The 72,089-nt window shown below is 40.0% G+C and overlaps 1 protein-coding gene across 1 annotated transcript; it reads left to right on the plus strand.

Annotated features, from left to right (window-relative positions):
• The first annotated feature begins 26,494 nt into the window (after positions 1-26,494).
• On the plus strand, positions 26,495-42,128 carry LOC311056949 (A disintegrin and metalloproteinase with thrombospondin motifs 15-like). Its single transcript, XM_084073808.1, has 8 exons — positions 26,495-27,682; positions 32,002-32,134; positions 32,827-32,994; positions 35,411-35,697; positions 36,023-36,200; positions 36,305-36,480; positions 38,314-38,489; positions 38,942-42,128. Exons 1-8 carry the CDS (start codon positions 26,747-26,749, stop codon positions 39,735-39,737), a joined length of 2,850 nt encoding a protein of 949 aa, XP_083929934.1. The 5' UTR covers positions 26,495-26,746; the 3' UTR covers positions 39,738-42,128.
• Positions 42,129-72,089: the final 29,961 nt, after the last annotated feature.

Consider the following 72,089-nt stretch of genomic DNA (forward strand, 5'->3'; position numbering starts at 1 on the left):
CATGCTTTGTAAAACATTCCTAAAATATCTAAGACTATGCATTATTATACTCTACCAGGAAGGCTGTACTTGTCAGCCATCTGTTAGCTCAATGGGTTGAGACGCAGTATTCATGATCCAGAGGCCATGAGTTCAAATCCCATTGATGTCATTCCTATGATTCTTTCCTTTGCAAACTGGCTTCCAGAAGATCAACTGAAAGCTACCAGGAAGGCTATATTTGTCATCCAACTGTTAGCTCAATGGGTTGAGACGCAGTATACATGATCCAGATGCCATGAGTTCAAATCCCATTGATGTCTTTCCTATGATTCTTTCCTTTGCAGACTGGCTTCCAGAAGATCAACTGAAAACTACCAGGAAGGCTGTACTTGTCAGCCATCTGTTAGCTCAATGGGTTGAGACGCAGTATTCATGATCCAGAGGCCATGAGTTCAAATCCCATTGATGTCTTTCCTTTGCAGACTGGCTTCCAGAAGATGAACTGAAAACTACCAGGAAGGCTATATTTGTCATCCAACTGTTAGCTCAATGGGTTGAGACGCAGTATACATGATCCAGAGGCCATGAGTTCAAATCCCATTGATGTCTTTCCTATGATTCTTTCCTTTGCAGACTGGCTTCTAGAAGATCAACTGAAAACTACCAGGAAGGCTGTACTTGTCAGCCATCTGTTAGCTCAATGGGTTGAGACGCAGTATTCATGATCCAGAGGCCATGAGTTCAAATCCCATTGATGTCTTTCCTATGATTCTTTCCTTGAGTGGGTTCGATTACCACTCCGAGTCATGTGTCCCCGGTAACTTGGGGCAACGGATGAATTGACTGATATTCTTCGTGATGCTTCCCTTTGCAGAATAACTTCTAGAAAAACAAGTTAAAACCACCAGGAAACCTGTAACTCTCAGCCAACAGCATAGCTCAACTGGTAGAGCGTCTGTCCAATAACATGACTTGACTTGACTTGAGTGGGTTCGATTCCCACTCGAGGCAAGTGTCCCCGGTAACTTGGGGCAACGGATAAATTGACTGATATCCGTAGAATAACTTGTAGGAGTGTGCTGGTTCAAATCCAGTTCAACCCAGGACCGAGCGGTCCTGGGTTCGATTCCCACTAACGTCAAGTCCCCGGTAAATTGGACGTTAGTGGGAATCGAACCCACTCAAGTCAAGTCATGTTATTGGACAGACGCTCTACCAGTCGAGCTATGCTGTTGGCTGAGAGTTACAGGTTTCCTGGTGGTTTTAACTTGTTTTCTAGAAGTTAGTCTGCAAAGGGAAGCATCACTAAGGATATCAGTCAATTTATCCGGGAATCTAACCCACTCAAGTCAGGTCAAGTCATGTTATTGGACAGACGCTCTACCAGTTGAGCTAAGCTGTTGGCTGAGAGTTACAGGTTTCCTGGTGGTTTTAACTTGTTTTTCTAGAAGTTAGTCTGCAAAGGGAAGCATCACTTAGGATATCATTCAATTTATCCGTTGCCTCAAGTTAGGGGGACACTTGACTCGAGTGGGAATCGAACCCACTCAAGTCAAGTCAAGTCATGTTATTGGACAGACGCTCTACCAGTTGAGCTAAGCTGTTGGCTGAGAGTTACAGGTTTCCTGGTGGTTTTAACTTGTTTTTCTAGAAGTTAGTCTGCAAAGGGAAGCATCACTTAGGATATCATTCAATTTATCCGTTGCCTCAAGTTAGGGGGACACTTGACTCGAGTGGGAATCGAACCCACTCAAGTCAAGTCAAGTCATGTTATTGGACAGACGCTCTACCAGTTGAGCTAAGCTGTTGGCTGAGAGTTACAGGTTTCCTGGTGGTTTTAACTTGTTTTTCTAGAAGTTAGTCTGCAAAGGAAAGCATCACAGTAAAGACACCAGTGGGATTTGAACTCATGGCCTCTGGATCATGTATACTGCGTCTCAACCCATTGAGCTAACAGATGGCTGACAAGTACAGCCTTCCTGGTAGTTTTCAGTTGATCTTCTGGAAGCCAGTCTGCAATTGAAAGAATCATAGGAAAGACATCAATGGGATTTGAACTCATGGCCTCTGGATCATGAATACTGCGTCTCAACCCATTGAGCTAACAGATGGCTGACAAGTACAGCCTTCCTGGTAGTTTTCAGTTGATCTTCTGGAAGCCAGTCTGCAAAGGAAAGAATCATGGGAAAGACATCAATGGGATTTGAACTCATGGCCTCTGGATCATGTATACTGCGTCTCAACCCATTGAGCTAACAGTTGGATGACAAATATAGCCTTCCTGGTAGTTTTCAGTTCATCTTCTGGAAGCCAGTCTGCAAAGGAAAGACATCAATGGGATTTGAACTCATGGCCTCTGGATCATGAATACTGCGTCTCAACCCATTGAGCTAACAGATGGCTGACAAGTACAGCCTTCCTGGTAGTTTTCAGTTGATCTTCTGGAAGCCAGTCTGCAAAGGAAAGAATCATAGGAAAGACATCAATGGGATTTGAACTCATGGCCTCTGGATCATGTATACTGCGTCTCAACCCATTGAGCTAACAGTTGGATGACAAATATAGCCTTCCTGGTAGCTTTCAGTTGATCTTCTGGAAGCCAGTTTGCAAAGGAAAGAATCATAGGAATGACATCAATGGGATTTTAACTCATGGCCTCTGGATCATGAATACTGCGTCTCAACCCATTGAGCTAACAGATGGCTGACAAGTACAGCCTTCCTGGTAGAGTATAATAATGCATAGTCTTAGATATTTTAGGAATGTTTTACAAAGCATGTTAAACATGAACAAACACATTAACAGACAGTTGTAAATGATGAACTGTCTTCACTTTACTATAGGGCACATAATAACATGTATTAAGGATTTATAGATACTTTAGGAATGTTTAACAAAGCATATGTTAAACATGAACAAGCTACCAATAGCTTGTATATATTATGTAACATCAGTTACAAATGATTTAATAATCATTTACAGATGTATTATACATGTCTTATTCATGAATAGTCATAAAATACCTTTATAGATGATTTGTAACCGTAGTTATAAAGGTTTTAGTAATCATTTACGAATGTCAATAAACAGGTTGTTAATGATTTGTTAATAGTCTACAAACTGCTTATAAACGTTTATAGATGCTTTAGAATGGGTCGTTAGAAATGATTTAATAATCTTTTACAGATGTATATGAATGGCTTATTCATGAATAGTTCACTACTTACTAATACTTTATAAATGATTTGTAACTGTAGTTATAAAGGCTTTAGTAATCATTTACGAATGTCAACAAACAGGTTGTTAATGATTTGTTAATGTCTACAAACTACTTATAAACGTTTATAAATGCTTTATAACGGGTCATTATTGTAAAGTGCTACCCATACATTTACTAAGTCCAGAGCTCGATGAATGTTAGGGACCAAAAAAAATCACTACAAAGTACTACCAATCAACTCTAAATTGCCTGAAACGTACTCCTAACAGGTTTTGGGGGGGACGATTTTGGCCTCCACACTTAGTGATTTTTTCGGATTTAACTTTCGTTTCGGTAGCGACAAACTTTCGTTTCGGTAGTGACACAATGGTGAAAAAATAAATGTACTAAGTCCAGAGCTCGATCAATGTTAGGGACCAAAAAAAGTCACTACAAAGTACTGCAGACCACGGGTTTCTGTTGTGGCTGTTCTTCATAATTTACTACAGACTAATATTACAATTACTTCAACAACAATAATAAACCAGAAACAACAAATGAAGATATACAAGCTTCTAGCCTTGTAGATCTGCTATTTTTGACGAATGTTTCCACCCAGAATAAAAAGTTAAGTATAAAGTTATTTTCAACTTGTGTTTTTCAGTAACAGGAGTCTCCCAGTCTCTCCAGTCATATCCCGGCGGACACAGTAGTCTTCAAGGCAAGAGTCAATGTCAGAATGCAACATATACCTTATAGACGCCGGTAGGGAAGGGGCAACTATTATTAACTTATAGATTCCAAGGACTTGGAATCAATACTCGATTAATGTTAGAACATAAGTCTAACAACACACTTCCCTAAAGGCAAGGCTCCTTTCGGTCATCTCTGTGCTTTCAGAGCTCGCTCTATCGGGATGGACATGGGTCCTTCAAGACATAGGAGCTCTGACTGGAAGGCTCTGTCTTCTGAAATGACATTCTATAAAAAGTACACATGTGACATCATTATATGGGAGCGCCAATGGAGGGGGAAGGCTGCTTCCGTACACACTCCTCAGCGTGGCAGCGTTTTTCCTTTTTAGTATTTTTAAGCCTTTTCTTTTTTTCCTACACCGTCGGGTGTCTAAGGAGTTATGACAGACAAGCACTTCTGGACATCAGCACAGCGATGGTACACAGAATTCCGGACTTTTTCGCAGAAAACCCTCCACCCAGCTGGGTGGTGGGAGATCTTCCCTTTGTCTCGGCAGGGATCATAGCGTGGAAACGGCGAAAGAGGCGAGCGCGTCCTGGCCGTCTGGGGACAAGAGCGGACCTTCGAAAATGTTCAAAAAATAGCAGATGTCCAAGCTCACAGCGCGGCACGATAAACATATAAATGGATAAAGTGGTTAAAATGTTTATGATGCTACCTTAACTACTTTAGCTGGGAACCCCCTGAAATCCCCCCAAGGACCTCTGGGGGTCCCCGGACCCCACTTTCAGACAGGCTAAGAGCTTGTAGCTGCGTTTGGAACCGTATCCATCACACTGTCAGAGCTGGTGTGTGGACTTCACGTCTGATAAACCATTACAATACCAGTGGTCCTCAAACTTTTACATTTCAAGGATCACCATAACGGGTCCATTTGGTTCCATTTGTACACTAAAGAGTTAGACCTGTAATGGTCCATTTGGTCATCAACAATTATAATGATAATGAAGGATCCCAACCCTACACAATGAACATAAAGAATAAAACAAACCATGTAAGGGTAAATACAACATTATGAACATAAAGATAAAATAAACCACATAAGGGGAAATACAACACTATGAACAAAGAATTAAACAAACCATGTAAGGGTAAATACAACACAATGAACATAAAGAATAAAACATAAAACCATAAAGGGTAAATACAACACTATGAACATAAATAAAACAGACCATATAAAATGGTAAATACGATATGAGTAGGGCACTGCAGGGAATTGAACCCCGTCCCTGTAAACCAGGAGAACCACACCAGAGCCTTTGTTTTTATGTTGTTATTTACAAATCACATGGTAACATTCACTCATTTACATTTCAACAGTAAAGTCACTTCACAATTTTCAATGTAGATATTCATCTATACTCTTTGTCCAGAGTGACTCACAATAAACAAGGTAAACACATACATAGAAAACAGAGACAGTGTAGTGTCTCAGTAAACTAGGATCACAGGTAAACCAAGAACCTAGCATCAGTCTAAACGGTATAATGAATTAATAATCTGTACATAGAAACTATAGGATGCCAGGTCAACAAATGAACCCAGCATTTGAGTTATTTTTTACTTTACTGGAGTATTTTCAATGTTCAGTACTTCTACTTATACTCCACCACACCTCAGAGGCAAATATTGTACTTTTACTCCACTACAATTTTTTGAAACCTTTAGTTACTTTGTAGATTTTGATTATTACTACAAAACATACAAACATTAACCCTATATCTGCCTCAATACTCAATACTAAATGTGTTTAACAAAAGCAATCATGGCACACCAACGGTAAATAAATGGCATATCAATAAAAAAATAATACATTAATGAATAATAGAATCTGTAGCCTATCAAATCTGTAGCCTACTGCACTAACAATAACAACCACAGTTGCATTTACCTATCCATCAACATTTTATTATTACACTGTTGTGTGTTGTGTGTTGCCTAAACCTTCCAGTCACTGGGTTGGTGAAAACACCCCGCAAAACGGTGACCAGAGCCGAGAGCAAATGACTGTTCACTTAAAGTCTCTGCTAAAGGTGGAGGGTAAAGCATGAATGCAGTCTGACATGAGTGATATTCAGTCACATCCTGCATATTGGTTTAACGCTGAAATTACACAGTGAAAACTGTCCAAATTTATATCTGACAATTGGTCAAAAAAAAAGTCCGAATTACTTTTTTTTTAATCTGTAGTATCTATATTTGACAATTGGCAAAAACCCTGTATGTATAGTATGGAGCAGTGGAGAGCATGAGAGGAGGGGGAAGTTGTTTGTTTTTGACGGACAGTTTGAGGATCCAATGGAGTTGGGAGTTTTCGTCAGAGGCGCTTTTTAATACTTTTCATAGGTTATTATAAAAAAAAACTTTACACAGATGTAAAGGGGGTTCAATAGCATTGATTTATGAAAAACAAAAAAAAAACTGAAAATGGAGTTAGCTGGTCCCGGCTGGACACCGACGTTATACTAGTTCTGCAAATGTTTGTAGGCGTGGCCTATATATAGCATGGTATGCTGGCAGGGTAAAAGGCATAGATGGTAGTAATGATGCCATCTAGTGGTTATTATAAATCATATCAACACGGACATGGGTCCTTCAAGACATAGGAGCTCTGACTGGAAGGCTCTGTCTTCTGATATGACATTCTATAAAAAGTACACATGTGACATCATTATATGGGAGCGCCAATGGAGGGGGAAGGCTGCTTCCGTACACACTCCTCAGCGTGGCAGCGTTTTTCCTTTTTAGTATTTTTAAGCCTTTTCTTTTTTTCCTACACCGTCGGGTGTCTAAGGAGTTATGACAGACAAGCACTTCTGGACATCAGCACAAGATCGTACACAGAATTCCGGACTTTTTTGCAGAAAACCCTCCACCCAGCTGGGTGGTGGGAGATCTTCCCTTTGTCTCGGCAGGGATCATAGCGTGGAAACGGCGAAAGAGGCGAGCGCGTCCTGGCCGTCTGGGGACAAGAGCGGATGTCCAAGCTCACAGCGCGGCACGTTAAACATATAAATGGATAAAGTGGTTAAAATGTTTATGATGCTACCTTAACTACTTTAGCTGGGAACCCCCTGAAATCCCCCCAAGGACCCCTGGGGGTCCCCGGACCCCACTTTGAGACAGGCTAAGAGCTTGTAGCTGCGTTTGGAACCGTATCCATCACACTGTCAGAGCTGGTGTGTGGACTTCACGTCTGATAAACCATTACAATACCAGTGGTCCTCAAACTTTTACATTTCAAGGACCACCATAACGGGTCCATTTGGTTCCATTTGTACACTAAAGAGTTAGACCTGTAATGGTCCATTTGGTCATTAACAATTATAATGATAATGAAGGATCCCAACCCTACACAATGAACATAAAGAATAAAACAAACCATGTAAAGGGTAAATACAACATTATGAACATAAAGATAAAATAAACCACATAAGGGGAAATACAACACTATGAACAAAGAATTAAACAAACCATGTAAGGGTAAATACAACACAATGAACATAAAGAATAAAACATAAAACCATAAAGGGTAAATACAACACTATGAACATAAATAAAACAGACCATATAAAATGGTAAATACAACCTATGAGTAGGGCACTGCAGGGAATTGAACCCCGTCCCGGTAAACCAGGAGAACCACACCAGAGCCTTTGTTTTTATGTTGTTATTTACAAATCACATGGTAACATTCACTCATTTACATTTCAACAGTAAAGTCACTTCACAATTTTCAATGTAGATATTCATCTATAGTCTTTGTCCAGAGTGACTCACAATAAACAAGGTAAACACATACATAGAAAACAGAGACAGTGTAGTGTCTCAGTAAACTAGGATCACAGGTAAACCAAGAACCTAGCATCAGTCTACAAGGTATAATAAATTAATCTGTACATAGAAACTATAGGATGCCGGGTCAACAAATGAACCCAGCATCTGAGGTATTTTTTACTTTACTGGAGTATTTCCAATGTTCAGTACTTTTACTTATACTCCACCACACCTCAGAGGCAAATATTGTACTTTTACTCCACTACAATTATTTGAAACCTTTAGTTACTTTGTAGATTTTGATTATTACTACAAAACATACAAACATTAACCCTATTTAAACTTTGGCCATTTGAAAATAGCAGATCCACAAGCTCAAAATGCATCTAAGTGCTACAGGATGAGGTGGAGTCTGAAGATGAGTCTCTTCACATTACAACAATGATGAGCTACGCTGTTGGTCACAGAATTCCTGAAGCAGCACAGCTGTACAGTTACAGATAATGAGCCTATTGAGATCAGATACGGTAATGTTTAGTGATATAGCGCCATTATAAAAAAAGAAGAAAGCAATAAATAAAGAAATAAATACAATAAAAAAAAAATATCACATTCAAATACAGTAAATGGAAGTTAAAACAAAACATACATTACAACTGAAATATTTTTTGTGCAAATATTACATAATTTCCAATGATATTATCCATCAAAGACTAATGCTATTATGTAATTTTGACAAGCCTATTAAGTCATGACGACCAAGAAGAAAACAGGAAAACAATAACCCAAAATACATGTCAATAATTAACATTACAACAATAAAAAAGGAGAAAAACTATAACAAAATACAGATAAGATACAATAAACTAACAGATATTCAAATTAATATTTGCACAAAAAAACCTCTTTCTGACCTCCCTCATCTATCCCGTCACAGTTCATCCATTTACCAATTTAGTTTATCCACTTAACAAGGCTGCCATGTTAAAGGACAAGTCCGGACTAGAATAACAGCCTTTTTTCCTACTTTTATTGATCCCAAATGACTGGCCATGGAAAATTCATTAACAGGCCATAAATAGGTAGCCATGTTTTCACTCCACACAAACTTTAAGGAAAACTCCTTAGACAGAGACTAAGAAAATATATTTGCATTTTATTTGTTCATGCTCATAAAGTGCTCCAAGAGCTAAGTGAAAAGTGCAGCAGCAAACTTTTGGGTCAAAGGACCATCGTCAGTGCCTCGCCTACTGACCGCCGTGAATAATGAAGCTTTACCCGCAAATGACAACACATAACTCCACATCACATACAGCGCCTATGGTCATATGTGATGTGGACTGACGTGATGAAGACTTACCTGCACATGACTGAAGTGACGTGAAATGATAGGACGAGACGCAAATCAAATTACGCAAAATGAAACTAGACAAATCCACATCACATACTACACTACACTACACTACACCAGACATACACTATGGTCATATGTGATGTGGACTGACGTAATGAAGCTTTAACCGCAAATGATTAGATCTGATGATATAGCACTGACGATGGTCCTATGACCTAAATGTTTGCTGCTGCACTTTTCACTTTGATCCCTTGGAGCACTTTATGATCATGAAACGAATAAAATAAAAATAGCTTTTCTTTGTCTCCGTCTAAGGAGTTTGTGGAGGGAGTCTTTTTCTGCCAGTTTTGCTTTGTTTTTGAGACCAGCTACAGTCAGTAAATATTCCTCTTTTTCCTTTTAGTTTCCTACAATAACAAAAAAGAAATAAATGTACAGAAATAAAACGTTATTTTTCAAAGGAACCTCATATATTTAAGGAAACACATGGAACCAAATGGACCCTTGTCCACTGTTTCCCAAGTTATGGGTCGGGACTCAATGGGTCGTGGACACATTTTCTTGGGTCATGAGTAAATAACCCCCCCCCCCCCCCAACCTGTTAATTAAGTATTCAATCAAAGCTTCCACCAGGTGATTGGCCTGTGGATTACGGTTCATTGAACATTGTAATGTATTAAATACATTTGAAAATGACATTGGTTTGTTCTGAATGGAGCAGATATGACATATTGGAATATTGTTGATGTCCAAAAAACATTATAAAAAGTGAGAATAGCCGATCTACAAGATCAATGTCACAAATTAAAGAAAAACATTCAAAATAATGTAATTTAATAAAATGCTACATAAGAAATTCCATAAAGAAAAGAAAATAATGAAAATCTACAAGAGTGAAGATCTACAAGCTCAAACTAATTTCATAAAGTAAATTAAAAAAAGAAAAGCAATTCCATAAAGTAGGGGAATAATTTGTTTAACATACAACTTACATTTAGTTGAAATTTAAACCAGTGGTTCTCCTCCTAAATATTTGGCAAAAACATTAAGATTAAATATAAAAAAGTTATACTAAATAAATAATTTATACTAAGTTAGTACCAATGGATTGATTGGTCTTTAAAGCATGCTCTGAAAAGGCCCACCCATCTGTCCACTTAACACGGCTGCCATGTTAAGTGGTCAGATCCAGAATAAGGTTGAGAACCACTGATTTACACATTTCAAAGATCTACAACTACAGCAGAAATGAACTTTTAATTAAAGATCTACAACTACGGCAGATGAAAACCTAACGCTATGGATTAAGTACATGAGCAACATGTAATTAAGTTTCACAATTAAGATTGACATTTTTAGAGGAACTTTATTTTATTTAACACTTTTTTAAAGCTCTGTGGACATTGTTTTAATAAAAACCTGATAATGCTTTTAATCGGGTAAACGACATATAGATCATATTTGTTATCAAAAAACAAAAATGTCCACAAAACTTACAAGTGTGAAATAAAATCTTGACTCCTCCAACCAATTTTATATTTTTGAAAATTGTAATAATGTAATCATTTACAGACCATAAATGGGTAGCCATGTTAACATCTTTATAAAAAATAAAAACCGGTAGAAGAAAAGACTCACTCCACAAAAACCTTATGGAAAACTCCTTAGACAAAGACTAAGTAAATATATTAGTGTTTTAATTTTTCATGCTCATAAAGAGCTCCAAGTGCTAAAAGTGAAAAGTGCAGCAGCAAACGTTTGGGTCAAAGGACCATCGTCAGTGCCTCGCCTACTGACCGCCGTGAATAATGAAGCTTTACCCGCAAATGACAACACATAAATCCACATCACATACAGCGCCTATGGTCATATGTGATGTGGACTGACGTGATGAAGACTTACCTGCAAATGAATTATAAGAGAAGTGAAATGATAAGACGAGACGCAAATCAAATTACGCAAAATTATACAAGACATAAATCCACATCACATACTACACTACACCAGACATACACTATGGTCATATGTGATGTGGACTGACGTAATGAAGCTTTAACCGCAAATGATTAGATCTGATGATATAGCACTGACGATGGTCCTATGACCTAAATGTGTGTTGCTGCACTTTTCACTTTGAGCACTTGGATCACTTTATGATCATGAAAAAATAAAACAAAAATTGATTTTCTTAATCTCTGTCTATAAATCTTCCTCTTTTTCCTTTTAGTTTCCTACAAATTTTAAAATAAAACATTTACAGAAATAAAAAGTTCTCATATTTCAAAAGAACCTCATAGATTTAAGGCAACAAATGGACCCTGGTCCGCTGTTTCCCAAGTTATGGGTCGGGACTCAATTGTGGACACATTTTCTTGGGTCATGAGATATCCGTTGGTTCTGCACGGAGCAGATACGACATATTGGAATATTGTTGCTGTCCCAAAAACATGAAAAGTGAAAATAGCCGATCTACAAGATCAATGTCACGAAAATAATCAAAAACATTCAAAATAATGTATTTTAAGAAAATGCTAAATAGGAAATTCCATAAAGAAAAGAAAATAGAGTGAAAATCTCCAAGAGTGAAGATCTACAAGCTCACAAGCGCAAACAAATTTCATAAAGTAAATAATAAAAAAAAGCAATTCCATAAAGTAGGGGGAAAATATTAGCAAACATTTATTTATTTTCTTCATTAAATATTCCTCTTTCAACTAAAACTTACATTTAGTTGAAATTTAAACCAGTGATTCTCCACCCAAGTCATTGTCAAAAACAAAGATCTAATATAAAAAAGTGATACCAATTAAATAAGTTGGTTCCAATGGATTGATTGGTCATTAAAGCATGCTCTGAAAAGGCCCACCCATCTGTCCACTTCCAGAATAAGGTTGAGAAGCACTGATTTACACATTTCAAAGATCTACAACATCAAAACATAACCCTATTGATTAACACTCTGTACATGAGCTAAATGTAGTTAAGTTTCACAATTAAGATTGTTTTTAAAGGGTTTAAAGGGTTATTTTATTCAACACTTTTTAAAGCTCTGTGGATTTTTTGTTTTACTTTTTTTTTTTAAATGACAACCTGATAATGCATTTAATCATCGGGTAAACAATACATCATATTTTTATCAAAAAAACAAAGCAAAAATATCCACAGAACTTACAAGTGTGAAATACAATCTTGACTCTTCCAAACAAAAACATTTAGAAATTTGTAATAATTTAATCATTTACAGACCATAAATGTGAAGCCATGTTAACATCTTTATACAAAAGGAAAACCGGTTGAAGAAAAGACTCACTCCACAAAAACCTTAAGAAAAACACCTTAGACAGAGACTAAAAAAATATATTAGTGTTTTATTTGTTCATGCTCATAAAGAGCTCCAAGTGCTAAAAGTGAAAAGTGCAGCAGTAAACGTTTGGGTCAAAGGACCATCGTCAGTCCCTCGCCTATTGACCGGCATGAATAATGAAGCTTTACCCACAAATGACAACACATAAATCCACATCACATACTAAACTACACTACACTGCACTACGATCATTATGTGATGTGGACTGACGTGATGAAGCTTTAACCGCAAATGATTACATCTGATGATATAGCCTGACGATGGTCCTACGACCTAAATGTGTGTTGCTGCACTTTTCACTTTGAGCACTTGGAGCACTTGATGAACATAGAAAAAATAAAATAAAAATATATGTTCTTAGTCTCTGTCTAAGGAGTTTTCCTTAAGGTTTTTATGGAGTGAGTCTTTATTTCTGCCAGTTTTCATTTGTTTTTGAGATCAGTCAGTAAATATTCCTCTTTCCTTTTAGTATCCTACATTTGTTTTACATGAATAAAATAAAATATTTAGAGTAGTAAAACATTCTTATGTTTCAAAAGAACCCGATACATTTAAAAACAAAAATCAAAGAAATTCCATTTAAAATATTAAAATAAGAGTAATGAAAATAGCAGATCTACAAGCTCGGCTTGTAGATCTGCTATTCTCACTAGGTCCCAGGGAGACATCACATTTCTCTTTTGGGTCTCGAGCTAAAACGTTATGAAAATCTTTACGCTGAAATGTTTACATTCCAGTGTGTTTTTGCCATGGCTTGTTTATTGATAATTTCAGATCCAGATTCAAACAGTGACTATTTTTCCTGGGGTCAAATAGTAAAATTAAAATGAATTAAAAGCACATATAAGAAGCAAGCAAAATAGAACATGTGCTATTTCGTGAAAACAACAAATCTAAGCAATAAATTATTAACAAAAAAAAAGAGGTTGTGAAAATAGATTTACATGCTCGTTGTGAGCTTGCAAATCTATTATCTTCACTAGTTTGGGTCCTGAGCTAAAAGGTTTGGGAACCTCTGCAGTGGCACAATGCCTGGTAGCTGTTAAATATAGAGCTTACACAATTTGAATGACATCAGTTATGACTGTAATGTTTAGAATGCAATCACACAGTTATGACTAATGTTTATTTTATTTTCCGGGAGTAATACAGTCTACAGTGACTTAACTGCCTCTTACACAGTGTCACAGTGGCTGCTAGCTGATGCCTATGAGTTCAATTCAAAGTTTACAATTTTAAATGGTGCATTTATCTATAGTACCTTTAACCAAAGCACTTTGTAATGTGCATTACATTCACCAACATACTTACCAGGGGGAGAGATAGAGATGAGAGGGATAGAGAGACAGAGAGAGAGATAGAGAGACTCGTATAATTTACATCATTTGTGTACGATTGACATAAATTATACGAGGCGCATATGACGCAATGGCAGCAGCATTCTTTGCTTCATGTTCTCTGCATCAGTCTCAGTCCAGTATCAGTCCATTTTCTTCATTATTCTCCTGCCAAATGACGAGCATTGTACGCAACCAACGTGAAATGAAGTCCACATCACATACTGGTCATATGTATCGTTTATATTATTATTATTATTATTATGATGTGATGTGGATTGACGTGATGAAGCTTTACTCGCAAATGACGGCACAAATAACGAGTAACTATACGTGATGCACATGCCGACATCCGTCAAACACCTTCACATCACATACTGGTCATATGTGATGTGGATTGGCGTGATTAAGCTTTAACGCAAATGACGCAACGCAAAATCAATTGTGCCAATATTTGTCAGCAATACAGCAACAGCATGAGTGACATTAGTACACAACATACAACACTATGAATGACATTAGTAAACATACAACACTATGAATAACATTAATACACAACATACAACTGGTTATTCCTGTTGCTTGTGTTGTATCATACAACACAAGCAACAGAAATAACCAAAGTCATTAACCCTTTAAGACCTGAAGCCGATTCTACATGTCTCCTAAATCCCAACAGTTTTCTGAAAAACATAAGTTTCTATATCAGTGGTTATCAAACTTGTTCATGTCAAGGACCCCAAAAATGATATGTATTTGGCCGCGGACACCCATCAAAATATTTTGTTCCACGGACCCCCCCAGAAGCAAAGATTTGAGTTAAAAAATATTTGCTTTAAAAATATATATATTCAAAGATTTGCACACATTTTCAAGAATTTTCAAAAATAACAGATCTACAAGCTCATAGCGCGGCACTCGGTGCTGCGCTATGAGCTTGTATATCTGCTATTTTTTAATAGCCAAAGTGTAAAATAAAGCTTTTTAGCTCAAATCTAAAAATGACACAGTTCCAGGTCTTAATAGGTTAAATGCATATGATATGAATGATGGCCCTACATCTCTCCCTGTTCTGACCTACTGTAAACAACGGCGTGTACCTCGCCTAAAAGAACAAATTGCCGACCGATGTGAATGACGAGCTATCCGCAAATGTCGTGAAATAATCACAAAATCACATAAATCCACATCACATATAACCCTAACCCTACGACCAGTAATGTGATGTTATTGTTATTGTTATTGTTATTATTATTATTATTATTATTATTATTATGTGATGTGGATTGACGTGATGAAGCTTTACTCGCAAATAGCCTGAAACGGTACAACGGCAATACAATTACGCGAAGCGACACACGACGTAAAGGACGACATGCATCACATACCTCCACATATGTTCATATGTGACGTGGACTAACGTGATGATGTTTTACCCGCATATGTTGTGAAATGACACAACACAAGACATACATCACATCAATGCACATCACATACGGCCCCCGTGTACGGTCATATGTGATGTGGGCTGACGTGATGAAGACTTACCTGCATATGACGGAAGCGACGTGAAATCAAATGTAATTTTTACCCGCATGTGTTGTGAAATGACAACACATACATCACATCAATCCACATCACATACTACACTACACTACACTACACCATGGACTTATGTGATGTGGGCTGACGTGATGAAGACTTACCTGCACGGATATGACGTGAAATCCTGAGACGCGACGCAAATCAAATTACTTAACGCAAATGACGCGAAATGCTACGAGACATAAATCACACAAACGCTGGCCGTGACCCAATAATTAAAAAAAATGGTCCAGTCCCTTACATATTCTTCACGAATGACGGGCATTGAACGCAAACGACGCAAACCGCTGGCCCGCCACCCGTTAAATGACGCAACGCAAGCGGCGCTGATAGTGCAAATTTTACAGTTAAAGCTAAAAAAATGTTTAGTTGATACTATGACAGGGCAAAAAAAAAAGCTATATTTTTATCTTTATCAAAAATAGATCAAGCACAAATAGGTTTAACTATGTGAGTTTGCTATGTGACCAAGAGCCACATATACTATACCCTGTCACTATATTATACAACCTAGTATACATATACTGTACCGTCACTATATTATACGACCTAGTATACATATACTATACCCTGTCACTATATTAAACAACCTAGTATACATCTACTGTACCCTGTCACTATATTATACAGCTTAGCGTAGGCCTACATATACTGTACCCTGTCATTACATAAACAGCCTGGATACGTATACTGTCAGTACTACGAATAGAACCAAATGGACCAGTGAAGGGTCCATTTGGTTCCATTTGTAAAAAACTCAAAGACACACTAGAAGGAAAAAAGTTATAACTTTATTCAAGCAAATAATGAAGAGAAAAGAGGGGAAGTTAAAGTATGGAGGTCAGGCAGAAACCTTGTATGTCCAAAATTGTTACTTTTTAAAATGGACACAAAATAACCTGTGTTCCAATGGATCCAATATAATTATCATGATCTTTGCGTTGTGAGCTTGTAGATCTGCTGTTTGTACTGCTTTAGTATGTGACACTGTCACACGGTATGACCAAGTAAAGAAATGTCTTTACGACAAAAAAAAAGAAAAAAAAAAAATATATATATATATATGGTTTCTGCCCGACAACCAATGATAGACCGTGTCACTACTATCACTTACCTTGAACAGCAGCCACGACTCAAACAGCAGATGAAATTAAAAAAAACACTAAGCAAATGACACCACGCACATCATTTGCTTTCTCTTTTAGTTTGCACAGACCTACAGCATAGATGACTGTTAACACAGTGTTAATGGGGCTACATGCTACCATAATGATACCAGACATAAATCACATAGCTCCACATCACATACATTTGTACACACAAACCACTAGTGAAGAACTAGTGCAATAGACAGGCAGAAGAAAGAAATGTGTTTGTGAAAAGAAAGATAGACAAAAATAAAAAATCGATCAAATAACTCAGACACAAAAGTAAATAAAAACAAATAATCTTGTTATTGCTTCATTAAAGCAAAGAATAGAGAAAAAGAGGAGAAGTTACGACCACATGTGGTCATATGTGATGTGGACCGATGTGATCAAAGTTTTGGGCGCAAATGACGGGAAACAATAAATAAAATCACATTAATCCACATCACAGAAAGGCACATGGTCCTATGTGATGTGGACCGACGTGATGAAGCTTTACCCACAAATGACGCGATGCAAATGACGTGAAACGATAGACGACGCAAATTACCACATACATGGTATGGTAGCATGTAGCATGTTGCCCCCTTAACAAGCAGCAGCTGCAATCAAAAGGTTCCTACCTTCCTGCCATCTTCACTTACGGACGACTACTTCTTGTCATCTTCGTGTTCTGTAAAGACACAAAAAAGAAAACAAAAACGTTGAGTTGAGCAGGCCTTACAGGGTGACATTTTGGAAGCCAAGATGGTCTGTAGAGCCATAAGCTGGTCACTGACAGGGCTGTGTCACCATTATGGCATTTTACTTGAGTAATTGTCACAAATAATTGTGATTAAGGATTTAATTGTATTGTACATGAACATTGAACATGTTTGAAAATAAATCAACATTTTTGTAACTAGAAGAGTGGGCACCCGGGAAAAGTGGGCACTTCAATGTGTAATTGGCCATTTCTATTCCTCAAAGTAAGTAATTAAGTAACTTAAAGGAGTAGTTCACCCACAAAATGACTTATTTTCTATCAATTGCACATGCCATGAAGCCTTAATTCATGGATTTGTTTTTGTCGCATTCCTATGCCAATAATTAGATTCCCGTCTCCTACCGGCTAATGTATCCGGTAGGAGCCACAAAGTAAATTATTTGTGTCTCCTATGAATTCAAGGCTTCATGGGGTGTGCAATTTATAGAAAATAAGTGATTTTTTGGGTGAACTACTCCTTTAAGTACATGCTTTGAAGATGCTTGACTGGCCTACAGCCACTGTGGGCATAAAGCCACTGTGGGCATAAAACAACAACATAAAACAATAACTGTAACTCAGAGAGTGTACAAATGGAACCAAATGGACCCTAACGGGTCCATTTGGTTCCATTTGTACACTCTCAGAGTTAAATTGACATTGGTTTTACAATGTGAATTGGGGTCCCAAAGGTATAAATGCCACTAGATGGGGGTCCGTAGCCTAATGCATGTCAAACTGGGGGGTCCTTGAAATGAAAATGGTTGAGAATCACTGCTAGAGCCGTAAAAAGCTTCTCTTATTGGGGTCCCTGGCTTATCTTTTCAAATGGGGGTCCGCGGGGTAATAAGTGTCAATTAGGGGGTCCTTGACATGAAAAAGTTTGAGAACCACTGTTTTAAACTATCCCTTTAAGACAGGGGTCTTCAACGTTTTCAGGCCAAGGTCCCCCTAGCTGAGAGAGAGATGAAGCAGGGACCCCCTCTATATTGTATAAAATTGAGTTTGGGACAAACTTTTGTTGCTCTTTTTTCCCTCTACACCTATAACTCTTTGCTAAAAAATAGCCGATCTACAAGCTCACTACGCCTTGCAGCGCGAGGTGTTGTGAGCTTGTACTGTAGATCTGCTATTTTTGGCTTAAGTTCTCCTCAGCAAAGGGATGCTAGGGTTCAAGTGGTTAATGTAAAAAAAGATTTGGCGGACCGCCTGTAGTAACTCTGGGTCCCGGACCCCCTGTTGAAGACCCCTGCTTTAAGAACATTTTGCAAATTCTTCATTTGCTTTACATTTTGGGAGAAACATTGCCAATTTAGCAAAGAGGTGCCGTCTATTCCTGTATCAAACACCATGTTCAAGTAAAGTCTACAATGCTTATCATTTCATCAAGTTTCAGAAACAACTAAAGACAGTGGCTCTCAAATGTTTTCATATCAAGGACCCCCACATGAATATTCATTTGGCCAAGGATTGGGCCTCTTCCTTACTTCCTTCACATTACCAATGATACAAATGAAGGCTCTGTTCTATTTAGTGTAGCACAGTGGTTCTCAAAGGACACCCATAACTCTGAGTGTACAAATGGAACCAAATGGACTGTAATTTGTTTCCATCTGTACACTCAAGAGTTACACACCCGTAAGGGTCCATTTGGAACAGAGCCTTCATTAGCATCATTGGTAACACCTGTGAAGGGAAATGAGGAAGAGGCCCAATTTATTTCCAATATGGCCGCTGATTCCAAAACTCCAGTTTGTGCCTCCTACCTCCAGCATGGTTGTGTGTTACAGTGAAATTGGTGACCTTCAGAAAACATGCGACCATCTCGTGGACTTCACAAAAACATCACCACGTCCAAATGTAAATAACCGTTTGTTATGAACTATGAACAGAGCAACTCTGTTCATGAACTAACAGCAGTGATTTACTTTGGATGTTTGACATGTGATGGACACGATGGACACATCTTTTGCCAGGTCACCAATTTCTCCATAACACTGGAGGAGGCAGAATGTTGAGGGTTGGGATTCGGCTTGAAAATAAAACCACAGACGTCTTGGTTCAGCTCTCAGCCGCTAGACCAGTGGCTCTCAAAGTGATACCATGAGTATAAACCCTAGGGTTTATACTAGACCGGTCACAATTATTACGCAATAGCCTAATTGCAATTATTTGAATTTGCAATTATGTTTTGCATAATCGTCATTACCATGTTAATAATGTTCATATATTTTCAAACATTTTGTGGAAATAGCAGATCTACCAGCTCAAAACGTGTTGCGATGCGACACGTTCTGAGCTTGTAGATTGGCTATTTCCACTCTGCTAATCCCACTATGAATGTATTTGTTGTAATTAAATGATGTATATTATGTGTCATATCTACCTTGTGCAACTTTTGTTTACGAAGCCCTAAAAGCCAAAAATAAATTACATTTGTATTCATAATGTTCCCATGCTCAACGTCAAACACAATTAAATCTTTGATCGCAATCAATCATGTGACAATGAATCGTCAACTTCCATTTTGTAATGGTGACACAGCCCTAGTTTATGATGGCCAGCAGTGGTGGAAGAAAATACTGATTTGTTTTTACTTAAGTAAAAGTATCACTACTGCAATGTCGAAATACTCTGTTACAAGTTAATGTCCAGAATTCAAAATTCACTTGAGTAAAAGTACAAAGTTACAGGTATCAAAATGTACTTGAAGTACCAAAAATAAAAAGTACTCATTATGTAGAATATCCCGTTTCAAAAGTTTTCAAAATATATTAAAATCTTTTAAAAATAGCCGATCTACAAGCTCACAATGCGTCGCATCGCATTGTGAGCTTGTAGATCGGCTAATTTCAAATGGCCAAAATGTATATAGGGCTGAAGTGGTTAATAATTGTTTTTCTTAATTATAGTAAAAATCTACAAAGTAACTAAAATAAAGTTTTCAAATAAATGTAGTGAAGTAATAAGTACAATATTTGGATCCGAGATGTAGTGGAGTAAAAGTAAAAGTATTGAAATTTGGAAATACTCAAGGAAAGTACAAATCCCTTGAAATTGCACTTAATACAGTACTCAAGTAAATGCACCTAGTTACTTTCCACCACTGCTGGCCAGGTGTGATCCAGGTACGTACCGTGTGGGGCCTCCCGCCGCGTGGTTGAAGATAGCTGGTATTAATAGAGCCGCGTAGGTTGTATGGCACCACGTCCCGAGCACCGTACGCCTTGTATCTCAAACGGAGAACGTTCGTTGGCACCGTTATACGTTTCAGCTCTCAGGGCCTCGTTGTTGCGTCGACGCCATCGAGGTTCCATCTTCAAGCCCCTTGTCCTGAGTTACAGACACTCTATTAACAGCTATCTCCTGATGACTCCATCCATCCTTTGAACCTTCCCTGAAGCATTCATACAGTGAGTCAAACGCTGAGTCATAGCTAGGAGCCATGACTCAGCGTTTTTAACTCACTGTATGAAGTAGATTTAGTCCACTCTGCAGAAGGTCACATGATTAACCTGCAAGACACAGATATATACCAACATTACATTTAATATATTGTATAATAATAATAATAATAGAAAATACAGTTTTTAAGTAGGCTATAGTGCAGGGGTGATACAACTTTGATGGTGTATAGGGCCACTATATTTCCACACTCACTCCAGAGGGACACATTGCATATTATTGTTACTGTCGGGCAGACGCCTCTTATCTCCATATTTTTACTTTTTTTGTAAATTAAATTCGTCAATTCTAGTATGTCACACAAAAGTAGCAAAAAATAGCTGATCTACAAGCTCAAAGCGCGTCGCATCGCGACGCGTTTTGAGCTTGTAGATCAGCTATTTTGGAATTGGAATCCTGACAGTTTTTTTTTAAATGTAATTTCAAACGGATTTGCTTATAATTAAGTTAACTTTATGAACTTAAATACAAATACATTGGATATAAAGTCATTGAACTAATAATATAGACTGGAGTAATTAAAGCGGGTCATGATTGCATGTTTGGAATTGGAACAGCTGAAATCAATAACATATATCACTATTAACCTGCGGGCCGCATTAAGTTAAGGTGAGGGCCGCGTGTGGCCCCCGGGCCGCCAGTTGCCCATGTATGCTATAGTGTTAACCCTTTAAGACCGGGAACGCATCAGTGTAAACACTTTAACCATTATCTTACACTTTGGCTATTCAAAAATAGCAGATCTACAAGCTCATAGCGAGGCACCGAGTGCCGCGCTATGAGGTTGTAGATCTGCTATTTTTTGAAAAATCGTGAAAATGTGCATATTTATTTTATTCAAATCTTTGCTTCTGGGGGGTCCCTGGAACAACATTTTGAGATGGGGGTCCACGGCCAAATACATATCATTTTGGGTGGTCCTTGTCCTTGACATGAAAAAGTTTGATTATAGCAACATAAGTTATTTTCAAAAAACTGTTATAATTTAGAAGACATTTGTAGAATCCCCCCAGAAGCAAATATTAGAGTTAAAAATGTAAATCTTTAAAACATATTTTGAAAAATGTGCAAAAATGTTCATGATTTTTTTTAAATAGCAGATCTACAAGCTCGTAGCGTGGCACTCGGTGCCGCGCTATGAGCTTGTAGATATGCTATTTTTTGAATAGCCCAAAGCATAAGATAATGGTTAAAGTGGTTCAACCTCTCGTCCTACTTGATCATACTACAGCATCGCATAAAAGCATCAGCATCAACACAGGATTGGTGTCATAATAATTCACAGAGCTACGTGCTTAACGTGCTTAACTGAGCTATCCAGTTTAGTAGACCTTGTATTGCGAATTTGTACTTCCATGTACTGTTATGTACTGTCATGTACTGTTCTCATGTCTTACTAAATAAAGTACATCAATCAATCAATCAATCAAAAAACAGTCCTACAACACCTCGAATGCTTAAATAATAATTGTGTTAAATATAAGTGGATAAAAACGTGTCATGTTGATATAAATCAAACATTAGTTTACCTTTTACAGAGTACACAGTGGCACAGTTCACGCCAAACTTTTCGAATCAAGAAGGCGTTGTGCGCCGGCTGCGTCCAATTTAAACCCGTATCACATCCGGTCCAAAGCCCCGCCTACTGGATCCGGTGCGCTGAACAAGACATAGACGCACCATTTCCGTTTCCGTTTTCCGACCGGATGTTGATTCCCAGACTGCTATCAGTCATCATCAACACTAAACCATCTACACCTGTGTGGAGTCAGAAAGCTCCACATTTTTTACTTTGGCTTTTCAAAAATAGCAGATCTACAAGCTCACAGCGTCACTTAGTGGCTTGCTGTGAGCTTGTAGATCTGCAATTTTTGAAATGTTTTGAAAAATCTCGAAAATGTTTGGAAAAGTTTGAATAATGTTGAATTTCTTAACATAAATCTTCTCTTCTGGGGTCCCTGGCACAACATATTCTCAGATGGGGGTCCGTGGCCAAATGCATACATTAATGTGGGGGTCCTTGACATGAAGAAGTTTGAGAACTGATTTAATAGATCCATAATAATCTCCATACACATGTAGTGTCTGGTGATGGACACTAGATGGCGTCCAAACAGCAGTTTTCCAGTCTGTCCATGATGACAAGTCACTGTTTTTTATAAAAGTTCAAGCGGGTGTTATTTATTTTGCCATAACACCCACTTTTACTGTGTGGAAAAAACGCCCCCACTGTACTGAGTACATCCATGAGTATCGGCTTCGGTGCTAGGCTGGACTAGAACTTGTGGCCTTGCTTGCAGAGATGGGAATTGAACCTGTGGCCCTAGTCGCCGTGTGGCTTTCTGTGCCAAAGCCCACAGAGGTGTCCACCAACTATCCACTGCCTTACGGCACCTCGACACATTTAAGTGTGGTTCCTGGATGTCAGTGTTCAACACATGCTTCAGAGTAAAGATGCAGGAGGAGGACTTGAACCCACAAGCTTTGGATTATAGACAGTGTCCTATCACCGTGATTCACCCTGACCCATCAAGACCGGGAACACATCTGTGTCCTTTTTAGATTTATTTGGCCCCTGGAACAACATATTTTACAAATGTTTGCTTTAAAAAGTGTATATTAAAAGATGGTCATGATTTTTCAAAATAGCAGATCTACAAGCTCATAGCCATGCTATGAGCTTGTAGATCTTCTATTTTTGAATAGCCAAAGACATCTAAAAATTTGTTTTTGTTCCTTGTTTAGATGCTTGAGACAGCACTATGGAAACAAGCTTCTATAGGCTTTTTTGTGTGTGATTAATCTATTTGACTTTAGACACACAGCAAGCACAATAATAGCTCACTGTGTTTAGATGCTCTCTAGTCTCTACATGTCCAAAGGTCCTGTGTTCAAACTCCAATGATAACAGATCATTATTTTAAAGTTTTAAACACAAATCCTTCTCATGGATTTGATTGGATCAAATCGACAGGAAGTGATGCCCACAACGCCCTAGGAAACTTGTGGATAGTAAAACTTAAACTTAAACGTTATTTAGGTAAATTATTTCCCCCCTTCATTAATACCAATTGGAATTGCATTTTATATCGTTGGAATTTCTTTTACAATATAGACACCTATATCATCATCATCATAGCCTTTATTTCAGCTTGGAGTACAGTTGAGGGGCAGGCCATCATTTTCAATGTAGCCGAGATACAGAACACAGTAATCAACAGGAATGGACATTCATTTCACATACAGCAACATAAAAAATATGAATAATGAATCAGAATACAGAAGCACTCAAAAAACTAAAAGAGAGAACTAGAACAGATATACCAAAATTAAATCATTAAATAAGGTGTCTATCTCAATGGCTGTGCTTGCTTGAAAGCCTTTGGGCTTGTTTCACCCTGACAGACAAATAATAATTGTCTGGTAAATCAATGTACATATTATTATTTATTATCTCTCTCTCTCTCTCTCTCTCTCTCTCTCTCTCTCTCTCTCTCTCTCTCTCTCTCTCTCTCGCGGTCCGGGTCGAATTTGGGTCGAATTGTCGGGTCCAAGCGGGTCGAAAGCGGGTCGACCTGTCCGGGTCGAATTGTCCCGGGTCGATACGTCTGGTGACCGTTGCGCCGACGCCGGTCACGGGCTGCGGCCGCCGGGACTCGAGGAATACGCTGGGAGGAATACTGTCGGAGGCTGCGCCAATTACATTGTCACGTCTCTCATGAGATCACTTGCGTTTCATTTTGAGAGGATCGATCCACCCCGAAATAATGTTCTTGCATCAAACGGTTACATTTTGCGCATTTGTGGCGCCCCCTATGGATCAAAGTGGAAATGCTTTTGGGGATCCGTTGAGTAAACCACCCTTGACATGTGATTCAAATTTGGGATTGACTGGAGGTTTCGTTTGTGATTTTTGGCCTTGTTTGTAAAACAAAAAAAAAATCGAGTCAGTCGCATAACGAGGCAATAGTAGGCCCCGACGCGAGGTGGTCACAATGGGCCCTCATGAACGCGCAGCGCGCGTGCATGTGCGCCCGGACAAAAAATGTGCGGTTATTAGTGGTTTCTGATACTTTTTCCGCGGGTTTGTGATGGATTTCGGGTACATAAACAACGGTTTTGTAACAACTACTTAACACTTACAATGTTAAGGGCCCACCCAGGTTTATTTTTTAATTCAATATTTATTTTTTAATACATCAATTTTTCTTTTTCTTTTTTTTCTGGGTGGGGAGGGGCTCCAAACGTCATGGGCCAACACAACCGCGTTGTCTGCGTCACGGTAGTGACGCCCCTGCCTCGAGTCCCGGCGGCAGCGACCCGCGACTCGCGTCGGGCAACCACACTTTGCAATTGCCCTGAATTGCGACGCGTCTAGTTCTCTTTACAGGCAAACAATATGGACTATGAAAACCATCAGTCAGTCACATGATGCTCAAGAGCATTTTGTACCTGATTTGGTGAAAAAACGAAATCATATTTCTGCAACAATGATTTGTAGCATTTGCGGTGGTCAGTTCATAATTTGTGCCATTTTCTTTTCAAAAATCTGTAGGAGTTTCAACAAAAAGTGTGTTTTGAAAATGGTGGAAAATGGCGGAAAATCTTGTCAGGCGGAAATTGGCACTGACTATATGGGGAGTTGAGTCATAGGCCTAATCCAAGGGACCCAGGGGGAAAAAAACATGTCTTTGTATGACTTACAAATCAAGAGTTATATAGGCCATGAAGCTGCCTGTTATAGCGCCACCATGAGGCTGATTGAAAGCAGTGGAGGAAATTAGCTGGTCACACCGTCACAGACAGACAAACAAACAAACAAACAAACAAACAAACAAGCACGCACGCACGCACGCACGCACGCACGCACGCACGCACGCACACACACACACACACACACACACACACACACACACACACACACACACACACACACACACACACACACACACACTCACACACTGACTCACACACAGACTCACACACAGACGGACAGGGGCAAAAACATAATCCCTGCCTTCTGGCCATTCCGGACTGGCGGAGTAAAGAAGAAAAACTTGATCATGTGGCCCCCCTAGATGGTATAGTTGTGGCCCTAAACTTATGCTTATAGAGCAGGGTTCTCAACCAGGGGTTCGTGAACACATAGGGGCCGCCGGGACGGTTGAAAAATGAGGAAAACTAGGATAAAATAAATGATGAATAAATGAATATTGGGTTTTTTATTAATAATTCTGTACACAGTAGAATGTCAATAAAAAGTGTGAGACTGAGTATACAGTGAGACAGAGTTGTAATTGTTCACTACATGTATTAATAGCCTACCCTTTTAAACTGGGAAAATAAATCCTATTGTGCAAAACATTAAATCATAGGGGGTACTTAAAACCTCAGGGGTTCAGGGCTCAGAAAAGGTTGAACCCCTGGCATAGAGTTTTTATACCAGGGGCCAGCCTGGTCAGCAATACAAACAAAAATAGCAGCTGATAAATATTTTCCGCCCTTTATAGGCTATTGACCTATATCTATCTACCTAAAAGAATTGGTCCAGATGAGAACAAGCTATCCAGATGTGCGGATTGTGCTGTGTGGCAGGCACCACACCACCACACAGCACTATGAAGCCCCGGTGGGAGGAAGTCTCAATTCGTGGAGGCTGTTAGGATTTGCAAAGTTTCAAGTGGCCGCAGGGTAACCTTGAATGAAACAAGACGCACATCCAATGAGCTTCCCCAAACACACACCCCTCAAAGACACATGCATAAAGTCCACAGTCAGAGGGCAGAATAAGACTCAACACAGGTGGAGGATGGGAATGGGTCATGACCAGGAGGAGTTTGCACTGAGTGGAATTAGAGCTGCAGTGTTGTAGTACTAGTAGAATATAGGCTACTGTGCTTGGGATTACCCTCTCATTTTGATCTGCGGCTCTCATCGATTTCTTTGTCAGATTGCATTTTCCCTGTGTTGTGGGTCATTTTTTGCATTCTCTCTTGAATGCAAACATCGTCATGTTTATCAGGACAGCCTTTCTCCTCTATTTTGTAGCCTCACTCTCGAAAACCATTCATTGCATGGAAAGTGAGCTCTGCTTTCCACTTAGACTGGATAACCAAAATTATGACAAGGGGAATTTTGACAACGCTGCGGATAATATTCTCGAAGGAAGTTGTGTTCTGAAAATACACGCGTTCCAGCAGGAGTTGGTGCTCGATTTACACAAAGATTCCAATTTTCTTGCTCCATCTGTCTCTACGCAACAAGACACGATCTTGGTTAACGATGTTGCCACTGATCTGAGCCGGTGTTTTTATTCGGGCTACGTAAACTCAGACCAATATTCATACGCGGCATTAAGCGTGTGCAAAGGGGTGCGAGGCGCCTTTGGTTACCAACAGTGGGAATATTTCATCAGTCCGGTCCAAAATGATACCATCGTGGCCGGGAGCGCGCACACGATCCAGCGCCGGATCAAAAGTAACCTCAATGCCAACTCAACCTCCAGGTGCGCAGTGGACAGTGGCATAAGTCCCGAGGTTGCCCGGTCCTTGGAGAAATATAAGCACCTTAAAAGTAATGACAATGTAACTGAAACGCTGCTGAAAGGCATGGGAAGATCGAAACGATTCGCTTCTATTCCCAGATACGTGGAGACGCTTGTGGTCGCCGATGAAGCCATGGCTGAGTTCCATGGAGACGACCTAAAACATTACCTCTTGACCTTGATGTCCGTGGCAGCTAGACTCTACAAACATCCCAGTATTCTTAACTCCATAAGTATCGTGGTTGTGAAGTTCGTGGTGCTAAGTGAGGTTGAAAAGGGACCCAAGGTGTCTGGCAACGCAGCGATGACTCTGAGGAACTTTTGCACTTGGCAGAAAAAGATTAACAAGCATAATGACAAGCATCCTGAGTATTGGGATACAGCAATCCTGTTCACTAAGCAGGTAAGGGTAGGCTTTGGATCAAAGTGAGATTGTCTACAGTGGAGATGTTTATCTGGGAAGTAGCCTAATTAAACATAAAGTGGGCCAATTCACCAATGATCAATGTAGATATTTTAATGGTGTTTTGGCAGATGTATTGTGTGTGTTCAGTAAGAAAATAATGATTAGGCATAGGCCTACTGTAGCCTACTCTGAACCAGCATCCACCTGAATACTCTGTAGACCTATAATCAGTTATGATTGGTTGATCAAGAACAAGAACAATGATCTAGTTTGTTGTAAGAAATATAGGCCAACTGAAAACCTATGGTGACTTCAGATGCAATTTGTAGCCTGTGTACACAATTAACTAATAGTTTTCTAGTTGAGCAGCCTTGTTTTCTCAAGATAGGTTCTTAGAGGGGTGATTTAAGAAAACACAATAATTTTGTGCACCTCTAGATATTTGGCCCATGACGCATGCAGGTCCAAGACAAAATCACTGCTATTGGTCATTACTCAATGTCCAACTGTATGATACATGATCATCCATTAGCCTTTTGTCCTCTCGCCTAGATTTCATTCAACTGTAACAGGGCTCTTGGCGTACAGCTGGAGAAACAAACCAGCTGATACAGCTCACAGGTTTATTAACTCTTCTGTACCTGGATTAAGAGGTTGTTCCATGGTTCAGGAAGCTGTTATAGCTGGCAAGCATAAAAGGAACAGCTGCGGATGCACTTAGAGTTTCAGAGATTTCTCCAGTAAAATGCAAGACTAAAATAACAGGATGACTTTTGGTAATCATCAATTGATATTACATACGATATCAAATCACGCAGCTAATTGTGTAGCATGGTGTGTTATCTAATCTATATACAACTTAGAGTGTCACTGCCCTGAGGGATGCACTATAGGAAGTCTTACTTCTCTCAACCTTCCCATTCTTCCTCCAGCTGTGGGCTTTCCAGCCCGTCCCACCTCCTTGCCTGCTCCCTATTAAACAGACCCCTGAGGGAAGGAGAGGAGGAGGGGGGGGTCCTCCGTGCATGTTAGTGATGTCCTCTCCCTCTGTGTCTCTGCCTCATCTGTTGTTGGCTGTCTTCAACTAGCCACTCCAGAGCAGAACTTCTTCACAGCTGCACTAGCTCTGCAGTCTTGAATCTCTAGTCTACATCACATTCTTCAGTTTTCTGCTCTGGTTGGCAGGTTGTTGTTGTATTTCCTGTTCATGTTCCTAAGTTCTCCCAAGCCACATTCTTTTACTTATGACACCTCAGATTACTTGTCTAGAAGATGACGTGAATATACACATAGTTTGACCAATTTCCCCCAAGGGGTTAGCAAGGCAATTTTAGCTGATGTTAAAAAGATGGGGTGTTACCCATCTTTAGGTTCACATGGAGCAGTGCGGATGTTATGCACTGTGGTCAGTTTACATGACAATGCTCATAAAAAAAGGATCATTCCTACGCACAGTGAGTCATAACTTGTTGCTGTATGAAACAGCCTGACACCTGGCAGCTGTTATTCACGTGAAGGTTATTTTTTAATAGTATTATTGGCCTAGCCACTTTCAACATTGTAGGATAGTCAGTTTAAGAATACAGAACAGCTGGAACATAAATTCTCCTCAAGTGTGTGAGTTTTCCAAAATGGCATGGTAAACAAAAGATTCTGTCAGAGGCAGTACTTTGTGTGTGAAAACAGTTTCTGGATATTTATGGAGAAAATGAATAGGAAGGACTGTGAAAGTTAACCAGTTAAGTCCCATAGACTTTGTCGTATGACAAACAGATAAAAATAGCGATCTACAAGCTTATAACACATCGCGACACATTGTGAGCTATAGCTAGATCAGCTATTTTTTTTTTTATTCACTTAACTTAAATTAAAAATGTAACATTTTACCCAATTTTTAAGATTTGCCCAACAGACGCCAGGGTTAATGCTGTTAACAACAGGGGCACAACAAACACACAAGTAATGGAACATTAGATGATGACACAGATGTGAGCAAAATGTAGCTCAGAATGCACAGGTTATTTGTCATGGACACATGAGATCAGTTTCTGTAAAACTGGCTTTTGGATGTAAGCTGAGTGTCTGTTCTGTCCCAGCTATAATGTTACACTATAAGCACACCATCATTCAGATTGTGAAAGGAACTACCAGTTCCTGTCTTCAAAAAGAGGACCACATGCAGCTGAGAACGTTGGTGTTAAGTCTTTGGTTATAATTTTTGTTTCTCTACCTTTAAAAAACAGTAGGCCAAGGAAGACACTCCACCCCAAACTTTTCAAATCAGACTCGTGATGGTGTTACACCAAGCCGCTTTGTGCTTTATCCTATAACTCTTGACCCTTAGTTCGTATAATCAAAAAATACGATCTCCTGGATTCCTTGGATCATGATGCAACTGCCCATATAGGAAACACCCATTTTTGCAACCTTTATTAAACGTTCATGATAAACAACCGCCAAATTTCCATTTACACATTATGTATCTAGTAACTATTGGACAGTATGACCTCATTAAAATAATTAGTGGAGTTATTTGTGAAATAAAACACTCAAATGCAGTAATAAAAACACATTTTCCTATCTAGGATAATATTTCATAGTGTTGCATGCATATAAAAAGATTCACACCTTCCAGTCCCATGGTATCAACATTGGATATGGATAAGATACTGCAGTCATCAAACCTTCTTTGAGCAAAATCTGTCCCTTGTCAGGTTTGTGCTCACCATTGAACATATGCTGATCAGAGTAGATCATAGTTTTCTATGCCGATTAATGATGTGATGACAGAGTTTTAGTCAGTGGTATTGTTTTTAGTGGTTTTCTATCTGACTTATATTAGTCAGAGGCACAGCCTCTGTCTACTGTTTACCAGCCCACAGTGTAATTTGTAGTTTTTATGAAGACCAACTCAGCTTTGTCCCCAGGCAGTTATGGTTTCCTTTAAACTCGGCAGCTTGCATGATTGTTCTATGAAGTTTGTTGCACATATATTTTCTTAACTAAGCTACACAATATGTGCATTGTATGTGAATAGCCTTTCTTTCTCCAAAGCATTAGTAAGGGATTCTAGCCATAAACCTGGCACATTTATATTTCCCCAGAGGGAGGTGCCTGGTAATACTGTAACTCTATAGTTTCTTATTAATGTACACAATAGACCTGGGCCTAAGAGAAAAATAGAACACAACTAAATATTTCCAGATCTCATAAACTATGTTTGTGATATTGGTGTTGCAGAGGCATTGTCCACTAGTCCACATAATTAGTATTTTTTACTGCTCAACGACTAAATTAATTAAGTATTCGTTTTGAATGGACTCAAAGCTCTAGTATAAAGCCACTGGCAAACTCACAAATTTACAGGGTCCACCATTAAGTGCATACTTATCTGTGCGCAAAATGTATAGAAATCAACAGTGGTGCCTTACTTTGCTGAGAGATATTTAACAGACATCTTTTGTATCAAATGGCAACATCAACACCAAAAGAAAAAGATAGATGACAGATGTGGGAAGTAGGTCATTGCAGAGAACAAACTCATTGACATGGCTGTTCCTTTCTTTTTAGTTTTTTTAGTCAATAAATGGTCCTGCATACGTCATCTGCACACATGAACACATCTGGACTGGATTTTCACTGGCCAGCAACTGTGCTTTATACTGTAAATAATTTGTCATAGTACTTTAGGTCTTCACTTTGCATGGTGTCTTAAATGTATGATCAAGAGGAGCAAATCATCTTGGGGTTCGAGTGATTTAGTGTTGGAGTGAGATTGAGCAAATCAGTGCATTCTCTTCAGCGGCTAGCCGTTACTGTCCTGTGTCTGGGGCTAGAGGCACAGCTCTGTTCAGGGATTGAGACAGAAGGGCGTTGCAGCATGGTGGTTACTCCAACAGTTGTCAGTGAGCCCTGTGATTAGGAGGTGCAGTCAACTGGTCCAAATGCATACACACTAAATTTGTGTTTAAAACGTTGTGTTTAAAACGTTGCGGTAGAGAAATAGGTCATTTGGAAACATCTCTCTTGGTGTGGAAATGTTATGATTGGAGACAGTTACATTACCTCATATTAGAAGGTAAGTCCAAACATGCTTGTCCACTAAAAATAATTACGGACTGGGTGGCAAAATGCCTGGCCCTAGCACCATAAAACTGTTTCACAAACAATTATCACGCTGCTCTTAAGTGCAGCAAGCATGGGAAGTCGACACCACGATTAGTTGAGCCGAGGTTTTGAAGAACACAGACCAGTTAAAGGCTTGTTCAAAATGCAAGTGTAAGCAGTACAGTATCTATGTTTCGTCCCCTTTCCAGGACCTATGTGGAGCCTCCACCTGTGACACTCTGGGCATGGCTGACGTTGGTACCATGTGTGATCCCAAACGGAGTTGCTCTGTGATTGAAGATGACGGCCTGCCTTCTGCCTTCACTACTGCTCATGAGCTTGGTGAGTGTCATTCAACACCATCATACAGCACACGTTCTCATGGACTTACTGTATAAAGAGGCTATCTGGGAGTTGGACGATCGCCAGTTTGACCCTCGGGTCGACCAGTCATTATGTGTCAAAGTGTTCCTGAGCAAGGCACTTCGTTTAGTTTAGTTGAACTGTAAATAACCCACAAATCATGTTGGACAAAAAACATTCGAGGATAAAACACAATAAAGTCCAGGACTTATTTGCACAGTGGTCCCCTCACAAACAACAAAAAAGGGACAATCCACGTGTGTGGCAGTCAGCTATAAATAAAACCATAAACAAAACAAGAAATCACACAATGACAACAAAACAAGATAAAGATCAAACAAAACATAAAATAAAATAAAATTTAACTATAAACTGTATATTAATAACCGTTCCAACAGCCAATATTTAATTTTTCTCAAATTGTTTAAACAGTAACCCCCCCCCCCCCCCCCCCCTGTGTTCTTACCTGAGCCATCTGAGCTGCCATCTGATGGGCAAATATAAAAAATAATTCCCCTACTCTGGGAACCAGTAAATACACCTTTTCCCCCATGTACTGATAATCATAGTCCCATCTATTTTAATCATGTAGTTTGTGGAAAGTGTCCGATCAGTGTTGAAAGACATGGTGTCTGACATCCCTGTCCTGTCCATCTGCTTTTCCTCGGCAGGCCATGTGTTCAACATGCCACATGACAACGTGAAGGCCTGTGAGGATGTGTTTGGGAAGCTTCAGGACAACCACATGATGTCCCCCACGCTTATTCAGATCAACCGCACCACTCCCTGGTCCCCTTGTAGTGCTGCCATCATCACAGACTTTCTAGACAGTGGGCACGGTGAGTCATTGGTACCCCTCGACCTCACAATAAATTAAATGTTAATTGATCTATTACAGGTCCATTTGGTTACATTTGTACACTCTCAGAGTTAAATAACTCTAATGACTTGACCAAAGACGGTAGGACGAAACCAAGACAGACCAACTTCCATTGATTTCAGTATCAAACTTTATTGTCACGTTCACACAGTAAAAACGTTTTTTTTTTAAAAGTAAAAGAGTGGGTGAAATTCTTCTTAGTGCTCTCAACATTGTATTGTTTAAAGTTTCCTGTCTTTGTGTCATGTGGGTGCCTGCCCCTTTAGGAGACCATGAGACCATGAGCCTCTTAATTGCAATGAAGAAGTGAACGTGAGCACAGATTATGACTGAAACTTTTGCCACTGAAAGTCAATGAATTACATTCTGGACCTGTTCTTCACAAGGCACATATTTTTCAGACTGTCAAATAAGGAGGAAAGTATCTTTGCACAATACCTGTCTGTGTCAGCCCCACTCTCGTGAGATCTAGCAACACTGGTTATAGGACTTTAGCTAGAACTAGGGTGAAGGCACCCACTTAGGAGACCGGAATTATACCAGTTCATACCTGGCAGATTCAGAATGAACTCTCTTCTCTATTAAGGATATTTGGTTTTAGTGCATGAGGTCTGCTGCAAAGACCCTACAGATAGAGATCCTTAACATAAGATGGTGGCCCTCACCTCACTTGATGGTGACAAAAAAAGAAAAAAAGAAGAAGAAATGAAGTACTGTTGGTAACAAACTGATTACATTGCAAGAGCACATGTTCTTCCTGACACTGACATAACCACAGAGATTTGTCATAGATGATATTTGCCACTGGATCCTGATATGCTTTAAAAATGTTTGCTGTGCAGAGGCAAGCCTATTGACCTTGCATTGACATTTACATGTTTCAATTTATAAATGTTTCCTAATAATCAATTGAAATAATTTGATCAAGAACGTTGCGTTTTTTTCCATTCTTTCATTAGTACATTCAGTATACACACTGCAGTGCTTGAAATGTGACATCTGTGTAACCTGCTGCACAATATTTTACATTTCCTCAAAGAATATACTGGAGAAGGACCGAGGTATCTGTAGAAATGCATTCTGTGGGTTGCAGAAGGATTGCCAAGCAGTGCAAACCACTGGACTTGGCCTCAGAACCATGCTAACTTTTATTTAAATCTGTTCTGCATCTGTCCCAAATTAGAGGGGTTGTTCTAGGGAGAGCCACCACAGTGGTTTGGACAGCGAGGTGCAGTGCCCAACATTTCCCATGCAGGTTTACTCAAAATAGAAGGTCTGCTGTCTTTTTCAGAGAATCCTGCCGAAAAGAAAAACACACACTGATGCATTATATAAAACACTTGATTTGACTGTCAGGACATTGTTCACTTTCAGGGAATGTTTTCTATGTCATGAAATGAAGAGTTAATCTCATAAAGTGGCTTTCCCTTATAGAAGTAAAGCCGCAAATACTTCAAAAAGGAGTGGCTGTTTTGGGGAAAAAACATGTCACCACACTTTGGTGCAGTACAAGATGTTAGTTTTTGCAACAAAGTTTCTGCCAATGGACATAAACCACCAATAAACACAGCCATGGTCTGATGATTTGTCATTAGAGTGGGAGAGCAGAGTTTCTTTTCATTTCATTCTGCTTACTGTGTGTTCATTTTCTATTTCATTTTCTATCACAAATTTGACAGCACACTTGTGCTGCCGCCTGCCAAACTACTACACAACAACAAAATAAGTACGTTACAGTATAATGAGCTGAAAGAAAGCAACAGCACTTTTTTTCACCAGGAAAACCACTTATTTCTGAAGTGTGAATTCCCCTTAAGGGTGAGAAGTTGGGAGTTCCAAGTGATAAAATACCACCACCTACAACCCCGCTCTTTCTCTGATGCTGGTCTTTCATGTTTCCCAAACACCTGCTCGTCAAACCCTAACCACTATATTAGGCTGTTCCTGGAAAGGACTGTGTCTCTTTTATTGTAATGTTAACCCTTGCACCTCAAAACCTCAAACACAAGACTGATGACTGTCACCCAACAAGAGTGAGAGTTAAACAAGAGAGCTTGGGGGTGCGTTTAGGCTGATTGATGTGTGTCCATTCTGTTTGGTATACTGAACCATCAGCAGTATCTAAAGAAGCTTTTTTAAATTATTACATGATTTCATTACACATTACATGGTGTTGCTGCTGTTTAATTCGGACCCCCCCAAAACATACATTACACTGACACAAAACACCTTTGTTCCAAAAGTACTGAAGACAATAAACTTCACTGATCTCAGACAGTAACATAGCAAAAGTCCCAGTGTTGGTGTGTGCTTTGGTTACTTAAAAAAGTATACATTAAATTGGACTATAGTCACACTCAGTCTCTCCCATCCAGGTGAGTGTTTGCTGGACCAGCCCCAGAAGCCCTTGGCCCTGCCTGATATACTTCCCGGAGTTGCATACAGCCTAGAACGCCAGTGTGAGCTGGCGTTCGGAGACGGTTCAAAGCCTTGCCCCTTCATGCAGCCACCGTGTGGCCGTCTGTGGTGTACAGGAAAAAACAATGGCCAGCTGGTGTGTCAGACGCGACACTTCCCCTGGGCAGACGGTACAAACTGTGGGGACGGCCAGGTCTGCATCAGGGGGGTCTGTTCTGACAAGCAGGGGGTCTATGATGTTAGGGTAAGCTTACGACGAAATGTCTGTGCATGTATGCACACACACACACACACACACACACACACACACGCATGCACATGTTCACACACACGCACGCACGCACGCACACACACACACACACACACACACACACACACACACACACACACACACACACACACACACACACACACACACACACACACACACACACACACACACACAGTTATCAGTAGACCTATCATAGCGTTCCAAAAGCTGTCTGAGTGGTGTAAAATGTGTCACCTGTATGAAAATGGTGTAATGAAGCAAGACCTATACTGTACTGTTCCCTGTCTCCCTACTTTAGGTGGATGGGCGTTGGGGGAAGTGGGGTTTGTTTGGATCCTGCTCACGCACATGTGGAGGAGGTGTACAGTTGGCTAAAAGGGAGTGCAACAACCCAGTTCCATCAAACGGTGGTAAATACTGCCAAGGGGTGCGGGTCAAATACCGATCGTGCAACCTAAACCCCTGCCCTGACACAGGTACGAGTTGCTGAAAACAGACAAGTATGTTGGAGGATGTTTTCCCCCCGGGGGTTGTTTCACCTCCTGACCTCCTGCACCTTCCTTCCCCGTTGTGTTTGCAGGTAAGAGCTACCGTGAGGAGCAATGTGAGGTCTTCAACGGCTACAATCTCAACACGAACCGTCTCACTCCCTCCGTGGAGTGGGTACCAAAGTACTCTGGCGTGTCCCCCGAGGATAAGTGTAAGCTCATCTGCAGGGCCAACGGAACCGGTTACTTCTACGTTCTGGCACCAAAGGTGAGCAGGTCCACCAAAGCTGTCTTTGCTCTTTGGATGCGTTTTGTAAATAAGCTGCACCCATGAATTAAGCTTCAGTATCGTTGCTGTCGGATGGAAACCTTGTATCTCCGAAACTGTTTCTTTGCAGGAAATGGAAAAAATAACCTGTGTTCTAATGGATCCAATGTAGTCATTGGTCCAATAAAACCCACAGACAACCACTTCTACTTTCACTTAAAAGAAAATCACACAATTTAAATTTTTGCCGATCTGCAAGCTCACAATGTGTTGTGAGCTTGTAGATTGGCTATTTTTACAGTAATTGTTGTGTGACACTGTAGTATGACAAAGTAGGGTATTAATTTACGCAAACACATTTAAATATGGTGATTTCTGCCCGACAGCAACGATAAAATTCATTAGTTGGTTAGTTTGTCCCCAAGTTTTATCCTTGAAGTTTTATTTATAATAATCTATTGCAGACATACAGTAGTCACATAGAATTTATTTATTTTCATCTCCAAGAACCTCATACAGATGTAGAGAATTTAATAATATTAATAATGGAGAACAATACTGAAGCCAAGTACATAGTTTACATACAGTACATGTACATCATCTGTCAGCCTCCAGGATCAGAGAGCAAGACAGGAATGAAGACGGGGAGGAGAGAGGGCTTATCTCTGTGTAGAGTGAGCCTGAGCAGGCATTGCATGCATAGAATCAACCCATGGTCCACGTTTCACACCATTATGTCATCGGAAGAGGAGCTGATAGGATACTATTTACTGGACATTATATTCTATGCAGTTTATCATACTGTAGATTACTTACTGCCCTGCTTTCATTTGGGCCTCTTCTATTATGGCATGTGGTGGAAGTGTGGTGCTCAATTACATGTTTAGCTAACTTATCCAATTCCGCTTTGTCACGTGTTAGGGCCCTGACATAAAATAGATATAAAGTAGTATAGATGGGTTTCAAGCACACTACTCACACAGCTGTTCAGTAATTACACACAGCCACCTACTTTACTGACCACCTTCCACCTACGTTACCAACCTCACAACGCAGCAACGCATTGTGAGGTTGTGGCTCTGCAATTTTTGGCATGCAACGCCACCGTGCGGCAAATTCTGAATCAGACTTTACTGCTATGATTACCATAACCAACGCATCTTCATATCAAACTAACGCATCATGACCATGTTTTCAAACACCTAATCCGGGACTGTTAAATGAACGCGCACGTTCGTGCACACACTTTACTTTGGACTCGGGAACCGCAGCTTGAAACCGGTACAATACTGGACAAGCCGACCTGTACATCAGCTCACCGTAACACAGCAGCACAGAGTTGCCATGAATGCTAAAATCCATTTGATAGTTTTCTATTTCCATGGGCTCAGAGGACCAAGGCCCAACTGGATATAATATCAAGCCTTGTGTAGTCAGACGATCAAAGATCTCCTCCTACTACTGATACGTCTGGTGACATCTAAACTGGGTACAAAAAAAGAAAAGAAAAAAAGAACTCCACTGCAGAAACAATGCAAAGACTTTAGGGCGGACCTTTATAGATTCTGTTTGTTATGTGTTGTTCTATGTTCTATGTTATGCCATAACTGACTCACAACAACTTGTAACTATAATCTTCCACAGTGTCCTAGTGTATATAATCATGGTAATGTAAAAAAAAAAAAAAAAAAGAGGTACTAGTTTGAAGCCTTACCTGGGTAAAGAGATGTAAAAAGAAAATACATTTGGCTATTTGCGGACCAAATACAGAGACAACTTAGGTCAAGTGTACTAAGAATAGAGTGTTAACAAAAGTACATTTGTGTACTAAAGGTGGTGGATGGGACCTCCTGCTCTCCAGACTCACCAGGGGTGTGTGTCCAAGGGAAGTGCATCAAAGCTGGCTGTGATGGGAAACTGGGCTCCAATAAGAAGTTTAACAAGTGTGGAATCTGTGGCGGTGACACCAAGGGCTGTAAGAAGGTGTCAGGCCTCTTCACCAGACCCATGTAAGTGAATCCCTCACTTTGTTGAGATGCAGTAGACCAAAGGTCTTAGCAGAATGCTTCTCAGTGGTGTAAATCTAGGGGATGCAGAGTGGCAGGGCAGCGCCCGGGTACACAGCATCGTTCTCGTTAGGTCGGGGCATGGGCACCTCTTTGCTGTTGCCACGCACTTGATAACTTGCTCTGAATATACTGTATGTGACAATCTACTTGTCATAGATTATTACTGCTATTATTAACCTTCATTTCATCACCATATAATTTGAAAGGTCATAATTAAATCTTTCGCACTAATGAGCCAGAGGAAAGTCATTTTGTCCTTTTCGATGAGAATGGGTACTGATGCTACTCTTTACAAATAATTCATAGAATGAACATGAAATGAATGGATAATCCAGTAATTAACAGCATCATTGTCGGTGTGAATGCACCGGGTTTTATGTTTTGTCATGCAGAAACGGCTACAACTTTGTGGTCATGTTGCCAGTGGGCGCCGCCAACATCGACATCCGTCAGCGGGGCTACAAAGGCATGGTGAGAGACGACAACTACCTAGCAGTGAAGAACAGTTACGGAGAGTACCTGCTAAATGGGAACTATGTGGTGTCTGCAGTGGAGCGGGACATCATAGTGAAGAACAGCCTGCTGCGCTACAGCGGTACAGCTGGCGTCTCTGAGACTCTGCAGGCCGTCAAGCCCCTGGGAGAGTTCCTGACAGTGGAGGTACTGTCGGTGGGCAAGATGACCCCCCCTCGCATCCGCTACTCCTTCTACCTGGCCCGTGACAGCAAGGAGGACAGAACTCTGAAAAAGGAGGGTCGCTCGCGCTCCTCTAACAGCGTCCTGGCTGAGGACGGTGTCAAGGAAATGGGCGAAGACGTCCTGAAGAAGCCCTCCTACAGCAAGGACAGACTTGAACCCGGGAAGTGGATATCCACGGGGTGGGACCAGTGCTCTGTGACCTGCGGAAATGGCCTCCAGAGGAGGATGGTGCAATGTCTGCAGCCAGATGGGAAGCCGGGGTTAGACTGCGATCCTGCGAAAAGGCCGTCAGCCACAAGGGCTTGCGGAGACCCATGTCCTGAGTGGAATATCGGTGAGTGGACGCCCTGCTCCAGAACCTGTGGGAAGGGCTTCAAGAGGCGGCCATTGCGCTGCGCCACGCAAACTGGGCTGCTGCTCCCCAGGGACCATTGCACTGGCACTCGCAAACCACAGGAGCTGGACTTCTGTAACCTAAGGCCTTGCTAGTGACTAAAACCTCTGACCATGTACTGTAGTAACCCCTTTTGATTGGACCGACAGGAAACCACCACCCACCAATAAGATTCACACACTGAAATCTGTCTGTTTGATGCAAGTGTTTCCATTTGCAACATGGGGCTGGTGAAAGAGGCTGGAGGAATACTTGCTTGGAAGAGTAGAGATGATAACACAGGGAGTAAAAGTTGCAGGTCCCTCAATGCAATTACTCTCACTAGACAGCATATCACACCATATGACAAGTTTTGAATGCAGATTTCTAGTTTGACTGGGGATGTGCAAACAGATCAATGCAGCTTTATAGTAAGGAACTTGAGATCAGGTTGACCATTCAATTGTTAATTTTGTATTTTGAAAACATCTGTAACATCTGAAAAAATCTACAACTCTACAAAATATAATGCACAATACTTGATATGGCGAGGAAAAAATATCTTTTTAAATGTGGAGAATTTTAATTCAACCACTTTCACCCTGACGCCCCTATTTTGGGCCTGTCATTATAGGTGAACGTTTTCAAAAATGTCCATCACATTTCAAAACTTTCAACAATTTAAAAAAGATAATTTTTGATACCTTTGATTGTCTTAAGTGTTTAAATTGGTACAGTTGGTTTTAAAGGAAACAGTGAAAATATAACGATGCAGGTTGTGCTGAAAGTCGACAATGATCATGTCACTGCTGAATTTCCATGGTGCCTCTTGAAATCTTTAAACACTAAAATGAACACAGCATGTATTCTATATACACATATCAGTGTTTTCCTTGCTGTAGTTTTTTATTCATACCTTTTGCACTGCTGCTACCCCAAGTTTTTTTTCTTCTTTATATCGATCCAAATTAGGTCAGGGAGAGAGAGAGAGCTACCACAGCATCATGTTCTATACATTTCACTCCAAGAATTTTAACATGAGTGGGGGAAAAAAGCCTAGCTTTATAATTTTTAACAATAACAAAACGGTACAATGGACCCTTGTGTTTCTTCTCTTGTACTCTCCAAATGAGGGAGAAATCACCTGTGCTGTGTAGACGGTGACTTTCTGCAGACTTTGCTCTGAAACAGTCATGGAAACAGTTAAAAATAGAAATCTGAAATCACACTGGTGGCGTTTGAACAAGCTGGACACAAAACAGGGCAGGAAACACTGACCACTCCAATGGCTTGCTGTGTGTCAGCTGGCATGGTAGCTTTAGCTCACGGTGATGTCACCAGGCTACACCCCATGTTGGACTGCTCAGCTAAGATATGACTTGGTCTGTAATGTGACTCTTTGTGACTCCTCTTCCACATTCAACCTCTGTCTTTTGGCTCTTTTCGACTACGAAAGGTAACCCAGAACCTTCCATCACCTGAAACTTTCCAGAACCTGTGAAGTTCTGTGATAGTTTTTTGTTTACGTTTCCATTATAAGCAGAACTGCTCCTAAACGGGGAGGTACGTCATAAAAAAAAAGCTCACAACGCGTATCGCAGCGTTGCATCGCTATTTTTCAAAATGTTTGAGTTCCGGGTTCCCAGAACTCAGGGTTACAATAGTACCATCTCCTGAGCAGGGCCCAAATTAGGTTCCGAGAACCTTATCTGAAACCGAGCTGTAGCGTATGGAAATAAACGCAGAACCTGGGAAATACTTCACAGTTTGATTAATTCTTGTAGTCGAAAAGAGCCATTTGTTTCTCTTCTCTTGGTGCCTGCATCATTTGACCAAAACTATCGTCTCCTTGGTTCATAATGTTCAGCCAGTGCTGCAGCTCCATTAAGTTGTGCCTGTCAGGCACAGTTGCCATAGATCATGTATTACCGATGAAACGATAAAGTGGAGGGGGGGAAAATTGGCAAGGTTGTACAGAATGTGTGTTTCACTGGACCACCTCGTTCATGGCCCCACAGCCTGAGCCAAACTGTTCTTTCTGCACACTTGATGAAATCCCTGTAATCCATTATATTCTTGTTTTGGTTCTTAATGGGGCCACATTGTGCAACTAAAAGATGGTTCCTGTATTACTTGGAATATTTTTCATCAGCTTTTGCACTTTGTACAGCAAAAGAATCCAATGACCTGCACAGGCTGCCTTGTATACCATGTATACATCCAATCAGCTGTGTGCAAATAAGCAATGTAAATACTTTTTTCATATTTTTGTCTACGCTGGCATTTGCAGTTGTCTTTGATCTCAGTATATTTATTCCAAATAAAATAATAAATGAACAACATGAATTGATACAGTATGTCTGGATTTTTCACTTTTGTAGCCATGATGATATGGTAGTCAAATTAAGTCTGTGCTTAGTCAGCATTCCTTGGCTAAATAAAAATGTAATAAAAATAAATAAAAATATAGCTGCAAGCAGCGATAATACGGGGCCAGCAATTGCAGAGAGAAGAAAGAAAAAAGCAATGATAAGTAATATGCACAATAAACCATAGAAACATAGAAGACTGAACTTGAGAGAAAGAAGACCATGCATTTTAAACCCTCACTAACCCTAACCTCAGTAAAACAACGCCTAAGCCTATCCTCAAGAAACACTATGTGTAAACCTAAGAATCACATATCATGATCACCTCAATACATTGTCGGGGACAGGGATCGAACAAGTGACCTACGGACTCAAAGGCTGCCTCTCTTCTCGTTGAGCTAGCTATATGGCCTCCCTGATACTGTCTGTTGATATATATAAGTCTTTCCGTCCCTGATGGACCAAGCCTCTGTTTTGCTAACTACTCTAGATCACTGGTTCCCTAACCATCTACCAATAGAGAAATTGTACGTCTCCTCGGAACAGAAACTAGTGAAAGTAGCCGATCTACAAGCTCACAAAACGTTGCTATCTGAAACGTTTTGAGATTGTAGATCGGCTATTTTCACAATGAAGTATGTCATACATTGAAAAAACATACTCTCAAATAAGCATTTCATGTTATCTTTAACAATTGCACATGTATTCATTGATACAGTCATGTTGTTTGCAATACACTTTAAATGAAGTCTGCATGAAGTGAGCCTTGAACTGGCGGCCATGCGGTTGTCAGGCAGATGCTGTAGAGAGAAGCCATTGGACCGACAGACCTGAAATGGTGAAAAAGGAGCTCACACAGATGATACAGTTTCACGCAAATAGCTGAAAAAATCCTGTGTTTAAGTGTTTTTCAAACTGCTCAAAATTTAAGGGCAATCTAAGGGCGGAGCTTACTGGTCAAAGTGATAGATGTGTTCCTCGTGAGTCAAGGCACAAGTATAAGCAAGTTTCACGACTTTCGGCCAAACAAGGCATGACTTATGCTTGTTTAAAGTTTGCATTTCAAAAAATTGCTATACCGCCCCCCTTTGGCCAATTGGAGTAAGATTGGTTTCAGTGATATTTCATTTGGAATGACCCTCTACATTACTGGAAAGTTTAAAAGAAATGTGAGTCTGCATGTATGTGTTAGGCGCAGATGAATAATTGTTAAAATCTATCTCCTCCTGGATTTTTGAGTAATCTGCACGAAATCTTTTACACATGAACTTTGGACCTCTGCCGACAAAACGTTAGTGGCGGATTTTCCATAAGTGAAAGAATGAAGCTTTTAAGAGCCAATGACTTTTTTTCATATAATACAAAATGGTGGGAGATCTAAAGGTCAGAGGTCAAAAGTCAGACCATGAAGGTTTTCTGAAGAGACGCATGTGTGTATCGGAAGTTTCATGGCTGTAGGTCAAACAGGGCATGAGTTGTACCGGTTCAAAGTTGGCACTTTCAATGGAGTGCTATAGGGCCACCCTTTGACGAATGAGTGTGAGAATTATTTCTTGATAGTTTTTCATGACCATTTACCATATGCCCGAGTTTCGTAAAAAGCGTATGCACGGTTAAGCCAGAACTGGCAAAAACGGCAGAAGAAGAAGAAGAAGTAGAAGAAGAAACAGAATAATGCCAATAACAAAACGGAGCCTTGCTCTGCAGAGCCTGGCCCCGTAATGATTATAAAATCTTGGTGCAAAGGTGATATGATTTGTCAGCATGTGTTGGTTTTGCAGCATTCCAGACTTCAATCTTTGTTTCTCCATGCTCTCAATCAAACAGTCAAAGTTGTCTAAACAGTTTAGAAGTAGGTCAAAACATGCACCTGCAAATATGTTCCTGTCTTTTTTTTTCTTTTTCTTCTCCAAATTTTCTGTTTCAAGTTCTTCTATGCAAGTGTGTGCAATGTTGAGGCACAAATATGACAAGTCAGCACATATGACAGACTGAGTTCTGTGGACACCGATAAGAAATACTTGGAGGTATTTTCTAAAACTGCATTTCCGTGTCAAACAGCCAGTGGTGGAAGAAATAAAGCAATATAAAACTACTCTACAAGTAAGTCTTGAATAAAAATTTTGACTTTAGTAAAAGTACAAAAGTATTGACATAACATATACTTATTGTACCAAAGTGAAAGTACTCAATCTTTTCAAAATGTGTCAAAATCTTTTGAAAATAGCTGATCTAAAAGCTTGCGACGCATCGCGACACATCGTGAGCTTGGAGATCAGCTATTTTGGAATTCACTAAATATAAAATAATTAATAGGTTTATGTATGTTTTGTAAAAATCTAAATCTACAAAGTAACTTTGGGTTACTTACCAAAGTAAGTTTTAAAATAATGTAGAGGGATAAAAATGCAATATTTGCCTCTGAGATATATGGAGTAGAAGAATAAAGTAGTGAATAATGAACATCTCAATTAAAGTAAAAGTACCTCAATATTGTACTTAAGTACAGTACTTGTAAATGTACTTAGTTACTTTCCGCCACTGCAAACAGCAGATACTGACATGTCAGTGACAAGGACTTGTCTGACCTACATAAGAGTCGAATGAGGCAAAACTGGAAGGCAGGCAGTGAGAGTGTTTATTTGCTCCCCAAGTTGGCTTGTGCTTGGGCTCATGTTGGTATCTAGTTGCAGGCCAGATAGATTTCAGAATGCCAGACTCCTTATCAAGACGAACGTTTGGCTCCTTTCACATTATGTTTTTGATCCAGAGAAATAAATCTGATACTTCTGTGAGGCCCAGTTACATGCAAACTTTAAACTTAATTAAATTAAATGTTCTCAGTCCCAAAACAGTGTTCAGCCTTCCTAATATACAAAGCATGTCTCTTGAACTGATACAACTCCTTACTGTACACCATAGTAACTGCCAACTGGCTCCACACTACAGAAACAGTTTTGCCTTTAAAGGAGAAAACCTTCTTTACTAACGATCCCTGATACCATCCTGGTTCATTAATCACATGCATATTTTTGTATTCATCCAAAAGGCTGCAACAACATGTCATTTTGGATCCCTGAGGTTTTACCCAAATCATGATTTGAATTTGTCGAAGCATAAATTAGGCGTAAGGATGAGAGGATGGAATGAGAAGAGGCCAAACCGTTGGAACAGAGGGACATTTTGACCTCATTAGAGCATCCATGTTTACTGTTTAAAGGAACTGTTTAAAGGAACTGACCCACAAATCCTGATTTTCCCCCCATTTTACACCCCCGCCCCCTCGCCAAAAACCCTTACCCTTAATTGGTGAAACCACCGAAAAATAGTCAACAGCTGAGGGCTTTCTGGAGATAATTAGGGTCAGGAAGCCAAGACTAGATTCTATGTGGGTTCTTCCGCCTGATCAATGGCAGATTCCTGTTTTTGTGGTTCTTGCTGAGTCAGATCGTCTGTGGGCCACGAAAAACCATTTGAAAGATGTTCTAAACGCTGAAAGAAGTGCTTTGTGTGAAGTTGATGGGATGCTGAGTGGGTACAATGTCACTGCAGGACCCAATGGGCGTCCTCATTAATGCACAACATCTCTGAGGAGGTCTGCTGACTGTGCAGCAGGAACACGATCAGTCTGCAAACAATACTGATGACAGATTCCCGGCTGACTTCCTCCCAACTGATTCATCTAAGTCGGGCTGTGTGGTCTAATATGTTCACAATGTATACATGTGACCTACTTTATTATTATTATGTTTTCTTTACCACTTAAACCTTATAGTCTAGACTTCGCAAAATGGACCCTGAGTTGGCTCTGTAGTTGAAGCACTTTTTTCTGTCTACTCTACACAAAATTTGCCAAAAATAGCCAATCTACAAGCTCCCAATGTGTTCCAACGCGTTGTGAGCTTGTAAAGCTAATGTTCCCCCCAGAATATGGATGTTGGGGTTCAAGTGGTTAATATTTGTTTCTCTCAAACCTTTGACCAGACATCAAACATTGGGGTTTCTGAACATATACTGGCATGCTGTGGTGGACATACATTTCCCTTTCTTTATTTTTCTTCTTTTTACTGCATGGCTCTGCAGGAGGGTAGCCGTCTGTAAGAGGGTCGGTCTCTCTCTCTATGAGTGTGTGCGTGCGTGCGTGCGTGCGTGCGTGTGTTTACAGAGCTTATCTGGCAAGCCACTGGACCCATCAGCGCCAAACTTCGTATGCACACTGCCAGTATTATACTGCCAGTGAACAACTAAGAGATATACTGTAATTAAATTACATAAAAATATGTCAGATCGCATCTATGCATCAAAGGTTTTGTGACATGGGACCCTCAGTCATCTCGTAACATTTAAATATAAATGTTCATAATGAGGTCATAGGGAACTCTATGGGTAGAATATCAACACAAATATTGATATACAGTAGAGCCACTGCAAAAGTAACTATTAGCTCAGTAACTTGGCACCACCCCAAGCCCTGAACACCTGTGATATGGAGATGTGTCCTTGACCTAGCTTGGTGGGCTTAATAGGAGAGGAAGCATAAAATGGATCAGAGAGGGCCCACATGGTGTGGATTTTAGGTGGTTTGAACATATCTTGCACTTTGGGAAAATAAGAATGATTTTGTTGTTTTGTTTTTAACCACTTAAGCCCTATTTTAGTCAGTACGACGATGTCGCGCAAACATACAAGAGATTTAGTATAGAGTCAAATTAGTCAAATAAAAAGAAAAGGGAACAATAACTGAATGCACAGTGGCCAACAGTAAAAAGTTGCAATCAGGATTTTAAAATGTAGGACAGTCCCAGAAGAACAGTAATGAGTGTACCCAGTAATCTTCACAATTTAGCCATCGTTTATAGTTTAGAGATAAAATATATGAAAACTTAGACAGAATTTAGACAAAACGTAGCAGTGCACAGTGTCAGTGTTCAAAACACAACATGTTTGCCAGAATGCACTGCAATGCAGATGTTTGAATGCAATGAACTGTTGCTTCAGTGCAGCTGTATGATAAATAATTTAATGTTTCATTTAAAGTCCCCCTCCACAGGCACGTCAACCATAGAGCATCAGAATTCAATCTGGGGTTTCATATTCCATTTACTCTAATCAAGGTCTCAGAATGAAGAGAAAGATAAACTAGAACCATGTGTGTCTTTATGAGAGGGAATATGTTAAGTACGGAGTGGGGGGAGTGGTTTGGAGATCTTACATTTATTCTCTACGCTAGGCTATAATTTGGATCACAAAGGGAAAGAAACCTAATGCCAAAATATGGCATTAATCATGTAGTTGTGATCAAAGTTTCAAAGTGTTTATATTCAGTAGAAGAGCAGCTACTTTGACCACACATACTGTAGACAGTCAGAGATGGGTAGTATTTTAAATACGTACATGTATTTGAAATACGTATATCAAATCATTGTTTGTAATTTTGTATTTGTCTGTTACTGATTGGCTTATCCACCCTCAGAACAAATTCAACCAAATGAGAGGCAGAGTAGGGCGGGTCTTGAGACATACCGGTACTTCATATCACCTTGCCTCAACTAGTGAATGAAGCCTCATGGAAATATCCTTATACATTAAAGATAGTTTACTTTTGTGATAACCAAATTACTGCATAACCGATAAATGGTCAGAAAGTCTAATATTTGATTATTTAGGATGCTATACCTGTTCAGTATCCTAGAGTCGGTATCCTGGTCAGTATCCTGGTGTCAGTATCCTGCTCAGTATCCTGGCATTAGTATGGGTGCATCCACACCTGAGATACAAGTTGACACTAGTTGTCGCAAGCCCTTGTTCCGGTTCCGGCTATTTCTGCCCGTTACTCAATGAAAACCGGAACCCGGATATGCACTTCAGACGCGCATCGGGCGGTCTTTCTGGGTTTTCCCATAACATGGGAGTGGATGGGACCAGGAGTATCCTGGTGTCAGTATCATGGTCCTGGTGCCAATATCCTGGTGTCAGTATCCTGGTGTCAGTATCCAGCTCAGTATAGTGGTGTCAGTATCATAGTCCTGGAACCAGAATACTGGTCAGTATTCTGATGTCAGTATCCTGGTCAGTATCCTGGTGTCAGTATCGTGGTCATGCTTTATTGACATTGTCACAGTCAGACAGTGTCCTACCCGACACCAGGGTTGATATTAGTGGAAGAGTAGGGAGACTGCAGATATGCTAGTTATATTGTTTGAACATAACCATACAGATTGGTTACAATAACATTGTATTCATTCAAATAAGTCTGGGATTGTAGCCTTAAAATGCTGAGGCTGCTGGTCTAGCTACGAGCTCTGACATCTGTGCATCGGACTTCAACTGTTCCTAATGATCTACCCTAATTTCTCTCCATGCCTATTCATTTTGTGGTGTCAGTTGGAAATTAGTGTATATCTGATGCTTTGTTGATGATGTCACCTAGCGCTCCAAAATGGCCAGGACCACCATTGTCCACATACTGTGCTCAGTGGAAGTCCTTTGGAATTGGGCCAGATTGGGCCAGAGCATTACAAGAGTTGGCTTCCTTCAAAACACAATCTGCATTTCATTTGCTCATGTTTCAGTATTGTTTTGTACAATATTAGTAGGGAGAAAATAGCATATTCTATTCACAAGATATTAACAAAACGCTCCCTCTCTCTTTCTCTCACTTTCTCTGCAACTGTGAATCTTGGGATTAGATGTACGTACACATTGTTTTCAATAAGGAATGCTAACAATGCAACAAGCCATTTTAAGAAACCCAAGGGCCAAATGTTGAAATGTTTTCCCACATTTTGTAAAGTATTATAAAGAAAAAAAAGAAAGAAAAAAATGTGGAAATGTCAAGGTATCCCTTTAACCTTGGCCCAGATAAAAAAATAGAGTGCGGTTGCCTGTGTGTGTGTGTGTGTGTGTGTGTGTGTGTGTGTGTGTGTGTGTGTGTGTGTGTGTGTGTGTGTGTGTGTGTGTGTGTGTGTGTGTGTGTGTGTGTGTGTGCCTGCGTGCGTGCGTGCGTGCGTGCGTATGTGCAAATGTATGTGTGTGTGCGTGCATGCATGTGTATTTGGAATGCTGCCACATCAGTCTGGCCCTGCAAATCCCCAAACACTGACTTAAATACTCAACAGGCAAAACAATCCTAAAGCGAGCAGTGAGAGGATGAAGTCATGGTTACGCTATACTGTCTTCAAAGTCTACGAAATCGTACGAGTAAGGCTCTATTATTCTATGTTTTCATGCTGTGTTAGATATAATAGTGTGCAAAAGTCATTGTGTTAAGTGCAATGCTTACTGACAATGTGACATAATGAAAAAGGTTCTCATCCTTAAGTATTTAATCCTTAAATGAGTAGTTGAGAGTTCTAATTATAGGAGTTAATAAGTCATGATTTATAAACACGAGCAATCAAGGTTAGGATCCCACTAATCGAAACCTGCTGTGGCCAAACACTCTGAATCAAGGCTGGAAAATACATCAGCAGTGCCTCCATGCAAAAAGCAGACATTCAGGTCCTATAGAAAAACAGTCGCTGTGTGTGTGTGTGTGTGTGTGTGTGTGTGTGTGTGTGTGTGTGTGTGTGTGTGTGTGTGTGTGTGTGTGTGTGTGTGTGTGTGTGTGTGTGTGTGTGTGTGTGTGTGTGTGTGTGTGTGTGTGTGTGTGTGTGTGCACGCGTGTGCATGCGTGCATGCGTGCGTGCGTATGTGTGCGTACGTGCGTACAAGCAACATACTGTATGTTGAGGTGACATGATGAAAGTGTAACATGCTTGATTTGATTTGTATTGTAATGTTATTTTTAATAGGCAGAAATATTAAAAATGTACCCTGGACCATACTCACAAGGCTATTATTTGCACTAGCCTAGCCTACTGTCCATTAGCCTCATACAAAATATCATAATATAATGATTTGTCTTGTTGTACACTAAACCTCTTTGTCAAAAATAGTGACATGGTCATGACGCCACATGTTGTGAACTTGTAGATCTGTTATTTTCACTGAATGTTTGCTCTAGAATAGGCATGCTATATTTAAGAAGGGCTATCCGTACTACTACTAGAACTAGACCATACCCGGTGAGGGGCGCAGGCAAAAATAGTTGCAAACTTGGGGTTATTGCACGTCCAAAACGGGCTTCGAACACACAGCACAGGCGCGAGCCGTAGGTGCGCGCGCACAAACACAGCACACACACGGCCGGGCCGTCGCGTGAACACAGCACAGGCACGAGCCGTCAGCGCGCGCGCACACACACAGTTAGATCTGCCGTTGTTTTTTAAAAGGCTAATAAACAGCTGAGATTTGGTGAAATTGAAAAACGGGCTTCGCAGTTAAGTTCAGATGGTAATGAGGAATGGCTGTGTGCAAAATAAGATCAAGTGCTCCAGCCAGTGAGGAGAAACGGCACACAGACGAACGAACGAACGAACGACGAACGAACGAAGGCCACAGAGGTTAGTGAAATTATAGGAGGATAACTAGGCTATATTGTTCACCACAGTTGTCGTTATAGTTGTGTGGACTGTGCCAACCACTTCAATTAGAATGATATTTAAAACTACTGGTAAAAAAACGTTTCCCCCGGCCCATATCCATCCATATCCACGTACAGTACCTTGGAATTAGGTGAAGTTGTGCCAGAAACCCCTAAACGAGATTAAGAAGAGACAACAGCACAAGCTCTGGATTAATTCACATCCTTCTGTGTGTAAGTGTGTGTGTGTGTGTGTGTGTGTGTGTGTGTGTGTGTGTGTGTGTGTGTGTGTGTGTGTGTGTGTGTGTGTGTGTGTGTGTGTGTGTGTGTGTGTGTGTGTGTGTGTGTGTGTGTGTGTGTGTGTGTGTGTGTGTGTGTGTGTGTGTGTGTGTTTGAGGTTGAACTTGAAGCAGGCGTTTCTTATTTGCATCTATGGAAAACTTTACAGAATGCACAATGGTTTACATTATATTAGTCATAGAAGTCCCAAATTGGGTTAGAAAAATACAACATCAACTCTAGATTGCCTGAACAACTAAGAGATATGCATACCCTGTCCAGAATGACAGAAACAGAACCAAACGTAAATAAACACTTCACTGCAATCAAAGAAATTGGATGATGAATGTTTAAAGCAGGGCAACTTGAACGAATGACACAGATTATGTTTCTCTATTAGTTTCTAAGGTTGCTAACCATGAGGAAATCTATACTTTGAGTTATGAGCAAACATTCATTACAGAGAGGGAGAGTGCACTGTAGGTATTGTCATTAATCTTGTGAGGGCATACTTTGCATGTTCCTTCAGGTCCTTCGTGTCTTACTAATGCCGAATTTTTGCTCCGTTGTATGACAGGGTCCAGAAAATAGCCACAGATCTACAAGCTCACCATATTATTTGCAACATGTTGTGAGCTTCCGTCATACAAAGCTCGAACATATTTTTGTGAATGTTTTCTGGTCAAGCTAAAGACAAAGTGAAAGATTAATTATCCATGAACTCCACAAGTATTTTGGACAGCACTGCAGCATTTGATGTTTTGGAGTTTTGTTTTGGGCCAAAAGTATTTAGATGGACTAAAATGACTTTCGATGTAGTTGGCCTTTTTCATATACAGTAGCAATATATACCGGTACACTGCTAAATACATTTAACTCTGAGAGAAATGAATAGTGATTTTTTTCTCTGTTGTCAATTCTTTCCCTAACATATAACCATTTCCATGTGCTCCTCTCTGGAGCTTGTATAGGATTTTCAATCGCTTTGATAATTTCAGGCTAGCTAGACTCTAAAATTATTCTTTGGAAGCATAGGGTTGGATAAAAGCATAAAAGTGAACACAGGTTTGACTTAAGCCAACCAACCCTAAATCGTCATTCTTCTGTGCTGGAGATCAAAGAACTTTCATGAATGTTTCTCTGATGTACTTATCTAATCTAAAGTTTGGATATTAGAAAAAGAGAACCAATAGCTACCTCTGTAGATGACTATTTTGGTGGTAGACCAAACATCAGCCAGTAAATTCTCATTTCATGTTCTGGTGAAAATATCCTAAATTCACAATTTGTCAGTGGTTAAAGGATAAAAGTGGAGGCATTGCAAAACACTGTAAAGTAAATGTGTTCCCTGTTATTATTGAAATGTTCCAAGTAAACCACTGAAAACATGCATAATTTACTCCTGATTTCCATGGAAGCATCAATTGGTTTATGACTAAAGGCGTAAAATGGCTTATGGTAATGATAGCTGGAATTCCCCCTTCTTCATATTATTTTCCTCATTACATATGACTTGTTTGATAAAGTTGTGCAACACTCATATGCCATTGCCCCGTTGAGAGCTTGCGGTTGTGAAAGCAAACATAGTTTATAGAAATTCCTGCATTGTTGTTTTTAGGGATGCACAGGGACTGAAGACTCCATATCTGCCCTATTTTAGCATTATATCTGCTGAGCATAGCTATTCCCACAGCAAACCTCTTTCACAAACTATGATCCTTTAATTTACAAACCATTAATTTAAACACTGCTGGCACAATACTTTGTGTCAAGGGACACAAAAAGGTTGCATAGACAAAATTGAAATGCTTAACAAATGCTGACGCTGCAGAGTTGAATCAACCCAATGACCTTTCTCTGTAGACTGGATTTTTCAGTACAACAGGCTCCCAAAGACCTATCACCACTCAATACAGAGAATAATTTGTTTTATATGAGTCAAGTATTTGGGTTGCCAAGTTCTGATTTTAACCACAGAGGGCTTCTCTCTCTCTCTCTCTCTCTCTCTCTCTCTCTCTCTCCATCGTTCCTCCCCCCATCTCCCATTTCTAGTTTTGTGCATTCGTGAGACCAAAACCAAACCATTCACAGTTTTCTCTAAATGATTTTGGTGTCAGATTTTGGTCATGTTTTTATAATTTGGGGCACATTTCCTGCAATTCACATGCACACATGAAATGTTACCAGTGAATTAAATGTAAAGTGTATTAATTTCACCTTCTAGCAAATCAGTTTGTAGCTTTTGTCCGCAGTGCACAGTATACAGTGTGCAGCATGCTGTGTACAGTGTGCAGTTTACAGTGTACCTTCTGCACAGTGCAATGTACACTGTGCAGTTTACAGTGTGCCGTGCATATTGTGCAGTTTACAGTGTGACGTGCACAGTATACAGTGTGCAGTTTACAGTGTACAGTGTGCAGTTTACAGTTTGCCGTGCATATTGTGCCGTTTACAGTGTGCAGTGTGCAGTTCCCTGACAGCCGCTTTACCCTCTGAGCCACTGCCACCCAGTACTACCCGAAGATGAAGCCATTGCAAATAGCAACTATCATCACCTCAAATCTAGTAGGATATGACTATTGAATAGATGAGACTACAATTCCAGACTGAAATGTACATATTAAGCACATAATATGCACCGAATCATAATCTGCATTGATCAGATGTAGGTGACAAATGATAGAGACAAACAAAAAATCTGGAATCCCTTAACAGCGATGTGACAGTAATCTAGTTGTTATCCTATGACTTTATTGCCAAAACAACACTCAGCTATGTTCATGTGTCAGTCACCCCCACATGTTGATGAGATTCTGCTGTGCAGTCTGAAATCCAAAGTGAGACAGCTAACTGAAAGTGGGCCCAAACATCACATATTACAGCTCTGTTGCTCTAAGAGCTGTCATGGAATAAGTATTGAAATGCCAAATGCGTCTGCAAAGAAAGATAAACAATCAAATTATTTAAGCACAGCGAGGAAAATCAACACTTCAATCAACACATCAGTCAAAATTCAATCAAAATTCAATCAATGGATAAGAATAGATTATTAAATTATGTCTCTTACACATGAGGAAATGTTGGCTTGCTGAAAGCAACTATCCCATAAAGTAAAGTTTTAAGTACATCATGAGTACAGAAGTGCTGATTTATTGATGAGAGTTTATTTGATTTGAGACGTGTTTCATTTGAGAGTTATTTGTTCAATCAAATATGATGGGATCACATTCAAAAGAGAGGCCAAGGGCTCTCTCTGATCTTCAACAATAACTGCGGATATGAGCTCCACTTCCACCTTTCAAAGAACATCAGTGTGCCCTTTGTCCATCTCTATTTAGTTGAACGGTGTATGGTTGTGGGTACAGCACTGGGTACTCTGACAACGGACAATATGTACAAGAAGTAACGGGTATTGCATAAACAAATGGGGCATGCATTCCGAACTTGCATCGCTCGATCCTGAGTAGTAGTTCTAGTATTTTCAATTTACACAAGCATTGCAAACAAAACAAAAATCGTAATACTGCCTGATGTGGTCATTGTGTGCATCAAGTGCGAGTCTTTCATAGAATAATGAATCAATACAATGCAGTTGTTCCATTTAACTAGTTCATGGACATAGTAGGCTACTGCGAAAACATAATTATTTCACGGTAAATCTATATGGACCCTTTTTGGACTTCAGGTGATAAATGCAGCTGAAGGTAATAATACCATTAATTGTGTTTCATTTGGGTGCTGCAGTGTGCACGCATGGACAGCTCCTGTACAGTTTACTTCATGCTGTCACGCAGAAACACCTAAATCTCACCCAGAATGAATGTCATTACCTTCAGCTGCATGTACCTTCTACACCTACAGTATGATGCATGAATAGGATCACTCATGCTGCACTCATTTTGAGTGTCATATTAACAGAACACTCAAGTCATCTTTATTCATATCACATTTAAAAAATAACAGACCCAAAGTGCATGCTTTCCAATCAATGATGACCTAAAACAAAACATAACCATAATAAATCATAATCCACAAAAGCAATACTAAAACACATAAATCATAATACAATTATAAAATAGTAGTAAGTAAGTAGTAAGGACAGACCACAGAATGTTATGCTGCACTGAAATGTACACAATACTTTGGGCAGCTCTTACTCAAACTGTAAGATATCCAGGCAGAGTAGAAATATTTGACAAATTAATTAACTGTACCATTTTCTGTTGCTTCAAGTAGGTGGTTTGAATTGAACTAACCCAGAGGTGTGGGTCACACAGCTGCTTCATGACCTCTCATTACAGAACATGCTTTTTTGAGTAAAGAGTGTTTCACCCGTTTTGTATATTGTTCTATCGTTTGAAACCACATCTGAAGGACCTGTTGCCCATATTCTGGCTATGGATGAATGATCAATTGATGACAGCTGCATACAATCATTGACTCATCAGTATCAATCTACTTGATTGAAACCTTTGATTGCAGCCTACTTTCACTAAACAGAAACCTTTTGGTCTGAATCAGTCCAATTGGTGAAATTATTACACTCCACTCTCTCATTGAAATTCCATAAATCAAAAGCTAAAAACTGTCAATTCCAAACCCGATGTGTGGCTGATGTTTTGCTGGTGGCCACATTAAAGCTGGAACATTAAAAAGCAACACATTGTACTTCTGCTTTGCAATAAAATACAGCAGCAAATCAACCCCAAACGTGTTGTTTTGCCATAATCAACAATCAAACTGCATTCCTCTGGCTGCATAGTACACTATTCATCATTAGAAATGACATGCAAGAGAGCACAGCTGTAGTGTGCTTATCTCTTGTGGGGAGGAGGAGCTGCAGATAGAGCTCCTTGAGGGATTGTCATATTTTGCATGGATACAGTTTTATCCCTTCATCCCAAACCCAACTCTAGGCAAAATGCTGTTTGAATGCTGCTGTTGTTTTTGGCTGTCATCATACATATATTATTGGACATGTGTTCTGTTTCACCCATGAAAAATGTCTTGAACCATGGGTCTTTTAACATTTGGATTTGTTATCTGATAGACGTGAAATAAACATAGTCCAACATTGACAGTTTTTGTCTCACATGAGAGAATGTTTTCTTTTAGTATTAGTCTAGTGTGGTGATAATAAAAACATAACACAGATAAAACCTATCTCACCATTATTAACTTATCTTTGCTGTCAGAAGTGAAGAATCCATTAGCTACGGGGAATTTCATGTCAAACCAAATGGCGATAGTACTCGTATATTATGAGTCAAGTTATTTTTGTTTTATTGAAGATTTGACATGCTGTCTGTGTTATAGTGACACTGACCTCAGCCGCTCAAGAAAATTATTTTGGTCACATTACGGTTTGGAACTTAGCCTGCGCTGGCAACTCTCCATGTGTGCTTGCACTGCCTCTCTCGCTGATCAAAGTCCCAGGGGGGGTAGGTCCATAGTCCAACTTTACAAAGCTTCACTTCTACAGCCAATGTTTCTTCAACCTTCGGACATTCACTTTTCGAAATATAAATTATGATTGATGTTCAAGTTTAAGCTGTGAACCTGGGAATAGTCAAGGTTTTGCAGAGAATGGGTCTGCTCAGAAGTCTTTGAATTCCAATAAACAACATTCCAGCTACATGGTCTGGCTTGCCACAAAGGCCAACACTCTCTTGTACAAGCAGAGGTTCTGGGGATTGTACCAAGAATGTCTGCCATCATGTACATGGTTAGCATCTCATTACGGTCAGTTTATATGTTGGTGATGTCACTGGATCTTTTCTATACAGTCTCACCCATATGCTATAATGTAGGCTATAGGCTGTAAATAGTACACAATTCAAAAGAAAGAATATATTTTCAAGAACCTCTATAACGTAAATGTATGGATGCTTGTAATATATATATATATGTAAATAATTAACTATAAATTACATAATTTAAAGCAAGTTCTGTTATGATGTGTAATAGGGGGGTCAGAAATTTTGATTGGCCAGGTGAGGCACCATCACATATTTGCCCATCTTGAATTATCCAGGGTTCACTCAGAATGATTGCTTTGCATTCCCTTCTTGTTCTTCCTTTGCCTTACACATGCTAATTTAAGTACAGTGAAACAGTTTCATTTTTCTTGTAAAGCAGTCCATACTGCTAAACAGATGACTGCTTAGAAATATCTGCAAAATGCTCATGGAAGCAAAATTAACCACAATGACTTCATTCAGTTTCAAGTGAACCCATATATTGTCTCCATTGAACATCTTCTCTCCTTCTGTTCTTTATTTGGTTTATGGTAATTTGCCCTGATTTACCCTTTCTGACTTTCCCTTATGAGCAGCTCCATTATAGAGGGGAGAGTTGCACTAGGAAACAGCGTAAAGCTTCAATCGTCCTTTACACCACACACAGACAGACACAAACAGGGGACCGCAGAGCGTGATATATGAGTTTCCAGTGTTACAGTAAATTTCAAGTTTCCATGGTGAGAATGTGGGCGGTCAACATTTAACGGCCTTTATAATGTCTCTCTGGCTTTCAACGAGACCTTGGGAACCTGATTTGAGGATGAGGAGACAGATTGCTGAGGACACCTGGCTCCTCATGATCAATGTCCCTCTCTTCCTCCTCTTCCCACTGCAGTCATGCTGGAATGTAACAAGACTGATGGTGGAAGACTAAGATTAATGGACAGACAGATACATACAGTAATATGCTCCTTGCTAAGCTTATTTTCAAATCTTCAGAACTCTATGATGCTACTCGGCTTTACTTAAAAGGACCACTTCACCCATTTTCAACCTACAGTATCTTCATATAATTGGCCCTCACTGATGCTCGTTATAAGATGGCACCATTTCTGTCTATTTGGTCTGTGTCTCAGAGGAGGGCTGTGGACAGCTCAGAAACCTGCCTACCAGTGATATCATCATCAGTCTTTTTTTTTTTTTTTTTGCTTTCTTTTTTATTTCAGCATTCCAGATAGGAAGGTAGATGTAGATTAGATTGGAATCTACATCGATGATATCATTGGTAGACATATTTCTGAACCCATTCTTTCAATTGCTGATACTGATACATGTATCTCATCTAGGCTTGACTATTGTAACACTCTTTCCTCTGCACGGCTTACCTAAATCAACCATTATCAGATTACAACTTGTAATCTAAATTATTAAATAAACTATTACCCCTGTTTGTATTTACATTGAATCCTTGTACATGCAAGATCTGACTTAAAGATTCAACTTTTACAATAACTTATATAAACTTACACCATCCTACTTATTACCTCAAATCACTCCTCACATTGATGCTAGGGCTCTGTGATCACACATTTTTTAAATTCAAATTCCAAAAATAAAATAAAAGGTCAGTTGACAAGGCTTTCTCTTTTCCTTATTCTCTGGATTCTGGAATCATCTTCCTATCCAAATGTGAGAGGCTACTAGCTTGGTTGACTCATTCAAGACCACCATGTCCTCAAACCTTGATTTATAAGTGTCAATATTCCACCGAATAGTTGGCAAGAAATGTAATTAATTAATAGAGGAAACAGAATACCTCAAGTGGGGCGACAAGGAGAGAATGTGTGGCTCTGCCCAGGGCAGGGTAAAAGTGCAGACACAATCTCTGTCCCTAGGGAACAGGCAGCATTTGTTTTTGTGCATGTGTGCAGTCTGTATCTTTCCGTTTGACAATTATTTCAGCTTTTTATTGAAGGCATGTCTATATTGTATCATTAATATGAGCCTCTTTTTCTTTATTAGTTTTCATGAGTATAAAGTCTTGTCGACATCATGTTATTATATTGCATATGAATTGAGTGTCTGGCAAAAACAGTCAGGGGGAATTCTGTATCATTACACACTACTAAATCCTTCCATGTGCACATGAGAATGCCTGCCGATATCGTGATTCCTTGCAAAACTTGCTTACTATATGCAGCCTTTAACATCCAATTGGCCATTTCTTTTACTGACATTTCCACATAAATGTCTGCTATTTATTTCCCACAAAATATGCCTCTCCAATCAATGAGTTAGCACTTAGCAGTTATCAGAAGAATCCAAACTCCTTTAGAGATAACTACTCTAGTGTGGCATATGAGTAGGTTAGGTGGTTAGGTGCTGGCCCAGCGTCACGGGGGGGGGGGGGGGGGGGGGGGGGTTGTGTGTACCAGGAGGACTGATAGACAGACAGAAAGTGGACAGTGATGTTGTGTGTACCAGGAGGGACTGACAGACAGACAGACAGACAGACAGACATGACAACGACTTCAGCTGCTGTCGGTGAAATTATATAATTTAAAAAAAATCACACATGCGGTCGCCCCAAACCCCCCCCCCCCCCCCCCCCCCCTTTGTTGTTAGTTATAGCGCCGGGCCTGCCTGGTGGGTTACTCAGTTTACAGGATCATTCATTAATCACGTGCGCTTCGCCCATAATAACAGCTCCATCTCTCAATAAAAACAAGACAAAAAACAACCAAAGTTTCTAAGAAATATTGATTAATAGCTGCATGATGAATTCTGCTGAGTTTTCGATTTGAGTTACTTTGGACCAAATAGCCCTGCAAGTGCACACACGTCTAGAAGGAGACAAAGAACCTCCTCACTGTCCTTCACTCTACACTCTAGGAGCACCGTGACCAGTGTTGCCAGATTTTGTGAGAGAAATAAGCAACAAGGTTTATGAAAACAAGCCCAAAAGAAGCGACTAGGCCACATGAACACTTTAAAACTATACCTCAGCTATTTGAAAATAGACGATCTACAAGCTCACAACGCCGCAACCCGCAACTACCAATATTTGCAAGCAGCTTTACTGAAAAACAAGCCCAAAGTCGCTTATAATAAGCATTCCTGGCAACGCTGACTGTGACCCACAGTCAGGGTTCTGGCTGGCTGCCAGGAGGAGTCAGCGAGGCGGAGTCAAGTTCATCCACAGCGGATATGTATGTCTTCATTATGACTGTCACTGCAGCTCAGGGCCCTTTCAGCACACTGAGGAGCTTGGCTTCTCTTCATGCAGGTGTGCGATGTTGGGTCTTGGCCAGTGTGCCAGACTGGGGGATCATATCCCTGGGTTAGTTAGTGTCAACACGAGCCAGAACTGTAAATCTATGTTCACTAGTGATGGCCTCCAAACACAAGGCTTGTTACAGGGGGGGTCTCAGAACGACTGCACGGGTCCTGTGCGAATGCCTTCGCTTGACTCATTTTGACCAGCCTATGCCATAAAATGCGTGGTAGCCGTGATGTCTACTCTATACGCATTACATTACAGATAGTGTATACTGACTTGGCAACAGATTCAATACGATCTATCAAGTGTTTAAAATGTTGTTTTATGTAGTGCAGGGTGTGAGCAGGTCTAATCATGGATTAGTGTTTTTAAATGTTATCAGTTGAATCCAACAAGATCAGTGGAAGGAGTTTTGGAGTTATATGGTTTGTTTTCTCATACAACCATATTTCTTAGGTTTGGTGCTTAAGGGATTTGGTGTTGTAATAGCAATCCAAAGAGTGTAGCTTAGTATCAAGGGCTCACTATATTGTCTACAGTGGTGAATGAATTGAAGGAGGACATTTGTAAAGTAAACAATTCTGAAATGTGGTTGGGATAAGGATAAGTTCCCACCAAGTGATTTGAGTCCAATCCAGTGTTTACAGAGCATATAGTCTCCCGTAAGAGTGCTTGCTTTCAGTGAGTGTTTTGGAGCTCTCTGAAGCACTAAGGCACTCTGAAGTGCTTTGCACATGCTCTTTGTGGTTTATATATCGTGTTACAGCAGATGGACACCCTCCAGACACAACAGCAACGTACCCCTATCACTTGGCAGTCTAAACTGGGCGAGGTGTTACAGGTCAAGCCAAGACCACGCAGTAGGAGAGCAGTTTCTTTCTTAGAGCTGTTTCTTTACTGAACCGAAATCACCATTCTCCACCATACTTCTATACCTACATAAGGCTATGTGGCTGATTTATCTGTGCATTACCGCCAGTCCATTAATGGATCATGAATAGCAATTGCAAAATGTGGACATCAAATAGTATATCCTCTGTCATTACAGGGTCTTGAAGTGCTTCCTTTCACCCATTCTCCAATTCATTATTTTCCCCTTATTTTTGTAATCAACCAATTTCTTTCATTTAACTGATGTCCTGGCTTCTGTCCACTGTCTGCTTGTTTCTATTTAGATTTAATTAAAATCTGAGATAATCCTGTTGCTGGAGTAGATCACCAGAACACCAGGACGTGGTCCAGCCCCACACACTAACTGTGTCTGTACTCTGTTAGGGCTGGCTCTCCCTTTCTCATGATGACCAGATCATTCCTCCACCAAGGCTCATTCTCCCTCCCTGCTCCACGGTATGAGCTTCCCACACTCAGTCACTCCTTATCTATCACAGTAGGATGAGCCCCTGTTGTAACCGTCTGCAGAGCAATGCTGAGGTTACAGTAACCTGCTGTAACCCTCTGCAGAGCAATGGTGAGGTTACAGTAACCTGCAGAGCAATGGTGAGGTTACAGTAACCTGCTGTAACCCTCTTCAGAGCAATGGTGAGGTGACTTCCATACAGTGACCTGCTGTAACCCTCTGCAGAGCAATGGTGAGGTTACAGTAACCTGCAGAGCAATGGTGAGGTTACAGTAACCTGCAGAGCAATGGTGAGGTTACAGTAACCTGCTGTAACCCTCTGCAGAGCAATGGTGAGGTTACAGTAACATGTTGTAACCCTCTGTAGAGCAATGGTGAGGTTACGGTAACCTGCTGTAACCCTCTGCAGAGCAATGGTGATGTTACGGTAACCTGCTGTAAACCCTCTGCAGCGCAATGGTGAGGTTACGGTAACCTGCTGTAGAACTGTGCAGCACACTGGTGAGGTTACGGTAACCTGTAGAACTTCGGCGCACAATGGTGAGGTTATGGTGACTGTAACTGTGGCGCACAATGGTGAGGTTACGGTAACCTGTAGAACTGTGCGGCACAATGTTGAGGTTATACGGTAACCTGCTATAACCCTCGCGCCAAGGTTTCGCTCAGCGAGAATAGCCAACCTACATGCTCACAATACGTTGGCTGGTAGGTCTGCTATTCTCGTCCGTTCTTGGCTCACGACACCTTCATGCAACGGAACAGAAATTAGGCTTCAGTGCTCACAAGTTTTCCTTCTTGTCTTGTTGTGACTCCTGCTGCCAGTTTTATGCCAAATTACATTCTCATCAACCAGAACTCTGGTCCATATTGAGTAATGTCAGATTTATTCTTATAAACAAACATATTTGCAGAAAACAATGTGACGCAAATCAGTTATTTTTATCTTGTGATATTGACATATGGAAAATTGTGAATTAGCCCTGCATTGAATTTATTGCAGGGTGACTGCTGAACATCGGCCCTCACACACCTGTAAGAGCTTCAGTTTAATGCAGTGAAACTTCTTGAACAGTCTAAATACCCAGAAAGCATCTGGTTCACGGAGGTCTCTTCCCACTGTCACTGCACAATACTGTGCAGTAGGTGGACAAAACGTGCCTTTAATTCAATCCAATTCAAAAAGTTGAATCAGCAGCGAAGAAAAGACTTTCACTGATATTAGAATGTGTGAAACTATAGGGATATTTCATTTATGGTATAAAGAAACAACACACAAAACCCTGCCATTATTTTTTTCCCCCTTTCATTTCAGGACTTTTCACAGCCAATGTTTAAATATTCTTGATACTTCTGTATCTGCAAACCCTGGAAAATGTGTTTGCTATACTGTTTCAATTATCAAGCTGCAATACAGCAATCACAGTGTCATACGATAGATACAAGAATGGGTGTATCTCAAGGGCTTTCAACAACATCAACAGGGCAATGAATTCACTTAACCACGTAAACCCCAGCATCCCTATTCTGGGGTGACTGGGGGCAACATTCGCCAAAAATAGCCGATCTACAAGCTCACAACGAGTCGCAATACAACATGTTGTGATCTTGTCGATCGGCTATTTTTGGCAAAGAGATTTGGTGTAGAGGAAAAATTAGTATAGAGCCAACTCATATCCAGTTCACTAGAGGGTTTAACAGATATACTGGACCTTGTGAAATATTAACATTGCCGTGTACATATTTACCATGCAGTTTGTTGATGTACTCTATTGTTGTTATACAGTATTTTTCCCACATATCCCATCATTATTTACAGTATCATATAGGTAATTCTACGGTATCACATAACCATGCAATCCACTTCCTCTGGTCAATGTTAATGCATATTCTACGGTATCACATAATCATGCAATCCACTACCTCTGGTCAATGTCAATGCATGAACCCAGTCTGAGGACATTTGAGCTCACTGAGCTCTTCAAAGACGGTCGACTGCACCACTACGCATCCATTACAAGCACTGCACCGTGCACATTCATTGACTGGAATTTATTGTGTGTTTGCCTGTAGATGCATATCTGTCTGTTTGTGTGTTCAGAACAACAGCTGGGGTCCAGGAGGACCCAGCGATCCCAGTGGTGCCACCCCCCAACCCCTTATTCCACACACACACACACACACGCACACACACGCACACTTCTGCGCGCGTGCACGCACGCACGCACGCACACACACACACACACACACACACACACACACACACACACACACACACACACACACACACACACACACACACACACACACACACACACACACACACACACACACACACACACACACACACACTGACTCTCTCTCTCTTTCTCTCGCTCTCTCTGAGCTATGTCAGACTGGCCCCAGTTCCCTCCTCCCTTCATCCATGGTGACTCATTCACAGAATATTCTATTTTCCCCTGTCGTTTTTTTCCAAGGCTACGCCATCCATTTTATTTTGCAACGTGCGTTTAAACAGCTAAGCGCTCCAGTGGTGCAAACGCATATTTCTTTAGAAAGGAAAGTCACATGACAGCAGGCATGACATTTATGAGAAATACCAGGTGAAAGCTTGGAAAGCTTAAATATTGAATTCCTTCAGTAGTTTGTGTGACAGACAGACAGCAAATTGTCTGTCATTATAGGATCTAAGCCATTTAACCGTTTTAGAACTGTGGCCCTTATATGTTTCTCTTAAAATATTGATAAGCCAAACATTTTATATGAAAAAGGAACCTTTTTGTGGGTGCCTGGAAACATCACAGTGTAGTGTATTACTGCATAGGCTGACTCTGCTAAACAGTCAAATCCTCAGCGTTAACTCTGAGGACCCATAAGCTGTCATTTCTTACACACAGTTAAATTGACGCTACACTTACATTTTATTGTGTAATGACAAGGTGACTGACCAGGGGTCCTTGAGGGGGTTCCAGGGGGTCCCCAGCTAAATAATTGTTAACTCATTGTGTACTAATGGAACCAAATGGACAGGTACGGTTCCATTTGGTTCCAATATTTGTGCACTCAGAGTTATGGGGGTCTGTGGCCTAATACATATTATACTGTGGGTTTGAGGATCACTGCATTAAGGTATTGTTCAGGGTTATAGTGACTGGCCAGTTGGGGTAACTTTATAAGGGGAGATCTGACAGCTGTGCAGGTCTGGTCCACTGAAGGTGATGCATAAACATTATTTGTCGGTTCATATTGGTGACAAATGACAATAAGAAGACGCAAAGAAAAATGACAAAAGAGTAAGGTGAAATCGACACAGTGAAATTCTTAGTGTTCATTTATACATATATGTGTGTACTGCATAACTTAATCACTTAAGCCCTATTAAAATGATATTTTAAGCGCATTCTGAGCTTGTAGATCGTCTCTTTTCAAACATAATATGTTTGAAGTCAAAAGAGAAACATTTTGAAAATCTTTGCCTATATGTCATCATGGCCCAAACATGGATACCAGGGTGAAATTGGTTAAATGAACTCTCAGGGTTTGACGGTGTAAAGATGCAAGGAACAGTTGGCAGTATCTCGTTGCTGTCGGGTGCAAACCTCATATGTCCAAACTTACTTCCTTGACTTTTCAGGAAATTAAGTGTTCCAATGGATCAAGTGTAGTTATTATTGTGTCGCTTTTGACTCTTGTAATACATTTTATTGGTTCAATATTCATAAAAACACACAAAGACTTTCACTTCGAAGCTCACAATGTGTTGCGGTGCGAATTCGTTGAGAGCTTGTCGATTGGTTATTTTTGCTACTTTTGTGTGAAACTGTGGTACGGCAAAGTAGGGCATTAGTTTACAACAAAAAAAAATCATTAAAAGCTGAAAATGGCGATAAGAGGTTTCTGCAGCAACGCTGCTCTGGTTCTCAGACTACAGTGTAGCACGCAACCACGCCAACCACCTGCAAAACCCATTCACTTGAGCAGATTGCTTCCACATGCAGAGATGCACACTCCCACAAATGGTGTGTCCCATAAAATGGAAGTCTTGGCATGAAATTGTGTGAAAAAAGTGATGAGATTCTGTGAGACAAACTGTTTGACAGTGGTACAATGAAATCAACTGCTCACATTTTTTCTTTCTTTGGGTCTTCTCTACAAAGAAGTCATTAAAAAATGGCGCGTGACACAAGCTTTTTAGGGTTTTTATCTACCAACCATCAATATAAAAAAACACCAGGGTTAATAGGGGTGGTGGCTCCACCAACCCTATAGATTCGTGGATCACTATGGTTCAAATGAAATGGTGTGAAATCATTACAAAACTCTTCTGAGGTTTCATCTGTATATGTCAAAACATCCTCAAAGTTCCACACAAGTCTGACCACAGGCCCTGTAGGCCTGTAGAAATATAATCTAGCTGTCCTAAATCTTAAAATAAAAAGAGCATGTGGTTCATCCTATTTAAGCTGAACCCCTAATTCGTACCGCAGTATGTCTTAACTACATGAACCCTATCATCCCTATTCTGGCCTTCTGGGTATGTCATGATAGGCAAACATTCCCGTGAAAATAGGCGAATATTTGGTGAAAATACCTAATCTGCAAGCTCATAATGCAAACCCCTAATTCCCTAAACTGAACCCCTAATTTGTACCGCACTATAAACCACATGAACTCTACCATTCTGATTCCAGGCATGTCGTGATAGGCAAACATTACGCAAAAATAGGCAAACATTCAGCAAAGATATCTGATCTACAATCTCACAATGCATCACATTAACGTGTTGTGATTTGGTGTTGAGAGAGAAAAGGAGGGGGCCAAGTACAGACCCCTGGGGTACCTAAATCAACAAACTATATCAGGTTTAAGTGGTTAAGTGGTTGATGACAATTGGAAGTGGGTAAAGTTGTGCCCTGGACCACTGATGCTGGTGGTGGGGGTGTCACTGTTTCACCACGCAGTGTCCAAAATTTACAGACAATTGCCACTTGAATATACATACATATGAATATGCATACATTACGTACTATACTACAGTATACATAGCTGACAGACGTTACATACAGTAGAGCACAATACAATAGATGCATGCGCACATTGTGTACACATTGTGTACAAATACACAAACACAGATGCAGAGAGATGATTAAGAATCATACAGAAGTTTACGAAAAGGTTGAACGAGAGCACCGACAAGAGCTTGTACGAAAGAATATTTCACCCACTTCTTCACACCTGTAAACCTATGATGTGACAATAAAGTTGAAGTTATGATGTGAATGGTGTGATGTTTGTTTAGTGAATATTAAAATCTTATCTATACTGTAGGTGTCCAGCAGAAATGTTGGTACTGTATGGATTATAGGCCATTAGTCCAGATTAGTACAATGCTATGTACAATCTACAGTAGGTACAAAATTAAGCATTAGTTCTAAATTCACAACCTAGAAATAAGTACTTAAATTCTCCCAGAGAGTGTTTTATATTGTGAGTCTGTAACATTTCAAATAAAGTAAAAAATAAACCCAGAACTTCCCTTCTGAGGAGCATAAAACTCAGATATCCACTACAAATGTGAAAAATATTTCCTTGACCGATTGTATTTACTTCATTCTCATCTTTTTTCTTTTTTATAACTGTGCTCCTATAGTCTTACGGAGCCCAGCAGAGAGTCTGATATGTTAATGTATGCTTTGTTTTATAGTTTATATCCTTTGCAGTTCTTTTAGGGAAACCGCCAGTTAGGAAGACGTAAAAAAGTATCAGTTTAAGCGCTTGAGAGGGTTGAATAAGGGATGGGAGTGTAGTTTCTTGAACGTGTGTGTGTGTGTGTGTGTGTGTGTGTGTGTGTGTGTGTGTGTGTGTGTGTGTGTGTGTGTGTGTGTGTGTGTGTGTGTGTGTGTGTGTGTGTGTGTGTGCGCGCGTGTGCGCGCGCGCGCGTGTGTGCGCATGCGTATCCCTTACAATACATCATGCTATATTGTAGGCTATGTGTGAGTGGAAGTCCTTTACACCATATGGAAACCACTACACCAGCAGGGTACGTCTGATAAACTTAGCCCAACCACACTTTACAAGCTAATTTACAATGAATAAAAACATTGAACTTTAAAAACAATGAAATAAACCCTCTTCACCTGGGAAACTCTAACAGGCTTCATATGCAGTGCATAAGTAACTGAATGCACCCTTAGGCCTAAAACCAGTGCTGGCTTGAGCTCCTGGCTGTGAATCATTATTATCATTATTTCAGACATAAATAACCTGAAAAAAAGAAAGAATTATAAGCACCTGTCAATTCCTCTAAACTCTACAAATGGCATTGGCAATAGCAATAGCTCATGTTTATGTTTTTGATTCCTCCCGCCAAGATGATGTGACATTATATCCTGCTCAGCTATAGAGGCACATTATTAACATTAACCTCGGTGTTCCGAGTTTCGTAGACGTTAACAACACAAATCCAGTAATTAAAACAAGTCTTTCCCATCAATCTTGACTCAGTCCCTACATCCAAAACATTTTTCCGGACAGTGTAGTCATTGACCACAACTGTAATGACAACAGCTGCATAAACAGTCCTCTGCTGTTGCCTATGGTATGCTCATTACCTCCACTGCCAATGTGCATAGGACAATGCACTTGTCTTCATAATCTGACCTACATGGTCATCATCGTTTTGTTCAGAGAAAGAGCAGTTGAAGATGTGGAAACGGGAAACATTTTAATGTGGGAAGTAAATATGATACAGTAAGGCATAGTCAATACATTCCCAAATAAGTTATTAATGTAATATAACACAAACACTGACATGATTGGGATAGTTGATGAAACAAAAGTATATTCACAATGTACTACTACTAGGCTACAAGTAATAGATTGTAAAAACTTCATAACATGTAGCAATCAGCATTATTGTGACATAATGCTAATTTTTAAGGGCATATCATAGGATGCATGATTACCCTCTACCCTGCATGGTTTTGTACCATATTGCTACTGGGATTGTTGCCAAACAGTTGTCTCGCAAATGAATGATAACAGATGATGGTGATTCATGTTAATTACAGAATTGTATTAGAATACCTAAAATAGCACAATTAGCTGAGAAAGTGGAAACTTGCAAGATAAACTTAAGAAGTTTTGATTTGATAATCCAGCATCATCAATGAAATGGAAAGCACATTTTATAACATACACGTACAAGACAGCTGCCAAATTCGTATATGTTCCTGCTGTGAACATATACGAATAGTAGTGAAGCAGAGAATATTTGTTTACTTCCTGTGAAATTGTGATGAAAAAGAATGAGGGTTGCTTTGTCCCAAAGCTATGGTAGTAATGAGTAAGCTATCAACATGTGGAAATGTTTAGCTTCAATTCCTGTGAAGTTCTTGTATATTTCCATAATACTTTAATGCTACATTTGCAGGTTGGCTGGAGGTGATGTAAAACAGCACTTTCTGCCATTGTCCATAGGCAACAAGTGCTGTTTGTTTCAGAGAAAGGGTCCTACGAATCAAATACTAAAGTGAGCATTATTTTTTATACTGGGAGTCAGTTACTGACACAGACCCACGTGATGATTGAGGCATCATGTAGCTTTTCATTACTAACGCACCAATTACTTTCAAAATGTACACAGTAACCTGATGTTAGTGTTATGATTGGATGTCATTTTCAACCTACTGATTACAGAGAGAGAACTACAGAATGTCAGGACTACACTTGGTGTGCCCTGGAGGCTATTTGAGATGTTATAGCAATTCTCAGTTACCCCATACGCTGTATTCATTCAATACCTACATTACATAGTCGGAGAAGGCAGTGTAAACAGTTTACTGTACTTGTACAGCCCTGTGCAATCCGCACAGCACAGTAGAGCCTGATTTACTTCGTTGTATGTCACGTTGCGCCAAAAATAAGTGATCTACAAGTTCACAGTATTGTGAGGTTGATGGGCTATTTTTAAGAGAGATTAAGTATTAGAGAGTAAGCATTACCATCCCATTAGACCTGTCAAGGAAGAGCTAAACAGGATTGTGGCTACTGGCATCATGGAGAAAAAACAAACTCTCTAGTAATGGTGACTGTCTTTAATGGATACTGCCAGTGTTTTGCACCTTTTGGTTATGTCGACGCACTCTCTCATCATCACAATATGTGCAAGTATTCACTATTTTGAATAGGTACAAAAAATGTACCCAATCATTTTCAATAGAGCAACTATAGCTGCATATCCAATGGTTATGGCTCATCTGCATAATTCTGCTTGGATGACGATGGACATAACTAATAAATAATAATTAGGACCATTATTACCATTACAGATTAGTCTAGATTAGAATATCTCATATTAAACATAACAATTGTAGCCTTTTGATAAATAACCAAACATTTCTACTCAAGACACCAACATAATTTTCTTATGAGTATAACGCTGAAACAAAACAAGATTCTTTACTTTGGCCCATGTCCTCTCCATGTTAGATTACATAACCCACTCTGATTTAAGGAGGATTAGAGAGTTGGCGAGGACAGTAGATAGATGGTCATGAATCTTTCATATCCTTTGCATACCACTGACATTGTGGATTACAGGTCATAACTTGTGACGAGCAATAAATCAAGAGACGTCGGCTGCACTGTAGACATGTACGTTCAAACTACTTTGAACGGAAAACATAAAGGTCGATAAAGGGGATTTTAAATTGCGTTTAATAAACACATATCTTGTGTCATAGTTAGTAAAGAGTACCTGGGTTGGAAGAATCCATGGTTTCTGGTTACAAATAACGTTTGTCAGGTCTGATGAATTGAAAATAAGATACATTTTGAGGATAGCAGCCCTTCACACTGAAGCATCACTTAACCCTATAATCCCTAACGTGGGACAAACATTCTGTGAAAATAGCAGATCTACAGGCTCACAATGCGTTGCATTAAAACGCGTTGCGAGCTTGTAGATTGTGTATAGCAAAAACAGGAGGGGGCATATACAGTAGCATAGAGTCCTTGGGAATACGGTCAACTAAGTATATAGGGTTTAAAGTGGTTAAGTGAAATCCATTACCTGGTCTACACATTCCAAAAACTATGAGCTTCTATTATCGCCTCTTATTACCAAATTAATATGTGATTACTTCTAATATTCATCTCCACTCTTCAAATGTAATGAACTACTACCCAGTATAATAAGAGATTTTCTGAATGACTGCTGACATCAAAGCTTTGACACCATGCTATGCGGTTCTGTCATAGGGTGTGAAGAACAGCTTTAATTAGAACCAACAGTCTTGAAGGCTGCCAGTTTTATAAACTTCGGCCTGGCCAAACCTTGGCGCCTGGGAGCTCAGCAAAGCCTGCAATTTGTGTTTCATCTGCACCAACAGTGCAAAATGAATAACATTGGTTCAAGCAGTGCCATATAAATAATTGCTGGTTTGGAAAAGCTATACTTCATTTTCAAAAGTTGGGTTGACAAGTCACAGAGATTAAGGCAAAGGGTTTTAATTGAATAGAACTGTACAAGATGTAATGACAATCCATTGTCCCTGGGGAATTTCAGTTTGCTTTAATAGTTAATATAGAAATAGTATGTGTCATACTGTATATTGTAGTCAATCTAGTTAAATTATCAGTCCAGTCAGTCCATGTATTCAGGAAATGGTATGATGTAATCTGGATGTGAATATGGTGAATGGCATACAGTATCATGCTCATGTAGAATGATAATACTGATGATAATGATAATGAAAATGATATCCATAATGATAATAGTTGAACTTTAGCAATAGTCATTGCTAAAGTTCTGAAATTGAACGTAACCACATTAACCCTGGTGTCCCTATTTTGGGTATGTTATTATAGGTGAAATCTTTCATCATTTTTTCAAACATTTCCAAAAAAGCGAAAGTAGCAGATCTACGTGCTCACAACATATCACAGATCATGATGTGAAACATTGCAAGCTTGTAGATCAGCTATTTCTGCTATTCGTCATAAGCCAAAGTATATATTAATGTCCCTGAAAAAAAAGAAATAGTAAAAGTAAATCATAAAGATCCGATCCACCGTAAAAAAAAAACACACTCTTAATTTAAGTGTACAAATGGATCCAAATGGTTCCATTTGTACATTCAGAATATAATGAAGACTCTGGATTCTACAGTGCATAATTAGGGTGGTGATTGGGGAAGCGGTGTTAAGATAGTAATTACTCAGCCTGTAAAGTTGAGGTTTTAGTAGGCCTACTCTCATACATCATACATGTGCATGAAGGGCAAACACCATTTGTTTTGTTTGTGCTTGTTAAGCCCTCAGGGTGATACTAACATATGTCTTCAATTTATCTCTTTAAATGCAAAGAACGCTTCTTCAGCCATGTTTAACAGAGTACTGTGGTTGCATTGTGCACTCGCACGGTTGAAACTGCCTATGAAAACAGAAATATAGAGTCTTCACACTGGATCATGCTCCCATGCATATTTATGATATTATTACCGCCAAAGGTGACGTTGCCAGTGTCTAGCTTTTCCTCAAGCCCGATTGTGAGCTTGTAGGTTATAGGAAGCACCATAGAAGACAGGTTAAGCACCATAAGAAGCACCATAGAAGACAGGGAAGCACCATAGTAAGCACCATAGAAGACAGTAAAGCACCATAGGAAGCACCATAAAAGACAGGAAAGAACCATAGGAAGCACCATAAGAAGAACCATAGGAACCCCCAAAGAACAGGCAAGCACCATAGTAAGCACCATAGGAAGCACCATAAAAGACAGGAAAGCATCACACGAAGCACCATAGATAACAGGGAAGCTTCCCTGTTATCTATGGTGCTTCGTGTGATGCTAGCACCATAAGAAGCACCATAGATGACAGGGAGGCACCATAGGAAGCACCATAGATGGTAGGGAGGCACCATAGATGACAGTTAAGCACTATAGAAGACATGTAAGCACCATACTTTTTTCGGCGTG

This window comes from Gymnoscopelus microlampas, assembly GCF_963454915.1.
Source record: "Gymnoscopelus microlampas genome assembly, chromosome: 12".
Lineage (NCBI taxonomy): Eukaryota > Metazoa > Chordata > Actinopteri > Myctophiformes > Myctophidae > Gymnoscopelus > Gymnoscopelus microlampas.

What these genes read in the sequence shown, in the direction of transcription:
- LOC311056949 (XM_084073808.1), top strand. Translation starts at nt 26,747, where the DNA reads ATGTTTATCAGGACAGCCTTTCTCCTCTATTTTGTAGCCTCACTCTCG. An exon ending in CAATCCTGTTCACTAAGCAG is followed by an intron (nt 27,683 to 32,001) that starts GTAAGGGTAGGC and finishes TCCCCTTTCCAG; the next exon opens with GACCTATGTGGAGCCTCCAC. An exon ending in AAACCCCTGCCCTGACACAG is followed by an intron (nt 36,201 to 36,304) that starts GTACGAGTTGCT and finishes TTGTGTTTGCAG; the next exon opens with GTAAGAGCTACCGTGAGGAG.